Source organism: Cryptomeria japonica, chromosome 6 (genome assembly GCF_030272615.1).
Source record: "Cryptomeria japonica chromosome 6, Sugi_1.0, whole genome shotgun sequence".
Taxonomy (NCBI): domain Eukaryota; kingdom Viridiplantae; phylum Streptophyta; class Pinopsida; order Cupressales; family Cupressaceae; genus Cryptomeria; species Cryptomeria japonica.
The window spans coordinates 436,148,233-436,220,321 of record NC_081410.1 but is presented as its reverse complement, the minus strand read 5'-3'; positions in this window follow the sequence as shown (position 1 = coordinate 436,220,321).

Here is a 72,089-nt window from a genome sequence, read left to right as displayed (position 1 = left end):
TTCTGCTTGTTGCAAGAGGGTTTTTGGGGCTGTCACTATATCTTCTTATTTATCCTATTGAGTTGGGGAGATGGAGTGAAGAAGCCTTTCTACTGATGCTGCTACCCAAGCTACTGGTTGAGGCTACCGATCATTTCTTTCATGGGGGTCTTCATGGAAAGGTCCAAGTCTTCATTGTCCATGCTTACCCATCTATTTTGTGGGTTGAGGGAGCCTATCAAAACCCTCTTGGTTCTTTTTGAGTCCAGCTAGATCATGTTTTGTTTTTTTGTTTCAGGTTATGGGAGCCTTGAAAAACCAATTGTTAGATTTTGGGATCCTTGTAAAACCCATTGCCAGGCTGGATGCTAGTAGTTTGTTGGCATTATGTTGTCATTGATGTTAGCAAGTGATTAAATAGAGGTGACCAATTTGTGAGTAAGTATTTGATGAACAACCAGTATGAAGGAAGAAGTATAGTAGTAACTGGTATGAAGGATGGGTTGTGTAAAGAAAAAAATAAGGCATTACACCGATACATATGAGATAATGTTACTATTTACTAGGTTGTCATTAGTTTTATGTCCAAAGTCATCCTATATACTCTAGTTGGTTAATATTACCAAAATACTCACTCGGTAAGCACTAAAGTAGTCGGTTATAGAAGAAAGAAATCACAGAGTTTAGTATACACCGAGTTGTCTACCGAGTAACGCTCTATGTCTACTGAGCAACAAAGATGGTATACCAAGTTAATATGAACCAAGTGAAACGTGTTACCAGATTCATTGAACCTGGACACATATGTGGAAACGTGTTACAAGATCGAGGAACAAGGAACCATTATCACATAGGAAATTGCACCTTAAGATTTTGTATGATTTTGAGGACATCTATCCAATGAAATAATTTGTATGGTTATTCATTTGATGAATCATGTTTGTAAGATCGAAGCATGAATATATCACCATCATAAGAGATCTATTTATACAATATGAAATGAGGATAAAAAAGTATGAAGCAAGACATGTGTGATAGATAAGTTGAAAGGCAAAATCATGAGAAAGCACAATGTGTTGTGACTATTACGACTGACAGAGATATTCAAAGGTCACCGAGAAAGATTTCAAAGAACAGTTAAGGAACACAGTAAACAGAAGGGTTTACCGAGTTGATTTATCAATTAATAAGGTATGCTATGAGCAAGGTAATTTCATATTGAGCACATAGAATCTACTATAACATTTTAGATGTGAAGTTGCAGATATTTTGTAAAGATTTTGATTGTATAATTTTGAGTTGTAAGAGAAACCTTTAACAGGGTAAAAGACTCTAACAAAGTCTATAAATTATAAAGCCTTTAACTAGGTACAACATTTAGTATAAGTGTTGTAAAATCCTTTAGCAAGGTAGATCTAAAGGTCTTGATACTCCTAATAGGGTAAGCTATCAAAAATAGCTAAACATGTAGCTCTAACCGAGCAACCTTTATTATTGCAGTAGTGAAGTTGTGGGTGCCATCCCCACCGTAGTTTTTCTCTCTAACAAAGAGTTTTTGTGTAACCAAAATATATGTGTTATGGAGTGAAACATGTATGAATGTTATTTATATGTTTTAGCTTTATATTATGTTTCAGCAATATTCAATTTATGCTTAACAGTAAAGTTTCTGTTGAAAAAAAGTTTTGAAGTACTGATTCACCCCTCCCCTCTCAGTACATTAGCTTTCCATATTGGACCTAACAATTGGTATCAGAGCTTCAATCTTGGAAAAGGGTTTAACTGCCTAAAGAGAAAGATCTTATCAATGGAAGGCTACAAACAATCTCAGAGAATTGTGAATCTTCAAAATGAATTGGATCATGCTAATCAAGTGATTGCAGACATGTAGAAACAAATGCAAAGATCACTGAAAGTTAGAAGAAGATTGTTTGATGATTTGCAGGACTCACAAGAGCTGGTGGAACAAATTGAGACATCATCTGAGAATAGTTTATCTGAAGAGACCGAAGAAATGATTGGAGTATTGAAAGAAAATAACAAAGCACTGACTGATCAGCTAAAAGAAATGAAAAGAGAACATGAGCATTTCAACACACAGATGACTAAAAATCTTGATGCATTGAGGATAGCCGAGGATAACATAAGAGATACAGAAAGAGAAAAACAACAACTTGATGCATTAGTGTCTGAAAAAAATGATGAAATCACAAGGATGACTGGAATTCAACAAAATCTATTTGATCAATTTGGTTATGCACATCATGAAGCAAATTTGAAAGAAAATGAGAATCAAGTATTGAAACTTGAAATATCAAGATTGATCGATGAACTTGAAATAGAGAAGAAATCCAAAGAAACACTGAAGAAAAGTTATGAAGCATCAAAGATGTTGGATGAGCAACTGAATATAAAACAACCCAACAAAGTTGTAGGACTCGGTTACGAAGGAAAAGACTCTACCAAGAAAGGAATCTACATCACCGAGAGGAGAATCATCAAAACAAGATGGAAACAAGAAGAACATCAAAGGAAAGAAGCCTATTTGCAACTACTGTGGAAAACAAGGACATACTACCAACATGTGCCAAATCAGAAAAGGTAAGCAGTTGAATGTCACTAGGTCTAATGGTTATTGTTACAATTGCAATAAGTATGGTCACAATTGCACTAAGTTGGTTAACAATTATCAAAAGGCAAAATTCAAGGGGTTTTGCAAAAACTGCAATAGATATGGTCACAGTACTAAGAAGTGTTGGTTTAAGCAGAAAAACTATATGTGGTCTTCACACCGAGCAAATGCTAGAAGTTACCTAACTCACACAGATATCAACTGATAGTATACTACAATACCATGGGATTAAATTACAAGGATATGGTGTGAATTTTGTGGAAGATATGGACATATAAGTGCCAACTTCTTTATAAGGTTTGGAATGAACAACTGAAGATCATGGAGAAATCCTGGTATGGCATGTTTTCATTGTCACAAAGTTGGACACTTGACCAAAGATTGCAGAGATCAACCCAGAGGAGATACTGAGGAAATAAGAAGCAAATTACAGATGATTTGGAAAAAGAAGGAAAATGTGTCAACTAATGAAGAAAGCACCTTACGTACCGAGTTAGGTGATCTATTTCAAATTAATCGATAAAGGTTTGCAGGGACTGCATTCTCTCAAGGTTATATCTTAATAGTTCCTATTTTATCATGTACTTAATTGCAAAATCTCCATAGCTAAGATGCAATACCAAGTTTGAAATTTTATCTAGTCTTTTGGAGTACCAGAGAAGTCGGTAAATGTAGGAAGCCTGTCTAGTCGGTAATAGCAGAAAAGGAAGGCAATTGGTTTAGTGAAACCGAGTGCATTTAATGCTTTCTTACCTAATTGCACGGAGCCGGATAAGGTATAATGTGCACTTAAAGCCTTTTGCGCAGTCATTTTATACTTACCAAGTTTTCAGAAAGTAGAGCTAAGCAATTCAAAGGCGATCAAACTCCTCCTGAGCAATTTTCAAGGTATTTATTCATCAATCTCAACGCATTTTTAAAGCAAGTCAACCGATCATATTAGTTGAGAATACCTGCTTTATATTTACTAAGTGGAAAGCATTTGCTGATTAAGTTTCAAACCCTAAGCTTTTTTCTTTAGTAATTATCCAAATTTTGAAATGGCTCCAAAGATTCAGAAACCTATTGTTGTTGAAACCATTGAGAAGCCCTCATTGAAATATTCCTTACCTCCCAAAGTAGCATATGAACCCAATGATAAAACAACATTTTCTCTCATTCTGGATAGGGTTCTATCGGTTGAGGATGTCATATTCTACACTAAGTGTCATGTTGAGGAACTAGGTCATATTCTATCGGTTGAGGATATCATATTCTACACTAAGTGTCATGCTGAGGAACTAGGTCATATTGAGATCAAGGACACGTATGATGAATTATGCACCAATGGAAATATGGATAGAAAATATGAGCATATCAAAGTCAAGGGATTGACCAAAGCCCTATCCTACCCATGAGTCTTCAAACCCCAATGGGTTAAATTTGTTTTGAGTAGAGTTCATGATGAATTTATGTGGTTAGAGGAGCAACCATTCAAAATCACTAGGGAAATCATCCACTTAATCACCGGATAGCCTATATTCAACCATGCCCGAGCTCAAAAAATGATTTCACAAAAAGAATTGATCACTTTAACCGGAGTTGAATCTAATTGCAGAGGTCTGAAATTGAATAATGTTACAGATGCAGAGCTAAAGTTTGCAATTAGAGTCATAGGTTATTGTTTCTTTCACTCGGCAAGGGAAAACAGTGTACCATGTGCAGCTAGTGATTTAGCATACAAAATTGTGAAAAAGGGTATGAAGATTGACCTATACGAAGTGTTGTTGAAAAATCTTTTTGAAAATCTCAACACCATAAGGAAGCCAAAGAAGAACAACTCAGCAAACACACTAAAGTTTGGGTCACTCTTAGTATGTATGTTTTTCTATTTTCAAAAATTCTTTCCATCAGTCAATAATGTAGTTTGGGAACTACATCGACCAATCACCCATCAGATAAATGATTTTATCAAACAGCTAGGTGATAATTTCAATGATATAGTGGATGATTATTTTAGCAAATGTCAAGAAAAGATGCATAACAGGTATAGGATACCACCCCAGTTAGTGGAGAAATACAAGGATAATATATGTTTTGAAGTGGACACCGACTACTGTTATGTCAATGCAATAGAACCAAGAACTCAATCCTTGTCGCCTATGGGTTGAAATTGATTCTGACATTACACAACAATAGATAGATGCCTTTCTTGCACTTCCAAGGCATGCTACCGAGATCAGGTATGGTACCTATGAAGAGGTCAAAGAAAAAATTAAGATGAGCATTGTAGTTTCTAAGGCTACAAGGAAAGCAACCAAAATGATCATAGTATTAATAGAGAAATTTGGAGAAGGTTCTTCCTCCACTCCTGTCAAGAGCAATCAAGTCATCACTGACGAGGAATCTGAAGCCCAAGAAGCAGCAATTACATTGAGCACCAAGTTGCCAAAAGGCAAAATTTTGAAAAGGAAGAAACATGATACATCACAGGTATCACCTACTCCTCCAGTGAAGTGCCCCAATACTAGATCATCTGTAGTGTCATCAAGTAAGAAGCAGAAAAATGTTGCAATGCCTAAGGTAACAAAAACTTATAAGATGTCTACTCAGAGACTCATTTTGAATAAAGAGTCAAGTGACACCGAATCTAAAGACATAAGTAAATTTCAGATTGTTAAGAGCACAAAGAAAGATGTACATAGTGTTGATAATTTTTGTGCAAATCTGAAACAATATGGTGGATTTGGAGTGTTCAGATATGTAAAATATGAATCCAAAACTGAAGAAGAAAAGAGGCAAATTGAAGAAGCTGTAATTTGCACACTTCTTAAATTTTGATTAGTCCCATTGGAAGTAACTAATTCTCTTCCAAAAGCATTGTACTTACACATTGATAACAGGTGGAAATATGCTATGGACTCGAAAAAGTAGATGAGAGAAAGAAGTCAAGTAAATCTCTTTCCAGACATGTCGGTAGATGAGATAAGTGAACATCTGAAAAACTACCAGACAAACTTCCTAGTCAAGAAAAGAGCCTTGAGACTGATGAATGGCCTTTATCTTGAAGTAGAAAAAGAGACAAAAGAAAAATGGCAAGAAATTTTTCGAATCAAGAGTGCTGATGAGCAAGGTAAAGTTGTAATAGTTGATATCACCAAGCAAGATCCTACTGGTACTATACAACTTGATGAGGATATCATGGAGACCAAGGTACAGGAACAAGAGATGATAGAAGGGAATGCCTATGCCAAACTGGTATCAAGTGAATCAGTTTTGGAACAAGTCAAGTCCTATCCTCTGGTAACTCAGCATGTTTCAACTGAGACACCTCAGGACACTAAACAAGGCAAAGAGGGTCAACAGTCTACCAAAGGAAAAGCTACTTCTTAGACCACTGGGGAACCGACTTCTCAAGCCCCAACAAGCACTAAAATTGTTGCCACCGAGACCCCAAGCAAGGAATCACCGAAGGCTACATCTGAGGCTAAAGAAACCGACAAAAGTGTTGCCTCTATCGAGCAACCTATCAAGGGTGAAAAAGCCTCCCAAGCCATTGTATTGGTTCAACCGATGAAAGCCTCATCATCTAAAGAGAAGAAAATGAAGAAGCATAGTTTCAAGCTAGATCTATCAAAGTCGATTGTGTTGCCAAATGTAGACATTTCAAAACTGAAAGGGAAAGCACTCATTGAATTCGGGGAACTATGCAAAGCCAAAGCAGAACAAGAGAGACAAATGGCTATACAGAAGAAAAATAGAGTACTTCAAAAGGTTAAAGCATTATTAACAGAAATGCTACCTAAAGCTACCATGATAAAAGATGCAGCCATCCATATTCAACTGGATGAACTCCTCACTAAAATAGAAGCATCTGGAGTAGACGCATCAGAATACCTGAGCAAATTGAAGGACAAAGAGCTCACTGCCAAAATGATTGAAGAAGTACAAAAAGCCATTGCTATCAGTAAAGTTAAGCTAGCCGGACTCATTGCTGAGTTGTCCCCTCAACTCAAACATATTCTTTATTTATTTCAAAAGCTCTATACATTTTCTTTATTCATTAAAGATATCAAGAATAAAACTGAAGTTATTGAAAAAGAGATCACCGGTCTCTCAAATAAATTGACCATCGAGCCCAATTCTATTCAAAATTTCTATACCAAGTTACAATCTCTCATGGCTTAACAATTGAAACTTCAAAATGAAGAGCACAAAATAAGAATGGATGTCATGACTCTTCAAACCTTATTCATTCCACACTTGTCCTCCATCCAAGAGCAGATTAACCGAGCTACGTATTTATCCACTCAACAAGAGGGAAGCACTTTAGATGGTCTGATTTCACTATTAGCTGATATTATAGCTCAAAATTCCCTAATGGACAGTGTCAAGAGTGCCCTTACCAATGCTCTCACCAATGCTTGAACTAAGTACAAATCTATTTTTGATTAGTTGCCTCCACTGAATGGTAACTAGTTTTGATGTTTCTCAAAAAGGGGGAGTATAGTGTATACAAGAGGAAGTATGCCGAGCAGATCAGAGTATCCGGATGTACAGGTAATTTTGATAGGGGGAGCAATGAACACCGAGCAGTGAATACAGAATAGTAAAGCTGCATGCAAAATCAGAGTTATGTATAATATATTGATAAGGGGAGTATATCTGAGTATACTATTTATTGACAATTGTATATACTATCAGTTTAGTCAAATTTTGTAAGTATATAGACTTTTGAGTCATGACTTTGAAAAGAGTTTTGTCAAACATACCAAACTAATGTCAAAAGGGGAGATTGTTACTATTTACTAAGTTGTCATTAGTTTATGTCCAAATTCATCCTATATACTCTAGTCGGTTAATACTACCGAAATACTCAATCGGTAAGCACTAAAGTAGTCGGTTATTGAAGAAAGAAGTCATAGAGTTTAGTATACACCGATTTGTCTACCGTGTAATGCTCTATGTCTACTGAGCAGCAAAGATGGTATACCAAGTTAATATGAACCAAGTGAAACATGTTACTAGATTCATTGAACTTGGACACATATGTGGAAATGTGTTACAAGATCGAGGAACAGGGAACCGTTATCACATAGGAAATTACACCTTAAGATTTTGTATGATTTTGAGGACATCTATCCAATGAAATAATTTGTATGGTTATTCATTCGATGAATCATATTTGTAAGATCAAAGCATGAACAGATCATCGTCATAAGAGATCTATTTATACAACATGAAATGAGGATCAAAAAGTATGAAGCAAGACATGTGTGATAGATAAGCTGAAAGACAAAATCATGAGAAAGCACAATGTGTTGTTACTATTACGACTAACAGAGATATTTAGAGGTCACCGAGAAAGATTTCAAAGAACAATTAAGGATCAGAGTAAACAGAAGGGTTTACTAAGTTGATTTATCAATTACCAAGGTATGCTATGAGCAAGGTAATTTCATATTGAGCACACAAAATCTGCTATAACATTTCAAATGTGAAGTTGTAGATATTTGGTAAAGATTTTGATTGTATTATTTTGAGTTATAAGAGAAACCTTTAACAGGGTAAAAGACTCTAACAAAGTCTATAAATTGTAAAGCCTTTAACCAGGTACAACATTTAGTATAAGTGTTGTAAAATCCTTTAGCAAGGCAGATCTAAAGATCTTGATACTCGTAACAGGGTAAGCTATCAAAAATAGCTAAACATGTAGCTCTAACTGAGCAACCTTTATTATTGAAGTAGTGAAGTTGTGGGTGCCATCCCCACCACAGTTTTTGTCTAAAACAAAGATTTTCTGCATAACCAAAATATATGTGTTATGGAGTGAAATATGTATTAATGTTATTTATATGTTTTAGCTTTATATTATGTTTTAGCAATATTCAGTTTATGCTTAATAGTAAAGTTTCTATTGAAGAAAAGTTTTGAAGTACTGATTCACCCCTCTCCTCTCAGTACATTATCTTTCCATATTGGACCTAACAGATAATGTATCCATCGACAAGAAGGATCACCAGCAAGCAAAGAATAATAGTTGAAGTGTGGTCACCGTTATGCAGCCAATCGGTATGGAGGATGTTGTTTGTAATGAAGAGACATAATGTACAAGAATCACAACAACATCGAAGGTGAAGTATGTGCAGGCCACTGGTATGCTAGTGTGATGTTATCTAGTAGGACTTCCACTTGTAATGATGTTGTCCTTGGCTGAGGAAATGATTGTCTATGTGTGTGTGTACTGGTGAACAAAATAAATGGTATTGAGGTTCATCGGTAAAGTCATATTAAATAGGCAAAGTAGGATTGAACCAGTAGTGTGTCCCAATCTATGAATAATGCCAAACTGACATAGCGGTCTGAAGAGGTTGCAACACCAACTTAGCAGTCCAAGAAGAGGTGGATTTCAACAAGAATGATACATGGCAGACATATAGATGTTGGTGGAGTGCTCATCGACATGGTAGGTAATGAGTAGGTCGACATTAATGGAGAACCCACAAATTATTAATTGATGGCAGGATGTTGTGGCTCAAGGAAGACAGAGATGCAAGGTGATTAACTTGATTCTGTAGGATAATCAGGATCGTGTGCTCGTTGGTCGAAGGAAATAGTTAAAGCATTAATGGTGATGTTTAGAAAAAAGGCCAAAAAATCAAGTGTAGATGTCTAAAACTATAAAATGTGTATTGGATATGGTGGTGTTGATTGTTGTGATGCAAATTATCATTCCAAGAAATGCATATCCATGTAGATTGGATGCAGATTGAGTTGTTGGAAGAAAACCCTAACACGCCATTGTTTGAATGAGGTTTTTGGTGGGAACCTTCAAGTTTAAAATATGCAGACTGAAGACTAGATGTGTTGATGTTGGATGTGAATGTGAAGTGGAGTGAGCTTGAGAGATAAATCTATGAGAAAGACATTTTCATTGAGAATCAAAGCGTTGAAGAGTTTGTAGGGTATACCTGTAAAAGGTCTTCACTGGTAGAGACAGAGCAACTATTGAACTCAAGCATAGTTATTAGCTAAGTAAATTAGTACAGGGTATACCAGTAAAAAAGCATCAGGGAGTTTTTTATTGTATAAGGAGAGTTTCAGAGAAAGAGAAGAAAGGTAGAAGGAGATTGATGGGTGATCAGAGAAAGACATTGAATAACCGGTAGTGAAAGAAATGGTGTAGTAGAGAACATGTGTGCCAACAACAGAAGTTGATTAGGTGGTGCAAAATTCATTTGCAACAAGGTGCTCTCATAGTAATTGATTGTATTTCCTTGTATCACATCAAGTTGGTGCTCCTTGGGTTGGTGCCCTAAAACTTTGTAATCCTTTGTTTCACTGTGAGGCTGGATTGCAATAGTAGTCTCCCACAACATTACTCACCAAGGTTTTTCCCATCTTGGGTTTTCTTCGTATATCTGGTGTTGTGGATAGTCAATTTGTGTGTTTACCCTTTTTTTAATATCTTCTCTTACTTTACCGGTTTGATTTCATAGAGCTTAGGTTGTTAACTGGTTAACCGGTATTCAAGGCTTGGTTTAGAAGTAAAATATTTCTTAGGAACAATGGATTCACCCCCCTCTCAGTGGTACATTTTGTTCAACAATTGGTATTAGAGACTTAGGTTCCCAGTTGGTCAAAGCTTTCTTTAGCTTGGGTGGATTCTGGTCAAAGAACACAATGGCAAGAAATGAGTCTGCCTCCTCCAAAGCCCCTATGTTTGATGGAACTAACTTTTCCTTTTGGAGCAAAAGAATACAAACTTACCTCTCCTCTCTCAGTTTTGATGTATGGATGTCTGTCCAGAATGGATATATAGTTCCCAATACTCCTACTGATCCAGATGCCAAGAGAGAATATGAGAACAATGCAAAAGACAAGCATACCATTCTAAGTGGGTTGTCAGATAATGAGTTTGTTAAGGTAATACATTGTTCATTAGCCAAGGAGACTTGGGATAAATGGAAGAGATTGTTTGAAGGAGATGACAAAGTTAAGGAAGCTAAGTTGTAGGCTCTAAGAGGTTAGCTTGAAAGACTAAATATGAGAGAAGAAGAAAAGGTTGCAAATTACTTTCATAGGGTAGATGAAACTGTGAATGCCATCAGAGGATTTGGAGAAGATGTAGCAGATGAGGTTATTGTTAAGAAGGTTTCCAGATCTCTTACCTCCAAGTATGATAAAAAAAAATTATATTGAAGAAGCCAAGGATCCGAAGACATTTTTAATGGATGAACTATTTTGCTCCTTAACTACTTATGAAATGATAGGAGAGAAGTTGCATTCAAATCCATCAAGAAAGGCAAAGAAGATATTGCACATGGAAAATCAAGTCAAGATTCTAATGTTGAAGTGGCAAAATTTGTATGGAAGCTCAAAAGAGGATCTGATAAGTATAAAGGCAAACTACCTTTAAAGTGTTTCAATTGTGGTAAAATAGGACAATTTTTTGCAAAATGTCCCTATGGTGAGCTTGATGAAGAGCCAAAAAATACCGACAGGTCCATGGGAAGGAGCCAAGAAAAGAAAGTTTACGGGAAAGAAAGAAGAAGCTACTAGAGGAAAAAAAGCTTATACACCATTTGAGATGATGCCACAGATGAAGAGAGTGCATCAAAGGATGACTTCTATGTTGGCATTATGAGAACCGACATGAGCCTTATGTAAACTGGCATGAAGACATAATGATATTGTATGTTGTCATTGATGTCAATATGAGACATAGTGTGAACCGGCACATGAGATAAGAGAAGAAAGAGATACCAGCATATGTGTGAACCGGTATATGCCAAAGTGAAGTGGCACATTTGTTCAAAGTGAACTGGCATGCAATTATGGGAACCAGCACATGGAAGCACTATATGACTACCGGTTGGTAAGGTAGCTTCCACTTCGGGGTTTCGATTGGAGTATCTCAAGTCTGAGTGACTCAATCGGTGATCTTTGTGTGATGAGTTAGCAGTTTGATGGAGGACAAATCATGTTGCCACGTAAGCTCTGTGCACGTGAAGGATCTTGCATGAATAAGACTATTCCTATCTACCTCGGGAATGTGCAAAGTCTGTCAAACGGTGATAACGCGTGATGGGTTATCAGCCACCATGAAAATGGTGGATAATGGACGATGGAGAATGTCTTGAGATCAACTCAAGACTAGTGCATTTAATGTAGCATGATTCAACGGTCAGGATTGAACCATTTGAATTGCTCAACCTAACAGGTTTAGGGTTTAGGGTTTTTGCTACCGACCTGTATGTTCCCTATAAGGTTGATGTTAGTTTTTTGTCTGAGGTTGTTGGCAAAAGTTGTGAGTGTGTATCCAAGGGACGTGATACGTGATTATTGCCAAACCAAAGGAGAGAAGAGATATCTACAAAGTGAATGTGCAGAAGGTGAAGAGGAGCCTAAATAGATCTACATTAGCATTGAGTGTTGTCAACAGATCATTGTAATACCTATTTATCTCTAACCACTTCAACAGTTGTAAAATCCCCTAACAGGGCAGCCTTAACTGGCTTGATTCAAAATCCCTTAAATCAGGTGGTCTTAATTGGCTTGTTTCAAATCCCTTAACCAGGTAACTCAAAGCTAATGAGTTTTGAGAAGCTAGAGAAGCTTAGGAGATCCTTTCAGCTATTGAGTTAAAATCCTCTAACAAGGTGACCCTACCGGGTTTAACCCTTAACCGGGTATCCCTTAACCGGGTGATCCCTAACAGGATCGGTTCCTACTAGAACCTATTGTAATGTCCTTAACCAGACAAGGCTCCTAACAAAGTGAACTTCTAAAGAGTTCAAAAAGCAGCTTGTGGGTATTCATCCCCATCGTGGTTTTTCCCAGTTGGGTTTCCACGTGAAAAATATGTGTGTCATGTGTAATGCTTTTGTCTTATGATGCTTTGTTTTATCTTTTATGCACATGAAGGTTCTATGTTTTATGCCTGTCTATAAAAAATATTGAACTCCCTGTTGTGAAGATTTGATGGTTAAGTTTACTAGTTCATGCATGTGAATATTATGATAATGTGGTATTGAGCTAAGAGATAAGCTTATTGAGTGACCGATTCATGACTGAGTGAGCTATACTGGATGTTACCAGTTGCACTCTGTTTTACCAGTATCTTTGTTTATCAGTCATTCGGAGTGTTTGCTATCAAACTGGTTTTGGACTATATTTATGTTTGTACTGATTCACCCCCCCCCTCTTAGTACCGGTTTGGTACTAGTGGTTCATCATTGAGTTATCATTCTATGAGAGAGAAATAGTATTCAATCTTTTTATGGTAGTAGAAGAACCAGTTAATGAAGAAGAGGAAGATGAGGACAATGAAGGTGAGGTGGACCTAGAAGGAGAACTCATAAGTGCTCTAGAAGAACTAAGCAAAATAAGAAAATAACTCAAGAAAGTCAAACATGTTGTTGCAGAAGGACAAGATCTTTTGAAGCAATCCTTGGATAAGTCTAATAAAGTGATTGTTGATTTGAAACTCTAGTTGGAAGATGCTAAAAGGATATGTGAAGTCACATCTTGTGCCTTGTTAAGAATGGAAAAGGAGCATCAAGAACTAGAAGGAGAAATAGTTAAGCTTAGAAAGGAACTTGAGAAGAGCAAGGAGGAACTGAAAAATGAGAAGCAAATATGAGGGTAGCATAGAAGCCTTGGACAAGATGTTTGGTGCAGAGGCACCTAAGCACACAAGCATAGCAGGAGGTCAAAAGTCATAATATGAACAATTTATTGTATTTGAGTCATTCATAACATATTAAGGTTATTTGAGTCAATTGAATCATAATATGTAAGGATAAATGAGCCATTTTGTCCAAAGATATCATATTTGGTCCATATTGAAGTTTTAAAAGTGTCCATGTAAGAGTTAGAGTCATTTATGTCAAAAATTGTAAAAATTGCAAAGTTGCAATATTGCCAAAAGTGCAACAAAAGTGTAAAAATGAAATCCATTGGTTATGAGGTGGTTGGAGAAGTTAGAAAGGAGTTGGAAATGGTTTATAAAACCATGTTTGGTCAAAATCAAGGGGGGAGATCAGTTTGGAGGGGATTTGACAAAGATTATCCATAAAACCCTCAAACTGTCATGAGGTTTTAAGGAATCTATTGCTGTCATAGATCCATGGAGGATCACATTTGATGTAATTTTTATATGTATATGTTATTTAATGATATATTGATGAAATATCTTTCAGATGAATCCTTTCTTGTGCATTTTTGTGGAGTATTTGGCAAGATATGTTTGTTTTTTTAGTGATTGTCAAAACCCTAGCAAGGGTTACCCAGTTTTGGGAAAATGATCATATCTTTTTATTTAACCGTTGGATCTAGCTATAACATTGGGAAATGTTGTTTATCTGACCTATCTACAATCTGACTGAAGTGATTGGATTTATTTTCAATATGTAAAAAGTTATTAATGACTGTTCATCTGCATTTTATTGTGAAATCAGACTGGTAAAGGCAGGAGCAGTCCTGTTGCAACATTTGATATGGCCAAATTAAGAATAATGATGAAGAAAGGATATATGTGTTGGAAAGGTCTCTGAATCTTCTTTCCAGTTCTTTTGGTCTTACTTTATTTGGTTGAGAATTGAATATTTTGTGATCATTTTGGTGAAAACATTTGTTAAGGGATGAAACCCTAAACTAGGGTACTCCATGGGAATAAAGAATTTGTTGTCTCATGTTTTGGTGAATTTTATGATCTTAAATATTGAATTAAGGTCTGTAGGGATGGAATATAACCTTTTAAAGTGGTTTGGGGTTGATTGGTGGCATATGGTGGAAGTATTTGATAGACAACCTTGTGTAAAGATTATATTGTGATTGCATTGTAGAATGGATGAATACCATTTGCATTGCCACTTAATGATTGTAATGATGATTGGATCAGTAAGATCCTTGGTTGTGAGGGGGATTGTTGGTAGTGGGCCAGCATCCCTCGCAGGGATTTGCGACATGGTTTAATAGCCTCCTATGGATTCTATAAGTCTAGTGGTTGTATCAGACATTGACAGGTCGATCTTTTGGTGCAATGACAACCCTAGCTTGTAACATCAACAACATGAGAGGAAGACCACTAGTGAGACAAACATTTTACAGGGTCAAGGAAACCTAACCGATATGTTCCAAACTTTCATGGTTACTGTTATTGATGCAACAAGTTTGGACATAGGTTAGTTGACTGTAGATTGATCAATAAGCCCACTATAAGTTATGAAAGTAGAAAATATTTTTCTGCACTCCGGGAGATGAATGTCACCTATTATCAATGTAATGGTTTGGGTCAGAGGAGCTATGAGTGTAGGAGAAGTCAACTGGTTTCCTTCAATAAGTTTTTAAACTCATATTTTAATATGAATGTGAAGTGCTATAACTGTCATGAGTTTGGACATATTGCAAAGCATTGCAAAAATAGGAAAATCAAGCAGAGGAGGACAACTCCTGTTCAAAAAATAGAAGATGAACCAAAAAAGAAGGAAATTACAACTGAAAAGGAGAAGGAAACTCAACCGGTTTGGGTTGAGAAAGAAAAGATCAAAGAAGAACCAAGCCTGATTGTGTAGACTGCCCTACATATAGAAAGAATGAATCTATAGGTAGTAGATAGTGGTTGTTCCAATCACATGAATAGGGATAAGAAAAAGTTCATCAAGCTTGAATATTGGAATGGTGGTTCAGTGAGGTTTGGAGACAACTCCTCTATCAAGATAAAGGGAAAATATACTCTAAATATTGAAGACAAATTGAAAGCTCATGATGTATATTATGTAGAAGGCCTGAAGCACAATTTTCTAAGTGTGAGTCAGATGTGTGACAAAGGTTATAAATTCACTTTTGACTCTACCGATTGTCGGATAAGGAAGGAGAGTATTGGTCAAATTGTAGCAAAAGGTAAAAGGGCATATGGGAATGTATACAACTTGAAAGATTGTTTTGAATCCCAATGCATGTTGGGACAAGTGGATGAAAGTTGACTATGGCACAGAAGATTAGGCCACATAAATTTTGATAACCAAGTCAAGGTGAGAAAAAAGGGTTATGTAAGACATATACCTAAGATCATCAAACTAGTAAGAACATTTTGTGATGAATGTATTAAAGGAAAGAAAACTAGGGTATCCTTTTAGACTAAAGAACATAACACCTCAAGGCCCTTAGAATTGGTGCACATAGATCTATGTGGTCCAACTAAGACAAGAGCTCTTACCGGTGAGAGATACTTCATGATCTTTCTAGTTGATTACTCAAGAATGACATGGGTCACCTTCCTCCAAGATAAATCACAAGCATATGAGAGATTCAATATCTTCCAAAAGATGGTAGAGACAGAATGTGGTTACAATCTAAAATGCCTAAGATCAGACTGAGGTGGAGAATTTACATCTAATGAGTTTGAGGACTACTGTGAGAGACATGGAATCCGAAGGTAGTACTCGACAGCAAGGACACCACAGCAAAATGGAGTGGTAGAAAGGAAAAAAAGGACAATAAGGGAGATGGCCAGGACCATGTTAAATGAAGCTAACTTACTGGATATCTATTGGACGGAAGCAGTACACACTGTAGTGTACACTCTAAACCGAGTTCATTTGAGAACAAACAATGATATATGAAACCCTATGAGTTGTGGTATGACTGGAAACCATCAGTCAAACACTTCAAAGTGTTTGGTAGTAAATTCTTTATCAAGAGAGACATGGGTTGTTTAGGTAGTTTTGATTCCATAAGTGATGAAGGCATATTCGTAGGGTACTCAACCCACAGTAAGGCCTACAAATTCTACAATAAGAGACTAAGAAGGGTCATTGAAAGTGTGAATGTCAAAGTTGATGAAGATCTTCATAAGGGAAGACAACCTCAAGTGAACTGGTATGATGATACTGGTGATGAAGATATTGAAGTCTAGACTGATAATGAGCTAGAAGATGAAACTGGTAAGTCCCCCTAATTGTATGTGCATAAGAATCACCTGGAAGAGCAGATCATAGGAAATAAAAATGATGGTGTGCAAACAAGGAGATTATCCCAGAACAATGAGCAGGTAAACTTCTACCTCATGATAGAAATGGAACCCAAAACTTTCAATGAGGCCAACAAGGATGAGAAGTGGATGGCTGCCATGGAAGAAGAATTGCAACAAATTGGAAAGAACAAGACTTTGGAATTAGTCCCAAGAGTGGTAGACAAGAACATCATTGGCACCAGATGGGTTTACCGGAACAAGATGAATGAAGAAGGTAAGATTGTTAGGCATAAAATCTAGACTTGTGTGCAAGGGTTACTCTCAAGTGGAGGGCATTTATTTTGAAGAAAAATTTGCACTAGTAGCAAGACTAGAAGCAATTAGGATGTTTCTATCCTTTTCAGCTTACAAAGGATATAGTGTATCAGATGGATATAAAATATTATTTCCTAAATGGAAATTTAAATGAAGTATATATGGAGCAACCGGAAGGTTTCTTGTTACATGATGATGAAACCTTTGTATGTCAGTTGAAGAAGGGCATGTATGGCTTGAAGAAGGATTCTAGAGCTTGGTATTCTACGCTAGACAAGCACCTAAATGAATAGAGATTCAAAAAGGGGAGTGTTGGCAACAACCTATACATCAAAGTAGATGGAAACCACATGATCATTGTGGTTGTGTACGTAGATGACATCATTTTTGGAGGCAACAAGAACACTCTTTGCAATTATTTTGTTGATCAGATATAGTCAGAGTTTGAGATGTCACTACTTGGAGAGTTGACATACTCTCTTGGTTTGCAGATATCACAACTATATAAGGGAATCTTTATCTCACAAACCAAGTATGCAAAGGACATGCTAAAGAAGTTACAAATGGATGTCTGCAAACCGGTGAGTACCCCCATGGTGACCGGATACAAACTAAGAAAGAATGATGAATCATTGTTAGTGGTTGTTAGGATTCTCAAAGATACTGAGAGGGGGGTGAATCAGTATCTTATCAGTTAATAGATTTTCTTATCTTTTTAAACAACTTGCATTCCAAAATAGTGTATCGATAAACCAAAAATAATGTAGTAAATAAGATCAATAACCACAACATAGAAAGCACACCATAACACAATATTTTTAATGAGAAAACCCCATGTGGGAAAAGCCTCGATGGGATTTGTGACCCACAATATTCACTCACTGGCCAATAAATGAATATTACTTACAATAGGGGCCTACACATGCAGGAAGACCAACTACCTAAAGCTCACTACTTAATTACAAAAGGGAAGTCTCACTGACTTACAAAAATGGATTATGCAAATCCAATATCATGTACCGCTTTAGTTCAACGTCTGCTATGCCAAGTTTAGTACCGATTTAAGCTCATATAATAACCATAAACCTTACTCCAAAATCTGCCTTAGTATTCACATGTTCACATCTCCCTATTTCATTCCATACTTACACAAATGATCCTACAAGATCTCACACTTATATATGAGTCCTATTTACAATATGCCTTGTCGGATTACAAAATACAATTAAATACAAAATATAATAACCAAAATCTTATCGGCTAGGGTGTCGGTAATCATCTTGCTGCTGCCGCTGCCACTGCCTGCCGGTGCCATAGGATTGTAAGGTTTCCATCAATGAAAATACCTTCAATCACCTACAATTTCTCATTAGAGTGTGCATTTCCCAACAATCTCCCCCTTTGGCATTGATGACAACACTCATGAGAAAAAGTCAAAATTGTATCCAAAAATGTGTTGTCCAAAAAATCTTGCCAAAACTATGTGCTCAAAAATTGTGTGCTCCAAAATTGTGTGCTCCCCCTGAGCAGATGATGTCTCCTACTAATCATTTTTCTCATTCTACTACTCCCCCTTTGGCATCAATGACAAAGGTTGTCAATTAATTTCAAATGAGTGTAGTTCTTGTCAGGATCCCTATAACCGGTGGGTTACAATCTAATATAGATCCGCTAATGCAAAATTGAAGCTGTTAGTAAACCTCTCACTATCCTTCAATGTTGCTTCTGTCCTTTGGATGGTACTAGTGAGTATGTGCATTTTCTCTTCTGGTGTCTTAAGTCTAGGAAAAAGAGCCTCTGAAATCTCTTTTCTCAAGGAAATGAGGATGTCTAGTTTCAGACTTAGTCTACATTTGAGTTCCATAGCCTTGTATTTTATTCTTTCCTTCTCCTTCTCTAATTTCTCATGTTTCTCCTCAAATTCAGCTACCTCTTTTTCTATAAATAATATTGGTTCAGATGAACCAATGATATTGTCAGCTATATCATTTATTTCCTTTTGTACTTTGTTGATTTCCTTGTCAATATCCACTGTCACTAGATTAGTCTAGCAGGTGTCTCTGTACAGTTCCTTAAATTACATTATTGTCTTGCCTAGTGTTGGTAATATTGTGTCAATATATTCCTTACATTTGTTTATTGATTCTTCAAAGAATTTTTCTTTCTCTTTATTCATTTTCTCACTGAAGGTCTCCTTATTGATCTAATCAATCGCTAGTAGGTTGTCGGTTATGCACTTAGACAATGTGTCTAATTGGCTCAAAGAATATTTTCTTATGTTGACCTCTGGTAGGTCAGTTTGAGTCTACATTTCTACTAGAAAACGTTTGGATTTCTCAGTTGTTGTCGGTGGCACTGTCTCTTTTTGAACCTTTTTCTCTTCATGTTTCTCAGAATGTACCTCTGTCAGTTTCTGTGTGTTGTCCATTGTCAATTTCTTTGATTGTGTCTCAGTGTTAACTACTAGTTTCTCTATATGTACCTCTGAATTGTCTACTGCTGGTATCTCAACAGATTTATTAGTAGTCGGTTGCTCAGTAGGTTTTTTAGTGTGTACATCAGGTGTATCTGTCTTTCCAGTATTTGGGGGATCAATTGATTGTTTAGTATGTGTATCAATCCCAATCTCAATATTTTCAACTACATCCTCAACCTATGTCTCAACTGCAATGTTTTCTGTCAGTGGCTCAATTGCCACATCTCTCTTCTCAGTTGTTTCCTTATCAACCACAATTTTGACTTCTTTCATGTCAATATTCATGGTATACAACACCTCTAAATCAGGATTGGTGTCTTCATGTGTTGTCTCTATACTCTTAGAATTATCTGTTACCAGTGGTGTATCAATAGTTTGTGTCGGTGGAGTATCAGAAGGAGGTGGGGGGAAGTTATCTGTTACCTTTATGCTCAGAGGACCACCTACCTTGCCTTTACCTTTATCTTTTTCCTTTCGATAGACTTTGGAAGTCTTTGGTCGTTTAAGTTCTTCTTGCTTTTCCTTCTCTACAAAGAATATATCCCATTTGTTTGTTGTCTCTTCAGTGATCTCATTTACTCTGCTAGCCATTAATGCTACATGTCGGTCACAGGTGCAAAATACAGCCCTGTTTGCTTCACTTATCAGTTCATCAATTTCTTCTATTGATCTTACTGGGTGAACTGCAAGTAGTTTCTCTATCTTTATCTTCTTGTCTAGTTCAACAATTGCTAACCTTTTTGCATCTAACCTTTTGTACAAGTCACTAGGTAGATCATCTACAACTTCTATCAAAAATTTCTTATAAATATCTAAGTGTAGAATAACACTGTTTTCTATGCTTTCCTTTTCTTCATTAGTGGAAGTGTTATACAACTTGCTAACAATTTACAAGTTTCCATCTTCAGTTTTTTCATTCAAAAGGTTGTCTAAGAGAGGGACAACTTGTTTTTCCTTTTTCTTCCTTGAGGTCATTTTCTTTGTCGGAGGCCTTACTGCCTATTATTTCTATCTTGTTCTCTTGGGAGCAAGTGAGGGTACCAGTGAGGGTTTTCTTTTCCTTTCTACCCTTTTAAATTTAGTAGATATTTCACTTCCAGAGGAGGTACCAACCAGTGAAAGATGTGCTTTTGGTTGTAGTCCTTCCAATTCACTTTCCTTAATACCAATTTTATTCAATATATCTTCCTTGATTTCTTTTGCCTGGATAGTCGCCTTTCTAATTGTTAGTTCTATTTTCTTTATTCGTTTTTGTGATTGAACTTTTCTTTCAATGGTTTCTGCATTTCCAAAAACTTCTTCTGTTGGTTCTTTAGGGGCATCTAGAAGGGCTTTTGCATAAGTTTCTATTATATTTTCATTAACCTCATAACCCATCTTTGTAACCCAAACTATCCTCGGAACCACTGCCTCCATCCAAATTTCATCTTTCTTTATAAAAAAACATCTCTTTTTTATATTTGTCAACTATGGATTGAGATAATCTTTCCCTATTTTTCATTCTAGCCTTTAGTGCCTAAAAGTGTTCAATTATATTCTTCTCCCTATCATCTCCCATGTTATTAAGAATATCCAAAAGTTATTTTCCTAACAGTATGTCAAATCCAAGATCCTTTCTACCAATACCGAGAGCTTCCTTGGTGATATACAACAATAGACATACAAGTAGGTTACCAAATCTGAATGTTCCTTTCTTGTCACCCTTGATTTTCTTTAGATTGTTTAGCTCATCTTTTAACCACTCACAGATGTCAATCTTTGCATTACTATTTACGAAGTCATAAGCACTCTTGATACATAAACTAGAAACAAAGTTTAATTTGTTGGCATGTGTAGCTTTGTATCCAAGAATCATGCTAATGAATCTAACATTGATATCCTTTACATCATTGACTCTTAAGGATCTCTTGTCATAGGTTGCACCGGTTAGGGTCATTACAGTGTCGTTTGGAACCTTTTTAGTTTTTTCAAGCCTGCTACCAGTGGAAGGTAATCCTGTCACTGCCCTAACTGCTTCTTTTGTTATCTTATGAATGAAATCTAGCCAAAAGAACTCCCCATGAACTTTTCTCAATACAATCCTTATAACCTCCTTGGGAAAATCAGGAATGCTAAGTATCTCCACAAAACCTAGGGTTTCAATTATCTTGTGTTTCAATTTTACATTACCATTTTCATCACATATTACTATCCTATAAATGTTCATAATCTCATCAACTCCTATTTCTTCAATATGACAATGTATGTAAATTCTAGGATCCTCAACATAAGCAACTCTTTTGGGTATTTTAGAAAATTCTCCTAGGGCATCATCCTTCTTCACTACTTCGGGAATGATTTTAAATATGGGCCTAGGGCATTTAATCACTTCAATTACTATAGGGTTTGCAATGAATTCAGGTGTAGAGGATGAAGCCATTGTATAAATACCTTAATCTGCCTTTAGGTTTGAATGCTTGAATGATTTTCTTCACTTCTCCCTGTGGATGCCTTTGCTTGGTTTTTTCACGCTCTAAGGAAATTTGAATGCTCGGTGAATGAAAAAGAGTGAAAGCACTTCCTTTATAATGTCATTTCCTTCAACTACCATAATAAATGTCTGTTGGTTAAGTGAAACTTAACATATATGTCGGTAAAGAAGTAATTCAACTTCTCACCATCAACTGAGGGTAAACTAGCATGTTTTTCAATTTGTTGCCATACCCCCAAGGGATTTCTTTTTAGTTAGATGAAGAATCTCCTATCATTGGAGTGATACTATGTTTTACCGGTGAAGGAATAGCTTCATTAACATTCTGATCCGACTTTCTAATCCATTGTTTTGAAAATTCTTGCTTTACTTCTTCAACCTTCTCTTTACCTTTCAAACTGGGTCCTTTGTTATTTGTCAGTGATGCCTTACTTCTATAAAATTTTACAATATGTCCAATCTTGTTACAAGCATAACAAGTCACATTATTTTTCTGAATAGCTTTTCCATATCCTGTGTCAATATGTGTTCTGCATTGATTAGAGAAGTGTCCAAATCTTCCACAAACATAACATCTTACATTCATTCTGTAGTTTTCTGAATTATGACCAATTTTGTTGCATTTAGAACACTGACCGGTGGGTGCATTGGTTTTTTGATAGTTTCTAGATCTACACTGATTTTCTCAATGACCATACTTGTTACAGTTAAAGCATTTCCCATTAAATTTGTAGGCATTAGGCTATCTTACCGGTTTATTGTGATCATGATCATTTGCAATACCAGAGCTTTCACCAACTTCAAAGCCGAGCCATTAGTATCTCTATTAGGTTTCTAATTTTTTGGAATGTAATCAAGTTCTTCTGAGCTCTTATTGAATTTCTCCTTGTGTTGATTTGTAGTAGCCAACTCATTTTCTAAGAAATTTTTCTGTCTCATGAGTTCATTTTTATCATGCTCCAAGTGAATTAGATCTGTTTTCAACATATCATTTGCATGACTGAGTCTTAGATTTTCATTTCCAACATCATTGATTCTCCTAGCCAAGTCATATTCATTCTTCTTTCGGTTTTCAATGTCTTTACAAAACCTCATAGTCATATCTTGAATCTCATTCTTCAAGGTCATGTTTTCTTTCTTTATCTTGGTTACAAGATCATTAATAGTTTCTTTTTCATCATCATCGCTCTATATCTTCTCATGAAGTTCTCTTCTTTTGTTCCTAGAAATAGTGAGATTTTCTTGAAGTCTTTGAATGATTTCCTGTGCAGCCTTCAAATCATCTTCAAGTTTCATAATTTTCAACTTTTTTGTATCATAATCTGCAAGAGTTGTTTCCAATTGCTTTCTCAAGTTTTCCATCTGTACTAGTGTCAAAATATTCCTCAAGCTTTTAGACTTTTGAAAATAGAGGACCAAGCTCTGATACCAATTGTTAGGATTCCCAAAGATACTGAGAGGGGGGGTGAATTAGTATCTTGCTGGTTAACATATTTTCTTATCTTTTTAAACAAATTGCATTCCAAAACAGTGTACCAGTAAACTAGAAATAATGCAGTAAATAAGATCAATAACCACAACATAGAAAGCACACCATAACACAATATTTTTAATGAGGAAACCCGGTGTGGGAAAAAACTCAGTGGGATTTGTGACCCACAATATTCACTCTCTGGCGAATAAATGAATATTACTTACAATAGGGGCTTGCACATGCAGGAAGGCCAACTGCCTAAAGCTCACTACTTAATTACAAAAGGGAAGTCTCATTGACTTACAAAAATGGATTATGAAAATCCAATATCATGTATTACTTTGGTTCAACATCTTCTATGCCAGGTTCAGTACCGGTTTAAGCTCATATAATAACCATAAACCTTACTCCAAAATCTTCCTTAGTATTTGCATGTTCACATATGCCTATTTCATTCCATACTTACACAAATGATCCTACAAGATCTCATACTTATATATGAGTCCTATTTACAATATGCCTTGTCGGCTTACAACAGATTTTACAATTAAATACAAAATATAATAACCAAAATCCTGTCGGCTTGGGTGCTGGTAATCATCTTGCTGATGTCACTGCCTGTGCGGGTGTCTATTGCTACCATAGGATTTTAAGGTTGCCATCAATGACAATACCTTCAATCACCTACAATTTCTCATTGGAGTGTGCATTTTCCAACATGGATTAGACTCAGTATAGATCCATGATAGGCAGTTTGTTATACCTAACAACATCTAGACCTGATATAGTGCAGGTAGTCATGTGCATGGTGGCTAGGTTTCAAGCAGTGCCTAAGCAGTCACATATGAATGCAGATAGCATAATTTGTAGGTATTTGCAAGGGACACTCAATTATGAATAATGGTACCCAAAACAAGGGGCATTTACCTTGGAAGCATATACAGATGCAGATTGGCTAGGTTGCATTGATGACCAAAAAAACACAAGTGGTGGTGAATTCTTCCTAGGTGACTGATTGGTTTCATGACATATTAAGAAGAAGGATTTAGTCTCCCTATCAACTACTGAAGCAGAATACATTGGTGCTACCAAATGCTACTCTCAGGTGCTTTAGATGAAGAAGACCCTCAAAGATATATAGGTGGACATCTCCTATCCCATCCCCATCTAGTGTGATAACTCAAGTGCCTTCAACATCTCAATGAACTCAGTGATGCACTCAAGGACAAATCATATAGACATCAAGTATAATTTTCTCAAGGAGAAACTTGAAGGATGGGAGGTCATGATGGACTATGTCCCCACCAATGAACAAGTGGTAGGCATCTTCTCTAAGCCATTACCGGTAAGCACTTTTGAGTATTTGAGACATAAATTGGGAGTTGTGTCACTTGTCTCATGCACTTAAGGTTGTAAGGAGATATATGGTTTAGGGGGAGGTTCATAGAATTATTTATATCTGTTGAACCACTTGCTGACCATAAGGGGAGTTGGCAGCTTATATCAAAGGGGGAGAATAAACCGACTAGTGAAAAACCCTGACTGTTGCCATTGTTGTCAAAGGGGGAGAAATCTACCAGCACTGCAAGTGGGTTGACATCAATGCCAAAGGGGGAGATTGTTGGAATTATATTGTTATTGATGTTAGTAGGTGAGTAAATAGAGGTTATTGGTTTGTGTGAGTAAGTATTTGATGAACAATCGGTATGAAGGAAGAAGTAAAATATTAATCGGTATGAAGGATGGGTTGTGTAAGAAAACAAATAAGGTATTATACTGGTACATATGAGATAATGCATCCACCAGCAAACAAGATCACCAGCAAGCAAAGAATAATAGTTGAAGTGTGGTTACCTATATCTAGTCAACCGGTATGGAGGATGTTGTTTGTGATGAAGAGACAAAATGTTACAAGAATCACAACAACATCAAAGGTGAATTATGTGCAGGCCCCTGGTACGCTAGTATGATGTTATCTAGCAGGACTTCCACTAGGAATGATGATGTCCCTAGATAAGAAAATGAATGTTTGTGTGTGTGTAAATTGGTGAACAAAACAACTAGTATGGAGATTCACCAGTAAAGTTAGATTAAGCTGACAAAGTACGATTGAACTGGTAGTGTGTCTTGATCTGTGAATAATGCCAAATCTACATAGTGATCTAAAGAGGTTGCAAAACTGACTCAGCAGTCCAAGCAGAGGTGGATGTCAACAAGAATAACACATGGTAGGCATGTAGAGGTCAGTGGAGTGCTCATTGATGTGGTAGGTAATGAGTAGGTTGGAATTAATGGAGAACCCACAAATCATGAATTGATGGTAGGATGTTGAGGCTTGAGGAAGACAAAGAGGCAAGATGACTGACCTAATTCTACAAGACAATATGATCTTTGTGCTCACTGGTCAAAGGAAATAGCTGAAGCATTAATGGTGATGTTCAGAAAAAGGCAAAAAAATCAGTTGCAGATGTCTAAAAAATAGAAAACATGTATTGGATATGGTGGTGCTAATTGATGTCATGCAGATTATCATTCCAAGAAATGAAGATCTGATTAGATTGGATGCAGATTGAGTTGGTGGAAGAAAACCCTAACATGTCATCATTTGAATGAGGTTTTTGGTAAGAACCTTTAGATTTAAAATATGTAGATTGAAGACTAGATGCATTGATGTTGGATGTGAATATGAAGTGGAGTGAGCTTGAGAGAGAAATCTATTAGAAACACATTTTCATTAAGAATCAAAGTGTTGAAGAGTTTGCAAGGTATACTGGTAAAATGTCTTAACCAGCAGAGACAGAGCAACCGTTGAACTGAAGCAGAGTTATCGGCTAAGTAAATCAGCAGAGGGTGTACCAATAGAAAATCATCAGTGAGTGTGTTATTGTATAAGGATATTTTTAGAGAAAGAGAAGAAAGGAAGAAGGAGATCGGTGGATGATCTGAGAAAGACACTGAACAACTAGTAGTGAAAGAATCGGTGTAGCAAAGAATAGGTGTATCGATAGATAGAAGTTGATCAGGTGTTGCAAAATTCATTTGCAACAAGATTCTCTCATACTATTTGATTGTATTTCCTTGTATCACATCAAGTTGGTGCTTGGTTTAAGGGGTTGGTGCTCCTTGGGTTGGTGCCCTAAAACTTCGTAATCCTTTGTTTCACTATGAGGCTGGATTGGAGCAATAATATCCAGTAGCATTACTAACTAAAGTTTTTCCCATCTTGGGTTTTCCTCATATATATGGTGTTGTGGGTTGTGCATTTGTGTGTTTACCCTTTTTTTAATAGCTTCTTTAACTTTACTAGTTTTATTGCATAGAGCTTAGGTTGTTAACTAGTATTCAAGGCTTGGTTTAGAAGAAAAAGATTTCTTAGGAACCACTGATTCACCCCCCTCTTAGTGTACATTGTGTTCAAAATAGTTTTCAAGGGCCCAATTTGGCAAGTTATTGTTTTTGGTTAGGATTAGGTTTTGGTAAAAACCCTTTGTTGCTGGTTTTGGGAGATAGTTCAATGTTGGAAATATATCATTATGACAGACAATGAAAGATTATTGGCATTTCAATAAGGATATTGAGAAGGTTGTTGATGATTATGGATATAACTGATTAAGGATGCTTACTGTCTTGATATTATTATTTTGTCATTGATGTCAAGAAATTGATTTTCTAATTCAGTATGATGTTGCCATATCTTGAGAAGTACGATTTGAAGAATATAAAGATGTTGGTAAAAGACACATGAAAGATTATGATGAATAAGGGGATGAATAAGGTATTCAATGGGCAACTATTACCGAGTCAGACAGTGATGAGATCATGATGTTTAGATTGTTTTAACATCATACATATGTTGTAAATTGTAAAGGTTAATACTATACTATGTTATCAAGCAAAGATCCTAGTTAGTAAACCCTAAGGAACCTAGTCGGTAAACCCTAAGGTTATCGCTATCAGTTAATGAAGGTAGAATGTCTATCGAGTGAATTTTAGTATTCACCGAGTTATAACCAAGTTGTTACCGAGTTGTAACTGAGCTATAATAGAATGCATTAAATGTTTGCATGTGTTATTTAATGAAGGAAGCTGATGAGCTAGAATAGATTAAATGATTGGTGAGTCATGGATGAAGTTTGTTAATGAAATTAAGGCAAAGGAAAGTCAGCATGAAGATCTATAGCTCAGATTGAACCACAATACCCTGGCACAAGTTCCAAGGTAGGGTAAAATGTTTTTAGATTGAAAGATGCATTGAACCTAGACAAGATTGAAGATCTGATGGCTATGATTGATAATGGGAAATGTGATCAAGGAGATTAAGCGGTTACCTAATTGTTTATAAATAGGGAACTGTTGATAAACAATCTATGCGGGCAAGTGTATGCACAGGGATGCTACATAGTGATTACCAAGCATAGAAGCTTGAAGACCTGTTAGAATAACAGAGTATAGAAGCCTAGTAGATAGAAAAGATTAGTTCTTTGTCTAGATTGTATTGAACAAATAAGAATCTGCTTTAGCATTTTAGATGTGAAGTTGCAGATAGATTTTTATTACTGTTATTTTGTGAAAGTGATAGAAAATCTCTTAACCGAGTGGACTTAACAGTCTTATTTGTAAAACCCTCTAGCAAGGTGACATTATGATTGAGTGTTTGAAATCCTTTAACAAGGTCACTTTTAACAAGGTGAAGATCCTAACAGATCTGAGGGAAATCCCTTAACCGGGTCACATCTAGCAATGTATTTGTAATCTTTAACAGGATTTTCTTTTAACCGAGCATACTCTAGAAGAGTATATTTCTTAGTGGGTCCGAAATCCCACAGTGGTTTTTCCCTATTTGGGTTTCCACGTTAAATCTGGTGTTATGAGGTTTATGATGTTTATATGCTTTTGAGTTTGCATGTTTAACAGTTTTGGTTATATTACTGAAATATATGCTACCGAGGTTGAATCTGATGTTTTTATGGATGATTAAGTTTGTATGATTCACCCCCCCTCTCATCTTGTTGGCTATTGGATCTATACTTATATTAAGTATTAGAACTATCAATTCAAAACCCAATTTGAAGGTTAGGGGAGCGTTTAAAAACCCTTTGTGTCTAGATTGGGATTGTATGGTTTTATGTTGTAATTTGTTGTTTATGGAAATTATGGTATATGGTAAAGGTTAAGGGAGCCTTGCCAAAATCCTTGTGCATGAGATAGGTGTTATAATTTTGTGTCATGATTGTGGTTAGGGTTGCTGGTTTTCAAAGCTTATTCCTCCTGGCAGCGTTGTACTATGGGTTCCAAATCCTAGTAAAATTTGAGGGTTTTGGGTCCATTCAAAACATGTTTCAAGGGGTTTCAGGTTCCCTCAAAAACTATTTTTCCTTAATCAAAAACATTTTGTATTACAAAAATAATTTGCATAGCTTGCTAATTTAAATTTTAAGTTGCATCCATCCATATTCAAGTTTTTGCCACATTTAAAAATCAACTCAATTTTTTTTATATATTGAAGGAAGCTGAATAAAAAAAAAGTACATAAAAATAGCAGCCCATAAAAGGAGCTGGAAATAAGAATAAACAAGCAACTAATCTGAACAACAAGATCCACTGACATAGGTAGCTCAAAACATGGTTGATGGAGACTTACATAAACAGTGCCAAGACTAAAACATGAGGCCTTCACCTATTGAACTTGGGTTATAGCACGTGCGTTCATGAAATACTAAAGAATCCCCCTATTTTCAAAAAATATTACCCTAAACTCATTTTCTCTTATCCCCTCCCAATACACAACTCGAATTAAAAACTCCCCTATTTTTACCAAATATTGTATTTTTTCATAGCCAAAATTAAATACCCCCTATTTTCACCGATAGACAATATATTGCACCCTTATTTTTGGGATATTAAACCCATCAATATGAATGCAGATGATATAATATTGCCTAGTTAGTGAATCCCCCATGGACTAAAGAACTAAAACATATGACAAATCATTACATTCTAAACTCAAATAACATTTGAATTTATTTGCCATCCTGAGATATCTTTGTCATGTAACTATACAAACTGATACTTGATCACCTCCAATTGCCCCTGATACTTGTCATTATCTTTCAGTTAAGAACAAAGAGACACAAAGTGAAGAGAGATGTCAGAGTAAAACTTTAGCATTTCAATCTCCTAATGCAAAATATGACTATAAAACATAATAGAACATCTACTCTTCCAAATACAAAGCAAAATAGTGTCTCATAGAATCAACAATAAGACTATTAAACAATCCATGACCCAATAAAGCCATCTTCCAACCCAATCTATGACCAAATATAACAAGAAACTAAGAAAAATTTGTTGGCAAATGACACTCATTGGATTCATTTTGTTGTCATTAATGGCAGCAAGATTAGATGGAAGTCATATACCGGCAGACACCGGCTTTGGAGCATTTAGGGATATACCGACACCGACACTAGCATCAATACTTGAAGGAAGCTGACATCAAGGGAGATTTATTTAGTAAATCATTTTGTAATTATTGTTGAGGCCGACATTGAATAAACTTTTGTAATACATTGTAAGTCGACAAAAGGCATATTGTTTGTAATGGGTATATAGGTTAGTCTGCTTGGTCATTTTGAATATGAGACATAAATATGACATAGGATGTGACATAGGAGAATATAGAAGAACTGTATAATGTGAAGTATATGTATGTAGATCATTTGTATGCGAATGTTATATCATGCAATGATCTATAGATAGCTTGGAAAGCATTCTTAGAGGAGAAGAGATATCGGTATTAGTGTTTAGGGTTTATGAACCGGTACAAAGAAGAGCTAGAATCAAATCTCTATTTGGCATAGCAGATGCATTTCTTAGTTCAATTTTATTCTTTTAATTCAGCAGAAGCTTGTAGTTAGGGAGACTCTTTAGTGATGATCAATATGCTCTAGGTAGTGTGCCTTCTTGCATGTGCAGGCCCCCATTATATATAATATCCCTTCATATGGCCAGTGAACTGATATTGTGGGTCACAAATCCCACCATGTTTTTTCCTCTTTGAGGTTTTCCATGTATAAATTCTATGTGTTATGGTGTTCATTTATGTGGATGGTTTATTTGCTTCAAGTTATATGTTTATTTGTTTACCAGTTTATATGTGTATGGTTTGAAAGGATAAAATCTTGTGTTACTGGAAGAACACTGATTCACCCCCCCTCTTAGTGTTCTTGGATCCCAACAATTGGTATCAGAGCTTGGTACCTCAGAAGAAGTTTAACAGCTTGAGGAAGATCCTAAAACCGGAATCTTTGAAAATGGCTATGGAGAAGCAACTTGAGATGGCTCTTGAGGATTATGATGTTGAAAGGATGAACAACTTGAAATTGCAAGAAGAATTGAATTTTGCAAATGAGTTCATTCTTATCCTGCAAGAAAGGTTATCATCAGCTCAAGCCAAGAGAAAATAACTTTTGCAAAACCCGGATGGTGAGGAGAAGAATGCACTTAAGGAACAATGTCAGAAACTAAGTCAAGCAAACATGTTCATAAAGAATGAAATGCAAGATCTGACTATGAGGTTATCAAAAGATATTGAGGACAGAAAGAAGAAGGAAGATAATCTTGTTATATATCTGAAGAACAAATTTGATGAATGTCATAGATTGACTCATGAGAATAATCTATTGAGAACTGATTTGGCACACTCCCAAAACAATGAACAAGAACTTGAAAGACAAATAACTACTCTGAGAGATGATCTGACTACTGCAAGCGAGTATAAAGAAAAAATAAGGATTAGTGTTGCACAGTTGGATGACTTATTGAAAATACAAAGGCAGATTGATGATTCTAGAGGACTTGGATTTGTACAAGGTGAAAGCTTCGGTACTACAAATAAAGATCAGACAATCGGTATGCAGAACTCATCAGAATAGAGGAAACCGGTAAGGCAGTCTAATGATTATAAATTCAATGGTAGATATTTTGTTTGCAATAAATTTGGGCATATGGCTAAACAATGTAGAAATAAAGAAAATCTAAACTACAATTCTAGTCTAGGTCAATGCACAAATTGCAAGAAATATGGTCATAGATCAGAAGATTACAGAATGAATGTTAAATGTCATGCATGTGGAAAGTTTGGACATTTTTCTAATCATTGTAGGTCAACAAATGACACTAGATTTGTCAAAGCAATTCAGAAGAATAATGTTACATGTTATGCATGCAACAAAATAGGTTATATTGCTAAATACTACAAAAGCAAGACTCAACCGGTTAGCAACGATAAAGATAATGAGAAAGGAAAGCAGAAGGTAGATGAAATACAACAATATCACACCAAGAGATGGATTAGAAAATCTGAGGAACCAAGTGGAGATGGGTCTACACCGGTAACTCCACCAGTAGAACAGGGCATTCCTCCACCAGTAGGAAATTCCATTGCTAATTGAGGCATAAGCCTTAGGGGTTGGAAAATTCATTGCAAAATACTGCATATTACCCCAGAGGAGATCTAAGGAGATCTAGAGAGTTGTGTTCATAATTGATGAAGGTTCACTCGACACAAGTCTATGAAACTAATACCAGGTAGGGTTTTTTGTGAAGCATTTATTACAGACAAATATTAGGGTTTTATTCACTGATAAAAGGGGTAAGTGAATTCTTTTTTACTCACCGAGCATTGAAGCATTCAGAGTGAAGAAAAGGTAAATTAAGAGAAAGCAAAGGAATTCTAAAAGGATTTTGAGTAGAAACACTCAATCTTCCACCGACGATCACTTTCAGGTATTCTTTGAAAATGACATCTGGATCTTGAGCTCCTACTTCTATCGCAAATCCCACCATTGTCGAAGTCAAGAATAGGTTACAACTTGTATTCAAGGAGGTTCACAAAATTGCTAAGAAGGAAGACTCTACGACATCATTTTCTAGGGTTCCCGATGGTGTGATGTATGTTGAAGACGTAAGGGCATACATTCACTGCACCTTGGAGGATCTAGGCACAAAGGACATCAAAATCATGTATCATTCTATTATCATTGTTTTAAATATGTTGAAAATCTTGCCTTTTAGCTGTTGGAGTCTGTTAAAATTCAGAAATTTCACCTTTGTCTGCAAGTTTATGGTTCTAAGGGTTTAGGGTTTTTGGGCATTTCAAATCCATTTGAAATGAAACCTTTGTGTCAATTTTTCTCAAAAATATTCTATTTGTCCATTACCTTTTTCCACTTAAGTGGAAGGGTCATCGCATCATTGAAAGGGGTGCCACTTTATGTTTTAGGCTTAGGGAGGTTCCTTTAAATTTTGAAATATTTCCCATATTTAACTAAGTCCTAAGTCTTTCCTTATATCTATCGGGGTCCCTAAAGGTTGGATGAGTTCCTGTTGATCGAACGGTCATTCCTATACTACAATGCAAAGATGCTTGATAGTTAACCATCGTGACATGGTGACCAAGTGGTGGGACACATGAGAAGGGAGTAGTTTCCCGTTAGCCCAATGACCCGATGAGTAAGCATTGGGAGCGGTGTGCCTCGGAGTATTGTTATCGGGTATCAAGGGGAGTAGTTTTAAGCTACCTCGATGACCCAATGAGAAAGCATAGGCGTGCAACGGATGTATCAGTTATCAACAGGAAAGGTTCTCCCCTTCACCGACGCCCGACAGAAAGGTGGGTGGACTAGAGTAAGTCATTGACTATCAGAGGGAGCTATTTAATGTTACACCGATGACCTAATGATAGTCATCGACCATTGGAAGGAACACTTCAATGTTATCCCAATGACCCGATGACAAGACACAAGCAGAAGAGGTAGACATTGGTGACATTGCCCATCGAAAAAGCACAATGTAATGCTACCCGATGACCCGATGGAACATCATAAAATGGAGGAAGATGGCATCAACCATCGAGCTAACATATTTGGAGGGGTCCTGATGACCCGATCAGAAGTGCGGAGCGCAGAAAGTTGTCATCGGTCATCGAAAGTCAGGTTTTGAAGTCTTCCTGATGACCTGATGGAACCTTCCTCCTGTGATCAGTTAATAGGTGATCGAGTCTGGGATGATCAGATGATTGTCACTATACCGCTATGGAGAGATGCATGAAGTTTATTTCTCATGACTTGGCAACCATGGTGGGACCCAGCAACAAAGAAGAGCTTCATTCCAGGTGGTTAGTGAGGCCATGCTAAGGTGGCAGGATAGGGACACCGGAGCCAATCAGGGGATGCCATGTGGCAAAGCAGAAGGTATAAGACCAGGTCCGATGGTGGGTCCGACAATGATGAGATGGCAGAATAGGTGGCATGTCATCAAAATAAATGTCAAAGAAACCTTGGCCGTGATGGATCTCTAAATGGTTTCGCCAAAGGCATTGGTTCCATTGACATAAGGTACATTGAAGAAATTTGAATTGGTCCTGCTGATAAAAAAGGTTGTCGATGAAACTACAGGTTCAATGGGACATGTGAATGGCTCACCGAGGGAGGTTGTTTGGCCAAAATAATGATATCCAATAGAACCAAAGGTGACATGGTAGGTCCAAGTGGTGAGTAGGTGGACCCAAAGGCAATCCAGAGGTGACACATGGTAGGGGTTTGCAGATGAGTGAAATAGATAAGGGGCCCACTCTGAAGATTAGACTGGTTAATGACCAGACAAGTTCGATGCAGATTGACAATTGACGCTATACCGCAAGACAAAGGTACATGATGGTTATCCCTTGTGACATGGTGACAAACCACTAGCGGCGGCCAACTAGTGGTAGCGATTAAGTTTTCAATGGATCAGAGACCAAGTGTTCGGGCCTGTTTGGAGTGAGTTACTCAGGAAAGTTAAAAGGTGTGCTAGTTTTCCATGACCGGATGGCTATTGCTATACTGCAATGGAAATACGTCTGAACTTTAAATGTTGTGACATAGCGACTAAAGGAAAAGTGCTTAGAAGGAATGCCTTCCTAGTCCGTTGGCACCAAAATTTTAATTTTCAAAAGGACTAATGGCAGAACTGTGCGACTTCCCATCCGACATTGTTTTGAAGTTAATTTTTGCAGAGAAAATAGGTGCGGTTTTGTGATTTCTCTGGCAACAAGAATAGGAAATTGAGTATGTGATGAAAGGGACAGGGTGAAGGAAGAATCAATTGACGCTCCATTATGCAGTAACCCTCAGGCAACCAGAATCGGTTAGTTCTTGCAACAGCTTTTAGAAATCACAATTCTGAAGAATCAAAGGCACCTGGCACTTGATCTATGAATACTTAGTAGTCAGTTGGCCTTTCTCTGGTTAGTTAACTGATTTTGTTATGCTTTTGCTTCAATGGTAATAATGTAACTTTTGAGAAAATGACAGTTAGGGTAAGAATTTTTCTTCTAGGTAGTCTGAAGCTTGTTGCATCCTGATTTTCTATAAAAGGATACCAAGACTACTTAGAGAAGGGATGCAAAATTTTGTAGCTAAACTCTAGCAAAATTAATATAGGCCATTTTCTTAGCAATTTTTGAGTCAGATAGGATGTACTTGTAATCTTTTGACGGAGAAATAAAGTATACAGTCCAGGGAATCTTAAATTCAGACTTGTATTGTCTCCATGTCATTGTACTAGTATTCATTTCATTTAAGTAATCAAGGATTATTTATCTGAATGACTTGTAAGGCATTTAATGAAGTTGTTTTAAGTATTTTTATCAAGGAGGAAATATAAACATACTTTGAACAAAGTCATTGATATCAGTATTTTGGTGTGGATCTGATAATGAAGTTTGGTGCAGAATAGGACTCTGTATATGTCAAGCATATACATAGTTGATAGATCACTAATTTTTGAATTGTGTATGAGTTTCTCTTGTCAGGTTGCGGTCTGTTGTGGATGACTCTTTTGCCTGGATAAGGGACTGGTTTAGCTATTGGGATTTTGTTGCATTTTGTGGTCCTTTTCAAAAGGTCAAATCAACTTTCATTTATGTTTTGTTGTACTAGCCAGTAAGGAAAGTTTACAGGAATTTACATTGGTTTTCTATAAACCATTTACTATTTTTGTAAGAAAATAGTCATAAAAGGGTTCACCTGCCCAAGCTTTTATAAGCTTAAAGTGTAGGAGGTTTCCTAAATTAAAACCTCATCTTGTTGTTTTCATTTCAAAATTTTTGTTGTCCTCTTCCATTGCAGCACAGAGGCAGTAACATTCACTTTTAAAAGAGAGGGAACAGAGGTTTTCAAAATGGAGAACAACAAAAATGGTGAATTTGCTGGGGAACTAATCTAAAGAGCTCTGGTATAGATTGTTGAATCAGATTGTAAGAGAGTTTGCCCATTTGAGTCACCACAACAAAAATGGTGACTCTTCTAGGGAGAGTCAAATAAGATAAGTTTTATACTCCAGATCTATGTCTTTATTGCATAAACGTGATTCACTGTGTTAAAATATATTTTATTCCCAAGAGATTGGGTGGCGACTTTGAAGTAAGGGAGAAAACCAATGTTCTTTTAGAAAAAATCAGAGTCACTTCTAAAGGTTAGCAAGATGAATAAGGGAAGGAATACTAGATCTTATATGAAGAAAAACCCACAAGAGAAGCTACATGAAGGGTTACCTGAACTAGATAGGAATGGTTGGAAAGGAACTATTATTTCCTGATCAGTCAAATCAATTATGGAAATAGAAAAGTAATCAAATGGGTAAGTCTTCTGAGCGTCCCATATACGCAAGGTTCAATGCCTCTTCTCAGGACTCTGACCATGATATTATGGGTTTTCATGTTGGCTTGTTTGGTACTAATGATGATATCCAAACCTTTCACCAAAGAGTGTCTAATACCAGCGCTTCTGGGAGAGATAGGCATAGTACAAGTAATAGGGTCAGTTCCATTCCTAGAACTACAAAAGGAAATATCAGTCTGATTGATATGGACTAGCTAAATGTGTTAGATTTAGAAGAAACATTGCCAGACCAAGATGAATTATCCCAAGAGATTGAGGTTCTAAATAAGAGAGTACATCAATTGATTACAATGAGAAAAAAAAAGGAAAGCGAGAAGGAGAATGAAACCAAAGCCAACTTATTGAAAGAGAAAGGCTATTAAGACAGATTGCAGATCTTGAGTTGTTTGCTCAAGAAGAACCTAGGAGTGAAGAGCATGGTCCTATTATTAGAGAAATATTAGATCCTAAAATTGATTATGCACCTAAAGTTGCAACACAACCTATTAGGGAGGTTCATAGTGATCCCCAACGTAACAAACCCGTTATTGACAAAGGAAAGCATAAAGTAGTGGAAAATAGATCTATGGATTTACTGTCAGGAAGTGCGAAAGGACCCCTAAGAATGACTTTGCATGAGATTGAGGTAGAAAGGATAAGGAAAGAAAATGAAGACCTACAAAGGGAATTAGAGAAGGCTGAAATAGAAGCACTTAATGTTGAGTTCAAAAGAAAGATACATTTCTTAAAAGCTCCTCCTATAACTTTCTCACTTGTAGACCAGAGTAATCTTACATCTCAACATACTTCTACCTCTCTATTGAATACTCAACCAATGATGCAAACAAATGCTATCCCACTCTTTAACCAATTTGAAAATGCTACCCCAAATAATATTGTTGTTCCCTCAAGTACAATTCTAGCAAACCAAACCAGTCACGGACCATCTCATAATCGAAGTCATCAAACTCCTAGAGCTAGTGGTTCAGGCCCAAGTGTGAATGTTGGAAATAACTTTACTGGAAATCTGTTTGAAAGAAGACCGATAAATGTTGAGGGATAGACTCCAGAAGTTTGCAGGGAACAATGCTATTAGTGTTGAAGAGCATATGAAATATTTTGGTGACATGATCAATTATTATGAAATTGCACATGAGGATGTCATCATGAAGTTGTTTGTGCAATCTTTGATTGAGGATGCTAGAGATTGGTATAGAGGGTTACTAGTAGATATCATTAGTTCTTGGGAGGAATTCAAGAATTGTTTTAAAGAGAAATATGGAGATAAGACAAATGTGAGCTTCATGCTCAATGAATTTAACAATATTAGGAAGTCTGATAATGAGTTTGTTATAGATTTTAATACATGGTTTCAAAAGGCAATGCATAGGCTCCTTCAATGTATGAGGTTAGATGAGAATATATGTCTAACCACTTATTACAATGCATTTGATCCTAAGATGGCTTACATTCTCAAAGATAAGAACCAACATAGTTTAAGAGATGCTTTCAGAATTGCAATCAATGTAGAGAGTAATAGAAAATCACCAGGTAAAGTGAGAAGAAGGACTGATGGAAGATTGTGGCAAGAACAAAAACCACAACAAAATAAATCCTCTAAAGAAGAGGATAAAATAGAGAAATTAATGACTGTTGTTAAGGATCTTACTACTAAAGTAAGTAAACCTAAGAAGCCTCACTACAACTGACAAGACAGACCTGCTAGACTGCATGATATGCCATATAACACTTCATGGAAAGATCACAAGCCTGTGCAAGATAGATCAAAAGGCACACAAAATCAAGACACCCCTAATCCTTTAAAGGGAGGAAATGTACATAACATGGAAAATAACCCTTGGTGTATGGCATGTGATGGGCCACATTCCCCCTATCAGTGTGTTGTGGCTCAAGCTTTAAATGAATCCATGAGAAATGAGGGTGAACCTATAGTTAATATGTTTGAGTATATTCTGGACAGTGACTATGAGTCTTCAAAAGATGAAGCAAATGAATATGATGTACCGAGAAGCAATACAAATTTCCAAAGGCAATTAACAATTGACTAGCATCCCACTTTGAATGTAGTCACAATACAAGATCAAGAGATTCATCTCAGAAGGCCTAGTGAGGAGGAAGTCAAGAATCTCACTAAGACTGCAATAGCCAAAGCTAAGCATAACTATAATATGAGAAGCAGCAAAGATGATGAAGATCAAGGTAAGCTTGGTTCTATATTTTTTAAAGAAGTTTCTTTTAAGAGGACCATTGAAAACAAAGCTCCTGTCAAAGATAGTCAGGCTAAAAGTAATCGGTCAAGTAATTCAGGGAAACCTGATATTCTTGATACCACTAGTAATAAGGTAGAGACTACTGGTGACAAGAGAGCAAGTCACCAGAAGACAGAGAAGGTTAAAGCTTATGCTGAGTCTAATATTAATATTACTTTTGACATGACCCAAGCTTTAACACAAATGAAAGTTTCAATACCTTTGATAGAGCTGTTGAAAATGAAAGAACATAAAGAGGCTGTTTTTTCTTTGATTTCAAGTATATCAAATGTAGATACTTTTTCAAAAAGGGGAAATGCAAAAGATGAGAAGGATCAAGAACAAAAGGTCCCAGAAGTTTATGTGGGCACCACTATTAATCAAGAACCATCTCAAATTGATCCCTTTTATGTCACACTATTAGTAAATAACAGATTGATAAAAAATTGCATGATAGATTCTCGTGCAGCTGCTAATGTAATGCCTTACACGATTATGAGAGAACTAGGTTTGTCAATACACACTTCATATGGGAGGTGTTATGCTATGGATAATAGAGAAGTGCCTATTGTGGGTAATATGAAAGATGTAGAAGTAAAAATAGCAGCATTCCCTAAAGCTACTTATAGAATAGATGTAATAGTCATAGACACCAAGCCCCATTATGGCATGCTTCTATCTAGACAGTGGGTTGTTGTTGTTGGACATCTTCAGTTAGATTTATCATATGCAACTATCCTAGTGAATGGGAATTCAGTAAAATTGTATAGAGAACCATGTGCCCTAGTGGTTATTGAAAAAATAGACCCACACATGCTTAATTGCATGATAGATGTAGATATTGATAAGTTCAGGATTGAATCCATTCAGCCTCAGTTGAAGAATTCTGATCCTATTGTTGATGAGCTAAAATCCCAACAAGAAGGCCTGTGGCAGATGTATTTTGATGGAGCTTTCTCTAAAGAAGGGTTTGGAGCAAGAGTGCTCTTTATTTCCCCATCAGGTATTACCTTCAAATATATTTTTTTTGTTGGCATTCCAATGTACAAATAACACAGCTGAGTATGAAGCTTTGTTATTAGGCTTAGAAATTGATAAAAGACATGGGATCAAGTTGTTAAGGGTTAATGGAAACTCAGAACTTGTAGTGTCTCATATAAGGTCAAGGTATGCATCTAAAAATGAAAAGTTGAATAAATACAAGCATGTTGTTTGGGATGTCATTGAACACTATGATGCATTTTCTATTGATTGGATTGAAAGGTCTAAGAACATTGTGGAAAATTGTTTAGCTAATGTTGCATTAAAAAATGATGATGTAACATTGACTGGAGTTTCAATAATTGAGACAAAAGCTAGACCAGCCATCCCAGATAATGTGTACAATTGGCAAGTTTTTGAGTATGATAAAGACATCCATAGATTTGTACAAAGCATAGATGACTATGAGGGTCAAAAGGTTGATTGTAATGCATTGGTGGAATTAGTAGATGGATAGGAAAGAATTTTTGGAAGTGACATAGTGCAGTTAGAGACAAATGAAATACCTAGGGGACTAGTTGAACTAGAGGGTATGTTCAATTACAGTGATGGTCACTTACATCAAACATTATCTACAAAGTTGGAGGAGTTGGAAGAGGTAAACTTGGGGACTGAATCTTCCCCTAAGTTAGTATATATTGGGAAGAACCTACCTCCCCATATTAAGACCAACCTCCTTAATTTGCTAAGAAAGTACAAACATGTTTTTGCTTGGTCCTATGAGGACCTAAAGGCATATAGACAAGACTTATTTCAACATGAAATACCTCTGCATCCTAATGCTAAGCCTTTTAGACAAAAGAAAAGACCCATTAACTGCCTCCTAGAACCCAAGATGTAGCAAGAGTTTATTAAGCTGAGAGAAGGGGGTATTATAAAGCCTATAAGGCATTATTCATGGGTATCAAATTTAGTGCCTGTCAGAAAAAAGAATAGGGACATAAGGCTATGTGTGGATTTTAGGAACTTAAATCTTGCCTCCCTTAAAGACAATTATTCATCCCTGAATATGGAAGCTATGTTACAAAAGGTAACTTCTTGTGATTTACTGTCAATGATGGATCGATTCTCTGGTTATAATCAAGTATTAGTAAAAGAATTTGAGCAGTTCAAGACTGCTTTTACTACCCCTTGGGGAACCTATGTGTATGTAAGAATGCCATTTGGTTTGAAGAATGTTGGTGCCACTTTTCAGAGGGCTATAGATGTAGCTTTCATGGAATTTATTAATATCATAATGGTTGTTTACTAGGATGATCTAACATGTTTCTCAAAGAAGGTGAATGATCAGTGTGGCTATTTACAAAAAATATTTAGTAACACCTTAGAATTTGGTGTATCTTTAAATCCAAAAAAATGCCACTTTGTTGTAACCAAAGGAAAGTTACTAGGGCACATTGTATCTAAGGAAGGAGTCAGAATTGACCCTGAAGTAATTGAGGCTATCAACATGGTGCTTCAACCAAAAAATATTAAAGGAATTCAATCTTTTCTAGGTACAGTAAACTTTTTCAGGAGATTTGTTGCAAATTTTGCTGAAATTGTCAAGCCTATTGTGAAGCTTTTGAAGTAGGATGCCAAGTTTGTTTGGGATGATGAGGTAGCACTATCATTTGATAAAATTAAATAGGATATCCTTGAGGCCCCAGTGCTTAAGTCCCCTGACTCTAGTAAGCCTTCTCATTATTTTCTTTTTCTTCCTAGCATACAGTAGCAATAGTTCTGCTTCAAAAGGATGATCAAGGGTATGAACATCCAATTGCTTTCTACAGCAAATCATTGCAAGTTGCTGAACTGAAATATGAAATTATGGAAAAATAGGCACATGATTTAGTCAAGGTTGTTAAAGTATCTAGGCCTTATCTGGTAAATGCCCAAATTGTAGCTTATGTACCACATGTAGCTGTGAAAGATATCCTATCCTAGTCTGAAGTAACTGGAAAGAGATACAGATGGATAAGAAGAATACAGGAGTTTGATCTTGAGATCAAAATCACAAAGCTGGTGAGAGGTTTAGGCTTAGCCAAGTTAATGACTAAGACAAACTTTGAAGATATTGACATAAATAATGTTGAGCTTGAAGAGGTTATGGTTACTAGTATTGAGAGGCAACCATGGTATTCAGATATAGTATACTTCTTGAAGAGTGTCTCATGTCTAGAAGGTATGATACACAACCATAAGAGAACAAAAAAGTTAAAATCACATTAAATATGTTCTTATTTAGGGAGACCTCTGAATGAATTCCAAGCTGAGAAGGTTCTAAAAGAGATGCACAATGGGGTATGCGGAGGCCTCTATTTAGCTAAGACTATTGCTAGTAGGATAATCAGAGTAGGGTATTATTGGCCAACTTTGTTCAAGGATGCTCGTAAGTATGTTAAAAAATGTGATCCTTGTCAAAGGTTCTCTTCTAAACTAAAGTATGTTGGTGCTTTGCCTTTGAATTTTGTTACAGTTGAAGCCCCTTTTGAGAAAAATCAAGCAGGGTTCATAGATGGATCCTGGTGGCTATAGATTATTTCACCAAGTGGATTGAAGCCATACCTACCAAACATGCCACTAGTAAGGTGGTCATCAGTTTTTTGATGGATAATATAATAACAAGGTTTGGTGTGCTAGTTAAAATGGTCATGGACAATGCCATGTGCTTCAGGTCTAAGGAGTTTGTAGAGTTTTGTGCTAATTATGGGATTATTATGTCATACTCTTCAACATACCACCCACAAGGAAATGGTCGGGCCGAATCAAGTAATAAAAGTCTCCTCAATATTATCAAGAAGATCCTAGAGGAAAATAAAAGGTCCTGGGATCAAAAGCTCAAGTTAGCTTTATGGGCTGATAGGGTGACTGTAAAAAAGGCCATTGGTACATCACCTTTTGAGCTGGTTTATGGAGTGAAAGCCAGACTACCTATGAATAATTTGCTTCCAGTTTACAAATTTCTGCTGATTGAAGAATTAGAAATGTCCGAGCCCATGGAAGAAAGAATGATTCAATTAGTAGAGCTGGAAGAAATGAGGACTGTAGCCCATAAAAGGAATATGAAACTTCAATTATAGTCAAAGTACCTTTTTGATAAAAGGACTAGTATATGAAAATTCTAGATTGGTGATATGGTGTTGTAGTGGAATGCAAGAGGTCAAGACAAAGGCAAGCACAAGAAATTTGAATCATTGTGGATAGGCCCTCTAATCATTTTTTTATCTTAATGGAAAAGATTCCTATTTCCTCCAAAGATTGAATGGTGAGTTATAGGAATTGTCAGTGCATGGACAGTTTCTGAAACAATATTTCTCATGATTTTTCCATGCATAGTAGTTTAGGTTTGTTTTTGTTTTTTATGCTTTGTTTTAGTTTACTTTTGTTAGGGTTTTTGTCAGTCTATGTTCTAGAGTTTTGTGTAGATTCTTGTATTGGTCTTGCATCCAACCATCCCCAGTCAAAGCCACTGTTATCACTATTTTAAATATGTTGAAAATCTTGCCTTTTAGCTTTTGGAGTTTGTCAAAATTCAAAAATTTGACCTTTGTCTGCAAGTTTATGGTTCTAAGGGTTTAGGGTTTTGGGGCATTTCAAATCCATTTGAAATGAAACCTTTGTGTCACTTTTTCTCCAAATCTTCTATTTTCCCATTACCTTTTTCCACTTAAATGGAAGGGTCATCGCATCGTTGAAAGGGGGGCCACTTTATGTTTTAGGCTTAGGCGGGTTCCTTTAAATTTTAAAATATTTTGCATATTTTCCTAAGTCCTAAGTCTTTCCTTATATCTGTCGGGGTCCCTAAAGGCCAAATGAGTTCTTGTTGATCGAACGGTCATCGTTATACCGCAATGCGAAGATGCTCGACACTTAACCATCATGACATGGTGAATAAGTGGTGGGACCCATGAGAAGGGAGCAGTTTCCCGTTACCTCGATGACTTGATGAGTAAGCATTGGGAGTGAAGCACCTTGGAGTATTGTTATCGGGTACCAGGGGGAGTAGTTTTAAGCTACCCGATGACCCGATGAGAAAGCATAGGCATGTGGCAGTTGTATCGGGTATCAGTGGGCAAGGTTTGCCCCTACGTTGACACCTGACAAAAAAATGGATGGACCGGAGTAAGTCATCGGCTATCAGAGGGAGAAATTTAATATTACACCGATGACCCGATGATAGTCATCGACCATTGGAAGGAACGCTTCAGTGTTATCCTGACGACCCAATGACAAGGCACAAGCGGAGAAGGTAGACACTGGTGACATTGACCATCAAAAAAGTGCAATGTAATGCTACCCGATGACCCAATGGAACATCATAAAGTGGAGGAAAATGGCATCGACCATCAGGATAACATGTTTGGAGGGGTCCCAATGACCCGATGAGAAGTGTGGAGCGCAAAAAGTTATCGTCGGCCATTGGAAGTTAGGTTTTGAAGTCTTCCCAATGACCTGATGGAACCTTCTTCCTGTGATTGGTTAATAGGTGAGTGAGTCCATGATGATCAGATGATTGTCGCTATACTACTATGGCGAGATGCACAAAGATTATTCCCCGCGACTTGACGACCATGGTAGGACCCAGTAGAAAAGAAGAGCTTCATTCCAGGTGGTTAGTGAGGCCGGATAGGGACCCCAGAGCTAATCAGGGGATGCCACATGGCAGAGCAGAGGGTATAAGACCAAGTCCGGAGGTGGGTCCGACGGTGATGAGATGGCAGAATAGGTGGCATGTCATTAAAATGAATGTCTAACAAACCTTGGCCATGATGGATCTCTAAATGTATTCACCAAAGGCATCATTCCATCTACATAAGGTACATCAAAGAAAGCTGAATCGGTCCCACCAATAAAAAAAGGGTGTCAATCAAACTGCAGGTTCGATAGGACATGTGAACGGCTCACCAAGGGAGGTTGTTTTGCCAAAAGAATGATATCCAACAGAACCAAATGCGACGTGGTAGGTCCAAGTGGTGAGTAGGTAGACATAAAGGCAATCCAGAGGTGACACATGGTAGGGGTTTGCAAATGAGTGAAATAGATAAGGCACCCGCTTTGAAGATTAGACTGGTTAATGACTAGACAAGTCTGATGCAGATCGATGGTTGTCACTATATCGCAACATGAAGGTGCACGATGGTTATTCCTTATGACATGGCAACAAACCACTCACAATAGACAACAAGTGGTAGTGGTTAAGTTTTCAATGGATCAGAGACCAAGTGGTAGGGCCTATTTGGAGTGAGCTACTCAGGAAAGTTAAAGGGCGTTCTAGTTTTCCATGATCGGATGGTTGTCACTATACCGCAATGGAAATACGTCCAAACTTTAAATGTCGTGACATAGCGACTAAAGGAAAAGTTATCAGAAGGAATGCCTTCCTGGTCCGTTGGCACCAAAATTTTGATTTTCAAAAGGACTAATGCCAGAACTGTGCGACTTCCCGTCTGGCATTGTTTTGAAGTTAATTTTTACAAAGAGGTATTTAAGGGGATTTGTAGAGAAAATAGGTGCGGTTTTGTGATTTCTCCAGCAACAATAATGGGAAATTAGGTATGTGATGAAAGGTATAGGGTGAAGGAAGAATAAACTGATGCTCCATTATGTAGTAACCCTCGGGCAACCAGAAACAGTTAGTTCTTGCAATGGCTTTTGGAAATCACAATTTTGAAGAATCAAAGGCACCTGGCACTTGATCTATGAATACTGAGTAGTCAATTGGCCTTTCTCTGGCTAGTTAACTGATTTTTTTTATACTTCTTCTTCGATAGTAATAATGTAACTTTTGAGAAAATGATAGTTAGGGTAAGAATTTTTCATCCAGGTAGTCTGAAGCTTGTTGCATCCTGATTTTCTATAAAAAGATACCAAGACTACCTAGAGAAGGGACGCAAAAATTTGTAGCTTAACTCTAGCAAAATTAATACAGGCCATTTTCTTAGCAATTTTTGAGTCAGATATGATGTACTTGTAATCTTTTGATGGAGAAATAAAATATACAGTCTAGGGAAACTTAAATTCAGACTTGTATTGTCTCCATGTCATTGTACTGGTATTCATCTCATTTAAGTAATCAAGGATTGTTTATCTTAGTGACTTGTTAGGCATTTAATGAAGTTGTTTTAAGTCTTTTTCTCAAGGAGGAAATATAAATGTACTTTGAACCAAGTCATTGATATTAGTATTTTGGTGTAGATCTGATAATGAAGTTTGGTGCAGAATAGGACTCTGTATATGTCAGGCATATACAAAGTTGATATATTACTAATTTGTGACTTGTGTATGAGTTTCTCTTGTCAGGTTGCAGTATGTTGTGGATGACTCTATTGCTTGGATAAGGCACTGCTTTACCTATTGGTTTTTTGTTGCATTTTGTGGTCCTTTTCAAAAGGTCAAATCAACTCTCATTTATGTTTAGTTGTACCAGCCAGTAAGGAAAGTTTAGAGGAATTTACACTAGTTTTCTGTAAACCATTTACTATTTTTGTAAGAAAATAGTCATAAAAGGGTTCACCTACCCAAGCTTTAATAAGCTTAAAGTGTAGGAGGTTTCCTAAATTGAAACCTCATCTTGTTGTTTTCATTTCAAACTTTTTGTTGTCCTCTTCCATTGCTGCATAGAGGCAGTAACATTCACTTTTAAAAGAGAGGGAACATAGGTTTTCAAAATGGAGAACGACACATTCCATGATATTGGGAGACTTCATAACCATCAAACTAGAATACAAAGCAATCAAGGATTTAGGGATAACCAATATTTTGTACATAGCAGAATTCAAGGATGAAGTCATCAAATACGTTATGAGCAGGGTTCACAATAAGTTTATTTGGCTGGATAGGCCTTACATGATCAAGAAGGAGGCTATTCAAGTAGTTACGGGCTTACCCAAAGTCGGACAAGAACCTGACAAGAAAATTTCCAACACAAAGGTCGAGAAACTCATCGGTGCAACTCCTGATAACAGATCAATGAGGATCAACACAATCACCAACACTGACGTGAAATTTGTAAGCATGATAATAGGTTATAAGGTAACTCAATCCAACCGATTGAATTCTGTTGCTACTTCATGCATTCATACTGCATATCAGATGCTAAGGAATAATGCAAAATATGATTTATGTGAATGGATGAGGAGTGAATTGATGTTGAATGTTGGGAAGTTCAAGGGAGTTAAGAAAGGAACTTTCAGATATGGAAATTTGATTGTTTGTTTAGTGCTTTGCTTCCTAAATGACCAGTCCTGGTACCGACAGAGATGAGAAACTTTGGGGGTGTTTCAAAACATTCCAAGAAAACATGAGGTAGAGGGAGAGAATATCAAAGAAAATTGTGGAGAAGTACTCCACTGATATCTGTTTTATGGTCAAAACTAATGAAACCCTTATGGAGGCAGTTGAACCTAGGACAATTTGGATTACTGAGCTTGGATATGTGGTGGATGATAGAATTTTTGAACTCTATACAAAAATGCTGCTAGATGCACCATTGGATGACAAAAAAGGGCATTGTGGCACAACAAAAGAGAAGGCACTTGAAGTCAAAAATGATTTTAATAGGAAGAGAAGAGAGAAGAAAATAGAAAAGATGTTTGCATATGTACAAGATATAATTCATAAGATAAACACTCAACTGGGTTCTGGATCCAAACCGACAACAGGACCATAAGTGGCTAGTACTGCAAAGTGGAAGAAGCATGAAACTTACATTTCTACCATCACTTCTGATTTTGACCATGAGGACAATGAACCTCTAGCATTCAAAAGGGTACAAAGAAATAAAGTGGATCAACCATCGGTAGAGAAGAAGAAGGCAAAGCCTAGGAGGAGATTTGTTGGAAAGGAAACTAAACCTACTGCACCACCACCTCTAGTAAGGAATCCTATACAGAAGAGGAAACCAATCACATCTACACTGGCAACCACAAGCAAAAAGAAGAAGAGTGATGATACTGAAACCGGTAAGACTAAAAAGACTTGTGCTGAATTAATTGATGAAATTATAAAAGATGGAATTTTGAAAAATGTATCTATGTATTATGAATATTTAGAGGATGATGATAAAAATGAAATAAAAGAGGCTATTTTGTTACACATAGACATTTATAAGAAATCCTTAATAGAAATTTTGGAGACACCTCTATCTTTGTATAATAAACTTGATGCTAGAAGACTTGACATTGTCAAGAGGGATAGGGAGATAAAGGAAGTAGTGCTTTTGGAAATGTCTGGTTCTATAAAAATTGAGGAAATGAAAAGATGCATAGATGTTGCAAATAGGAAAGTTTTCAGTAATAATCCTCGACAGATAAGTCTTATGATGGGTAGAGTAAATAAGGTAATAAATGAGACCAGTAAGGGTTGAACCAAATTCTTCTAGAAGAATCCTGATTTTCTTACATCTCAAGAAGAATTTGTAAAAGCTACATCTTCCACCATTCCTGACAAATCAAAATGGAAAGGTATTTTGGGTAGTTCAACTCCAATTTTGACTACACTAGTAGTAACTATAGACATATAGACACAACCAGCAGTAAAGGAGAGTGTATAGTCCATACCGATTGAACTATTTTTGAGGAAGGAAATGTACAGGATACTGTAAATACTATGGATAATACTCCAGTGGCAATAATTGACACTGCACCAAGTGGCGAAGCCACTGGTGCAAAAGAGGTTGTAGAGGATAAGGTAAAGGAAACTGAATCTATATCGGCAGTTAAAACTAAGTCCTTGGAAAAGGTTTTGGCAATTGACACTTCTTAGGTTGAGAAGATATCTGTCACTAAGATGAGTCCAATTGAGTTGATGATGATGGCAACTCAGAAAATATTGAAGGAGGGTACTACAGACAAAGGAATAATTGATTGATCAGTTACAGTATTGCACAGATTGACACCTAATTGTAAGATTGAAGATGGAGAAAGCCCTTTCGAAAAGCTCAAGACTCTAACATAACGTATTTCTAACAATTTTCAATCTCTGAGGTAGATTGCAGATCATCAGGCTTTAGAAAGATTCACTATAGCTAAAAGATCAACCTTTGACCAAATCATAGAAACAAAGAAAAAGAAAATTGAGGCCAAACTCATTCTTATTGAGAATTGTCTGAAATAAGGTACAAATATCTACAAGGTCTGTTGTAACATAGGAATTATTATAGCTAATGTAGATAGCAGATTAAAGGAGTTACATGATAAGGTAGCTAGCATTGCAAACTCTTTTGATGGATTAACCGTACTAACCACATTTGTTGATGGACAAATTTTGTCCTTGGAAAACCAAATTTTTGCTTTTGAGGAGAGAGATAAAGGCATTAGGAGAGAAAGAAGGCTTAGAGGATTGGTGAGTCCTAGATTAAAATAATTGGGTTTTCATAAGAGAGAGTGTGTGGACATGATTGCTAAACCCACACCGACAGATGTCAAAGAGAAGTAAAAACTTGCCCACTTAGTAAGTGGACTAGCATCTATATCTAACACCTTCAAAACTGGCTTGGATACATATCTTTAGTTGTTGAATAAGGCTTACCCCGAAATTTTGAAGTTGGTCAAGCTCCAGTGACATTAACAGTATTCATTTATTTTTTTGTTCTGAATTCTTTCAATTTTTTCACTGGTCTTTAGCATTGATGCCAAAGGGGGAGTATGTATATATGTGAAAAATATCAAATAGGATCACATGGGAAGGATATCAAGATATCAAAAGGAGAGTATTGCTCACGGGGGGCATAATTCAGTTGAACCAACAAGGAATCCATTTTTCACATGGGTGTTGCCATCAATGCCAAAGGGGGAGATTGTTGGCAATTGAAACTCATCGGATTCATTTTGTTTTCATTGATGGCAACAAGATTAGATGGATGTCATATATTGGCATTAGGAGGCATATACCAGTAGACACCAACTTTGTAGCATTCAAGGCTACATCGACACTAGGATCAACATCGACATCAATACTTGAAGGAAGCCGACATCAAGGGAGATTTATTTAGTAAATGATTTTGTAATTATTGTCGAGGACAAAATTGAATAAACTTTTGTAATAGATTGTAAGATGACATAAGGCATATTGTTTGTAATAGGTATATAGGTTAGTCTTCTTGGTCATTTTCAATATGAAACCTAGATATGACATAGGATGAGACATAGGAGAATATAGAAGAATAGTATAATGCAAAGCATATGTATGTAGATCATTTGTATGTGCATGTTATATCATAGAATGGTCTGTAGATAGGTTGGAAATAATTCTTCAAGGAGAAGAGATACCGGTAGTAGTGTTTAGGGTTTATGAATTGGTATAGGGCAGAGCTAGAACGAGAACTCTATTTGGCATAGCAAATGCATTTTTGAGTTCAATTTTATTGTTTTAATTCAGCATAAGCTTCTAGTCAGTGAGACTCTTTAGTGATGAGCAATATACTCTAGGTAGTGTCCCTTCTTGCATGTTCAAGCCCCTATTATATGTAATATCCCTTCATATGGCCAGTGAACTGATATTGTGGGTCACAAATCCCACTGTGGTTTTTCCTCTTTGAGGTTTTCCACATATAAATTTTGTGTGTTATGGTGTTCATTTATGTGGATGGTTTATTTTCTTCAAGTTATATATTTATTTGTTTATCGGTTTATATGTCTATGGTATAAAAGGATAAAATCTTGTGTTACCAGCAGAACACTGATCCCCCCCCCCCCTCTCAGTGTTCTTGGATCCCAACACAATTAACTTCCACTTTTTCTTGGCCACATAATAGTCCAAAAAATCATGCCTCAGGCTTTCTGTGTGATGACAAAAAGGACATTTGGTAGGCATAATCCTTAATCATTTAGGTAGTGTCCTAAATTATACCCGATGCATTCATGACACTTATGCATGATGCCTAAGGCACTTATGATGACCCTATGATCAAAATTGTAACATTTTGTCATCATAGGACCTTCATGATGGACTTGTAAAGAACTGAGAGAGGGGGGGTGAATCAGTGACACCAAAAATAGTACTACTTTAAACACTGACAGATAGATAAACTTAACAAGTTTGTTAAACAATATGCATGCAATTTAAAAATGAAATAACATTGACAATAATTAAAATATCCACCATAACACAAGTGTTTATACGTGGAAAACCCAAATAGGTAGAAACAATGGTGAGATGGGACTCACAAGTTAACTATTTGCAGTAATAGATAACTGACCAGTTAGGGTCTACAAAATGCTCTGCTAAGAGCAAATCCTATTAAAGATCCCAAAGCTTAGTTAAAATCTATAACCTGGAAAAGGTAGTACCCTGTAAGGAGTAACCTCGTTGGAGGATTTTTAAATCCAAACTAATGGATCACTTGGTTAGAAGATTTAAACAATGAATCTTGTTAGAGCTTACCCAGTTAGGGGAATTGAGTATTGCAGTGATTAGAAAACAACAGGTGATGTGATCTAGTAATAGCAAAACTTGCTTGTATAGATCCTCTTTTGCACACTTAACACTTCTTTACCAGCATACTCTGTGACTTAACACTTTTGCCTTCACACATAACATATCACTTTCGCTCATACAAAATAATTCATTGTGATGTCAATATATAGACATTTAGATTTCATGTCAGCCTCTATAAATCATAACACAGTTACCTAGGTGCAGTGTATCTGGTCAAGTGATCATAACACATCACAAAAATACTGCCAAAACTTGTCGGTAAGGATAACTCATCACAACTTGTGATAACTCATCACACAATCAATGAATACCGGTTGGAAAAATCAATACCGATTGAAGTTAAACATATAAGCTATTATCCTTGATGCTCCTGTGATAATCTCTGCTGGATCTTCATGATGATGTCGAGTTATGCAGATCCATTGGTTGTCTCCATGCATATATATACTAGTTGTCACCAAGTACCGGTTAGATATAAACCTCTAGTATACCGGTTGTAGTATAAACAACTTTGAAGTTATACCGGTAGACAATATGAACATATGTGTGTATGTGTTTCATCAATGACAACACATATGTGTGTATGTGTTTCATCAATGACAACATATAATGAATTCATTACAATCATCATCAAGCCAACAATTTCCCCCTTTGGCATTGATGGCAACACTTAGAAAATTTTACAGTAATACCACTAAGTGTGCTTACAAAAAAAAATTTACACATATACACATACTCCCCCTTACTACATACATCATACAAAATTTAAAAAAACACACATACATATTTCTACTCCCCCTTTGACAACAATGCCAAATTGAAAAGTAATATATATATATATATATATATATAGAGAGAGAGAGAGAGAGAGAGAGAGAGAGAGAGAGAGAGAGAGAGAGAGAGAGAGAGAGAGAGAGAGAGAGAGAGAGAGAGAGAGAGAGAGAGAGAGAGAGAGATTGTACCAAAATGTTTGACATATACAAAAAGCTTGAAAAATTGAATCAAGATTCAGGAATACGCAAGTCTCATTAAAATAACATTAAAGTTCCTCCTCAACTAAGATATGGCATGTTTCCATGTTTTAGCACGTTCTCAAAGTACTCAAGTGTAGACATAATCTATGTATGGAATTTTTCTATGGAATCAAATGTACAGGTTTCTGGAGTAGCTAAAATAGCTTCTACATTTGCGTAGGCTTTTTGTAGTATGTCCACTTGGGATGTGAGTAGACTCTTTAATTCCTTCAGTGACCAGAGTCTTTTTTCTTTCTCAAGATTATATGTTGGATACCTATAATCTTGAGAAAGAATAACGGTTATATGTGCCTCGATCTTGTAACACGTTTTCATATGCATGTCCAGGTTCAATGTATCTAGTAACATGTTTCACTCGATGAATATCAACTCAGTGTGTCACCTTTGTTGCTCGGTAGTCTCAAAAAGATACTCGGTAGAGAGCTTGGTGTATACTGCGTTCTGTGACTGCTTTCTTCTGTAATTGACTAGACTGTGCATACCGACTTCTCTATGTGTACCGACTGCATGATTCGGTAGTGCTAACTGACTAGAATATATAGTATGACTTTGAATACAAAAACTAATGGCAATTTGATAAGTAGTAACAATCTCCCCTTTTGACATTAGTTGAGATGTTTGACAAAAACTACTTTCAAAGTCATAACAAAAATCTATATACTTTGCAAAATGACTATACTTGACAATATAGACAATAGTCAATGAAATAGCATATTCAAATATCCTCCCCTTATCATTATACTGTACATAACTTTGATTTTGTATGCTCGGTTCTATGCTTATTTACTGTCCTTGGATATTTTGCATACTCTGCTCGGTATACTCCCCCTGTATACAATACTCAAAACTATATTACCAAAACTGTATCACTCCCTAAATATAGTCTATTACTCCCCTTATTTAGTATTACTCACCATTTTTGGACAAACATCAAAAACTTAATTTCCATCTGGGGGTGGTAACTGATCAAAAATACATTTATACTTCTTCCGGGCATCAATGAGTGTGACTGAGAGTGCATCCTTTACACTTTCCAGTAAAGAATTTTGTGCTTGAATATCAACCAATAGTGATATTAAGCCATCAAGAGTGCTTCCCTCTTATGTAGTAGATAGGCGTGTAGCTCTGTTAATTTGTTCTTGTACTGATGAGAGATGAGGAAGGAATAATGTCTGGAGGGTCATTATATCCATCTTGATCTTATGTTCATCATTTCTGAGTTCTAACTGTTTAGCCATGAGCTGTTGAAGCTTGATATAAAAATTCTGAACTGAATTGGGCTCTGTGATCAACTTATTTGAGAGATCGGTGATCTCTTTCTCAATTGCATCAGTTTTATTCTTGATATCTTTAATGAATATGGAAAATGTATAAGGTTTCTGAAATAAATAAAGAATATGCTTGAGTTGAGGGGACAACTCAGCAATGAATTTAACAAGCTTGACTTTTCCAATAGCTAGAGCTTTTTGTACCTCTTCTATCATTTTTGCAGTAAGCTCTTTATCTTTTAGCTTGCTCAAGTATTCAGATGCATCAACTCCAGATGTTTCTATTTGATTAAGGAGTTCATCTAGTTGAATTTGGATGGCTGCATCGGTTGACACTGTTGTTGAAGGTAGCATATCTGTTAGCAGTGTCTTTACCTTCTAAAGTACTTTATTCTTCTTTTGAATGGCCATTTGTTTTTCTTGTTTGGCCTTTGCTTTGCATAGTTCACTGAAATCAATAAGAGCTTGCCCCTTTAATTTTGAGATATCCACATTGGGCAACACTATCATTTTAGTCAAATCAACTTTAAAACTATGCTTTTTCACCTTCTTCTCTTTACCTTTGGTTGGTTGGACCAAGACAATAGCTTGTGAGGCTTGCTGACCCTCGGTAGGTTGCTCTATAGATGCAACACTTAGGTCTATTCCTATAGCCATTGTGGTGTCCTTGGGTGTCTCGGTACTAGGGGTCTCAGCTGCAACATTTTCAGTGCTTGACAGTGTTAGAGAGGTCTTTTCTTGAGTTGTACCTTCTGCTACTTCAGACTTGTGACCTTTGGTGCCTTGTGTTGCATCCTTAGGTGCTTCGATAGAGATAGGTGGCTTGACTGATGGATAAGGCTAAACTTGTTCTAAGACAGATTCACTAGATACAAGTTTTGCATAGGTAGTGCCTTCTATCATTTCCTACTCCGATGCTTCTGCATCCATGACATCTTCGTCAATTTGAATAGTGTCAGCCGGGTCTTGCTTGGTAGCATCAGGACCTTGCTCAATGACATTAGGATCTTTCTCGGTGACATCAACAATTTCAACTTGAGATTGTTCACCGATATCCTTTATTTTGAAGATTTCCTGCCATTTTTCTTTTGTCTCATTTTCTACATCAATATATAGCCCATTCATCAATTTTAAGGCTCTTTGTTTGACAAGAAATTTAGAATTGTAGGTTGTCAAATGTTCTTTAATTTCTATGACAGACATATTAGGAAATAGATGGACTAGAATTCTTTCTCTGATTTGTTTCTTTGAGTCCATTGCATATTTCCACCTATTATCAATATGCAAATACAGTTCACTCAGAAGTGACTTTACTAGTTCTAATGGAGCTAGCGGAAAATTTAGAAGTGTACAAATGATAGCTTCTTCAATTTGTTGCTTCTCATCATTATTCCTAATCTCATACTTAACATATATAAAGGAACCAAATCCACCATATTCTTTAAGATTGGCACAAAAGTTTTCAACACTATGAATATTTACCTTTTTGCTCTTTACAATCTGGAATTTGTTGCCATCTTTCTAATTTTGTATCACTAGACTCTTTTGCCAAAATGAGTCTTCGAGTAGATTTCTTGTAGGTCTTGGTTACCTTGGGAATAGTAACACTCTTTTGTTTCTTACTTGGTGATGCAACTGATGCTCTTGTATTAGGTCTCTTTGTTGGAGGTGGTGTTGGTAGGGCCTTTGAAATGTCCATTTTCTTTCTTTTCAATACTTTACCCTTAGGCAGTTCGGTGCTCAATGTTATTGTTGCCTCTTGAGCTTCTAATTCCTCTTCGATAATGGCAAGAATACCTTTGACAGGTGTAGAGGAAGAATCTTCTCCAAATTTTTCAAATAATGCCTTAATCATCTTTGTAGCCTTTCTTGTAGCTTTAGGTACTACAATGCTCATTTTTACCTTTTCCTTAACTTCTTCATAAGTTCCATATCTCAGTTTGGTAGCATGCCTTGGTAATGAAAGATATGCATCAATTTGTTGTTGTGTGATATCATAGTCAATATCCTAACCCATTAGTGGCAAAGATTGAGTCCTTGGCTCTACAACATTCACATAATAGTAATCGGTGTCTACCTCAAAGCATATATCATCCTTATATTTCTCTACCAACTGTGGTGGAATCCGGTACCTGTTGTGCATCTTTTCTTGAAATTTGCTAAAGTAGTCATCCATGATATCATTGAAATTATCTCCCAATCTCTTGATAAAGTCATTAATTTAATGGGTGTGTTGTTCACCAAAAGTGATAACCCAAGAACACCTGCTAATCTTTCTATGAAATGGCCAATTTCAGTCTATGAAACACATCAGGGCTTGGACAACATAACATAGGACCCTAATTGATCCTCCTGCACTTCAGGTTTTGCTAGACCTAGGGGGGGACACCATTTCAATGCACTAAATACAACAATTACAGACACATAACTACATCGACACTAAGTAGATAGATCATTTCACAAACTCAACAAGTTAGGAAACATTATAGATTGGCTAGATCTGTACAAACAATAGGATGAAACAAAGCTTGGAAAGAATGGAACACACACCCCTAAAAATAAAGGGAAATAGGTTTATCTTTTTAAATGTATATCTGAAACCATCCCCAAACCTGCAAGACCACTGCCTTGTTCATTGGGCAACAGGGTCACACACAAAACTACAAATATGAATCATATATGCAAGTTTGTTTTCCTTAAACAAGATATTCATGCACCAATACCTTATATTAATGCACTATTTGATTCATTCACAAATTTATCAAATCTGGAAACATATTTCATCATTTATGACTGACTACAAAGTTTAAAACCTTCCTTGAAGGATACCCATAAACAATCACACAATTTCCTTGAAATTGACAAATCTTATCCTCCTTGAGGATTCAATTCATGATAATGAAATACATACCTAGAGACAATACTGTGAGGAATTTACTCATGCCTGACACAAGCAAGACCTGCAACTAAAATCACATTTACAACAATGCACTGCAATCCTCTGTACCCTGAAACAAACCAAAAGCATTTACAAATTTGGGTCATTACATTCAGAAAGTGGAAGCCATCAAATCTGGAGCATTTTCCAAATTTTTGGAACCTTTTCAACTGAGAAGAATTGGGAATAAGAAGGAGAGGGAATCAAATCAAATCTGCAACTGAATTGCCAAGTGTCTCCTCTCTAACTAAATTTCAATCTCGACCAAACTACTTCCAAAATATCTGATCTTTGCCAAAATTAACTTCATAATCAGATTCCTCATTCTGAGAGCTTTCTGAAAATATATAACACTTCATACTTTGGTAAAAAATTGAGCCCTGGGCGAATTAATTCCCCAATGTGCACCATCATTTAAGTTTTTGATTTATTCAATATAGTCAAAACTATATCATAAACTAATTTTAATTTTAATTTTTTTCTCTGAATGTGTTCTGACGCCTTGCCACGTGGTGGGACCTGATTGGTTGATGGGGTCCACTGGGTGCCACTTGGAATGACACCTCATCACTCCGTCACGTGTCCACTTGCTTGTCATCCACGTCATTACCAACTCTATGCCACATCATCGCCACCTCTTCGGGACCCGCCTACTGGACATCTGACTGTACCCGGCACCTGTGTACCACCTGGCTTTCGCAATTTCATAGCATTTATCCGACGTGCATCTTCCTTTCACGAAGTAGCGCGAGTCGTCGATCTCCATCTAACATGCACGATCTTTACCTTTTTTGCAACTTCGCAGGGTGTAACTCGCGTGCATCTTCGGCCTGTGAAATCACGCGCTTCATCGGATCCTCTGCATCCTGCTCACTGGTTAAGCCGACCTTTCTCTGCAAAATTTTGCCTCTCTACCATCACCTACTCCATTGCCTTGGGATCCATGCTCACATGTGGGACCACCTTGGGCGCCCATAGGCATCGTCTGTCAAAAGCCTTGATGGCTTAGACATATTACATTAGTTTGTTTTTGCTTATAAATACCAAAAAATTACCCTCCATAGTCAATGTGGGACAAAACGTTAAGCCTAGAACTTCACTTTGGAGCTTTGCCTGAGTGTTTTAATGGCCATTCATATTCTACAGGGAGGACATTGGTAGATGGCATGGAGTTTGGCACACACCTACCAAATGCATTCGCTGAAAAATGTTTTAATGCTCTCCAAACATCATACCACGCAAAGGGGAGATGCGGGTAAGTTTCTGAGATATTTTCATCATTCATATTAGCTGCTGCACTTTGCACTTTACAATATGTTGTAGCATGTAGGGGATAATATTACACATGCCCAAAAACTTTCTTGAAGACCTTGTCTTTTACCTACTGCATGGGAGAAGCTTTAGCTCCTGATTGCAATTTCTTAAAAGCTTCTTAAGCATCTTCAACATGTCACGTAGGGGATAATGCTGGGAAAGGTTGTAGAGTATGGGCCTTACACCAGCCAAAGGTATTTGCTAATCAACATTTCAAATTGTCTCCTTTAAACTCCTTCCACCATGTAGGACATTGGCTTGAGTTTTATTGCTGAACTTTTCCCTTTGTTTCCAACGCAGGGGAGGGAAGAATCATTATGCACAACAGGGAGGAAGACTTGATTTATTTGAAACTCATATATTGCCTCCATTCAATGCAGAGAGTACACTGGCAAAGTCACATGGAGTGTGGGATTTTACTGCTGTTTACATTTACATTTTGCATTTGCTGGAGACACAGATTTCAGCTGAAGTTTGGAGTATTTCATATACCACATGAGGGAGGGAAGACTGCAACTAATTAATTTGCATTCCCTTAGCTTTTTACTTTATGTGCTGGCATGTTACCACGTGATTTTCCAATAGCCTATGGCCACTCCCTCTTCACACAAAGGAATATATTTCTATTTAAAAAGCCACCACCAACAGAGAGATGGGGAGGATTTTGGCTGGGCCTTATGGCTGCCAATTCATTTGTTTTTAAAAAACATTGCTGAATCTTTTACATGCTTTCTATGCCACACTCCAGGATTTGGCTTGAGCCTACCAATCTTCATTTGCCTGGAGTTTTAAATTGCCTCTGAAAACAAATCAAAACATTTTTTCTTGCGATGAGTTTCTTTACCTTTTCAACAACTAATTCTAACTCATGGGAGGGAGATGCTGGCAAAAGTCGTGGAATTAGATTTATGCCTAGCAAAAATGCATTCTGCTAAAGTTTAAATGCCTTTTCAAAATACCACACCATATGAGGACACTGGACCTCAATTTCAAATCTTATTTCCCTCTTGGCTTTGGAAGATACATGCTTTTCTTTTTGACCATTTTGCCATAAAATTAATGCACAAGCATTTATCCAGGTCGGGCCCCAAAGTGGGTCCGACTAAAAAAAAATTCATTTTCATGCAATTGACCTCTGAAATATCTCACGGACATAAAACAAACCTCTGAAAATGATCGGCATCATTTTCAAATCATTAAACTGAGTTTCGCGACTTCCAAGCAATTACGCCACACTTTCGCAGTTAATCGCGAAGACGTAATTTTAAAACCTGTCAAAACACATTTCTGGATCTTGTTGTCTGACAGGCGTGTACTCTGATATACAAGCATGAAATCTACTGAATAGTTTCTCAAGATGAGTCCTGAGTGAAGAGATATTAATTTTCGAAAATGCCCAACTGGCTTTGTCGACACTGTGGACCTGATGAAGTCAATGTTCTGGCAACACATGATGCCTTTCTCAAAAATATCAAATGACCTCCGTAGGCATTCAAATTTGAAACATAGGTACCTTAAAGTACATATTAAAACTTAGAATTCTCAATTAGATCACTAGACTGACAGGATGCAAATGGTGTGTTCACAAAAATGGCTACATTAATTGACATAGCACTGAAAGTATGGATCACTGAAAACGATAGCTAAATGAACCCTTTTGAAAACCGATCAAACGGATTGACAGAGGCTTGAAATTTGAAACGTAGCTCATCATTTATACCAGTAATAACTCAGAGTAAACATTATGTCATAACACTTACTGAGGCAAATTTTACACTTGTGCGAAACAGGGCTCCGACTAGCTATCGAAACAGGGACTTGCCAAAACATAGAAACTGCAAACGGATTTGGCTTCAAAAACTGAGCAAATGGATTCGTCAAGACTTGAAATTTTGCAAACTAACTCACATTTATTCATAGAATTTAATCTATTTTGAATTTATCCATGATTATCAACAAGGAAAAAGATGTAATCGCTCAAAGTAGGCTACTAAATAAAATCTGCATTTGTGCCTAAAATGCACTTCCAGCTCACCCCTCAAACTGGGTACCTCATAAACTTATCCAAACTAAATTCTGAAATTTGGACATCACTGAATAGGCCAAATGAAAGGTGTGGTAGATGAATCCCAAGCCTTACCCCTTGAAGATCAACTGCCTTCATTTACCCCCTCTCTAACTAGGCCATTCAAACTGACTCATTTAGGTGCCTTTCTGACATGCAGAGCAAAATTTTTAAATGGGCCTCTAAACTTTGACTCAATTTTAATGAGTCGCAATAGTGGCTCTAACTGGGGATGGTTGACTGCAAGATCAACACAAGAATCCAGATATCTTTGGTTAAGAAGACCACCCAAAAATAGATCATTCTTCTCTTCTCATTTCAAAAATAGGGCTTCCTTATTCTACCAAATAGCGGGCCACTTTATTGAAAACCACACAACTGAAAGCAAAGCAACTGTACACTAGATACAAACATGCTCACAACTGATTATAACTGCTCCACTTACAAACATTTACCTCTGTCAAAAATGTGATTCTCATCTCTTGATACCATGATCCAAATAAAGGCACTTTTCAATAACAACTGAGCATAATTCTTATAATCAACCTCTTTTGTCTCATCATTGTAATAGCTAGTGTGCTTACCTCTTGTCTGATTCTGAACTTTGTCATCACACACTACTTCAACACAAGTAAAAACATGAGACAATTCACCATAGAGGCCTTCCCATAAGCTACAATACACTTCACTATCCCAATCAATTCTACCATTTGCAAAGACATCATCATACTGAACTTCAAAAATAAAACATTCATTTTTGACATTGTAATTCTCATCAGCACATGCCTTATTATCACTTAAATCAATAGAATGAGGGACACTACTAACCAATTGATGCAAACAAGGAACATGAATGTTACAATTCGGATGTGATACTTCACTATGCTGATCACACCTCATACTATCCTTTCTTATCAAACTGAAAACCTCCGCATTCTCAACATCCCATTCATGGAAAAGAATGCATACCTCTGGCTGAAGCAAATCCTTAGCTAACACTTTTTCTTCCAGGCTTACATCCACCTGAAACACTTTCATTTGTGGTTTTAAATGATCATCACATAACCCATGCCTCTTACCTTCATCATGAAATAATTTTTTACAACCCATGCTATTGTTGTTCAGAATTTCATCAGTATTATGGACTAGTTTACCATTTACAACATCGGGCTAATCAGTTATTTCTTCATACAGAGGGTTAGAAACAAAATGAAGAATCCCCTTATGAACATTATGACACTGAAGTGGCTGGTCTATATCTATATCAGCATTGAATAAAGCATTAGTAAAATTGCTAAAGACACCATCCATCCGATCATCATAATCATCTTCATCAGACAAAGAAGAAATTGAAACTTGGCTGGAACAATCCTCAGTATTCCATATTTCACATCCATAAGATTTCATCTTTTGACCATCATTCTGAAGATCAAGATAATCATACTTATCTTGCCACAATTGATCTTCTTCACCAATACAACACTCATCATCAGCCAAAGAATGAAAATGAACATCGCTGCCATTTACTTCATCAGATAAGTTTTCAGCATGTTCACTAAAAATTTTTGTCATAAAACCATCTGTTAGATCAGCATGTTCATCAAATGTACAAGCATTCAGTTCACAGTCCTTTTTTGAAGAATTCTCTTCACTATATTGCAGAAGGTCTTCATCAACAACTCAAAGGCTCTCCAATATCTGAACCTTCTTACCCACAACCTCAAGAGCTTTCTTAAGTTCTAAAATCTTTTGGACTTGCATTGCACTTTGCTGTTCCATGTGAGATTTCGTAAAGTTTTCTCCATCCATGTGTGCTACATCTTCATTGCAATCATGCATACCATCACAATTTTCTAAATTTACTTTGTGCATAACTTTCAAAATAGGAAGATTATCAACATGATTACAAGAAGTGAAATCTGAAAATAGATTTACTTCAGCCTCAACACAATTAAGATTATCAATCTCTAAGTGAGGATCAACTATTGTTTGCACTAAACAATTCTGATTTTCATCATATGGCACATTTTCACTTGCACAAATAGCAACACTTAGTAATCCCTCTGTATTTGGTATTTCAACATCAAATACATCAGCAGCATGTAAAGATTGATGGTCATCACCATCATTATTTTCATTAATATTATCCTGAAGAGATGCATGATTCACTTGGTAGTTAGCAGCCACATAATCAGCATAACCGGCATACAAATCAAATGGTACATATCCCTTGTATATATCTACCTCTGTATCAATATTTTCACAACACTTCCCACTGATCATTCCATCACTACTGCAAGAGACAACCGGCATTAACAACAAAGGTTCTTGACTCTCATTTAACTCTGAAACACATGCATCAACAAAACCATTTGAAACTACAGAGCTTGATGCACTTAGACATGGAATGATTTGCGGAGTCTCACATGGTATTTCACCATTTAAGGTGCTTTGACAAGAAACCACAACAAACACAAACCTCTTAGCTATCCCAAATTTCAAGTTATTTTCCATGTCCCTAGTTGTGTTAAAAGCTTCATGCAAAGTCTTAGGTTCTTTGTTTCTTAGTAAGAAACCCATGTTCTCATCAAATGCACTCATGTAAACATCCAGACATACTTTATCATCAAGTTTATACTTTCTGGAAATTTTGGACAAAGCTTGTGAAAATCTGATATTAAACATTGGTACCAATTCATCTTCCCTGATTTGTATATAAGTGAATTCCTTCAGCAAGTCGGAATCACTCACCTTTTCATCGAATTGATCCATGAAATCTGAAATCAATTCTTCCCATTAGGTAATAGAATTCACTGGCAAAAAAGAAAACCAATCTCTTGCATCTTCTTTCAATGACTGAACAAACAATTTCATGCATATATCTTCTTGGCCAATTTCAAACTCTCCTATCAAATCTAAAAGTCTTTTAACATGTTGATATGTTGATTCTGATTTCTTCCCATTGAATATGAGAAAATACTTTCTAATTTTTGTGGGTATGGGATTTGGGTAACCTGGAATATCTCTGAAATTTAGAGCAGCATAATGGTTGATGGCAAAACTTCTCCTATTATATGGTTGTGACACTTCACCAGGCATGGCTCTATGCAGATAAGATTGGGGCTGAAAAAATTCACTACACATTTCTTCCTTACTTCCACAAATGATTATACAATCTTGGACAAAAACTTCAAGCACATATCCTCCTATTGATCTATTCATAATATTGCTTGACACAAAGTTCTTCCACATTTGCATACTATGAAGGATAACATACACTGAATATTTTTAGTAGCATAGATATGCAAATCAATTTTGAGATTCTCTCTTTCCCTCTGGACTAGTGCTGTTCACTAAATGGGAAAACTACATTATACATTCAAACTTTCAGAAGAGATGTCTTGCATTTAAATCCTCTGAAAATACCTGGAGATTTGCAGCTGTAAAACTTGTAGATCGGAAGATTTACTTCACCTTTGGCATGGCCTTTTACATCAGAGTCGCCACCTCTTGCACAGAGGATATTTTGAACAACAGAACCATTCAATCACAAATTTAATTCTCTTTACTCCTTCGATCTCGCTGCAATAAACACTCTTCCAAGCTGTTTAACACTGGTATGAACCACAGAGTCACCACCCAATAAGGAATTGGGAAAAAATCACACATAGCTGCAAGAACTTCTTACAACTCTCAACAATATAAATTCACTATTACTCCTTTGTAATATATGACATGACATAACACATCATTCTATAGATCCAGAACAAGGAGCATTTTCTTCACCATGAAACCAATCTACACTTTGTGCATACACCATGTAAAGACTGGCTGGATATGAAATTGATAGGACTAGGAACACATTCAACCTCTAACCATATCAATCAAGCATTTATATCCATTTATTCCCTAGTAGAGTCGCCATTTTTGTTGTTCACCAAAAGTGATAACCCAAGAGCACCTACTAATCTTTCAATGAAATGGCCAATTTCAGTCTATGAAACACATTAGGGCTTGGACAACATAACATAGGACCCTAATTGATCAACTGCACTTCAGGTTCTGGTAGACCTAAGGGGGGACACCCTTTTGATGCACTAAATACAACAATTACAGACACATAACTGCATCAACACTAAGCAGATAGATCATTTCACAAGCTCAACAGGTTAGGAAACATTAAAGATTGGCTAGATCTGTACAAACAATAGGATGAAACAGAGCTTGGAAAGAATGGAACACACACCCCTAAACATAAAGGGAAATAGGTTTATCTTTTTAAATGTATATCTGAAACCATCCCCAAACCTGCAAGACCACTGCCTTGTTCATTGGGCAACAGGGTCACACACAAAACTACAAATATGAATCATATATGCAAGTTTGTTTTCCTTAAACAAGATATTCATGCACCAATACCTTATATTAATGCACTATTTGATTCATTCACAAATTTATCAGATCTGGAAACATATTTCATCATTTATGACTGACTACAAAGTTTAAAACCTTCCTTGAAGGATACCCATAAACAATCACACAATTTCCTTGAAATTGACAAATCTTATCCTCCTTGAGGATTCAATTCATGATAATGAAATACATACCTAGAGACAATACTGTGAGGAATTTACTCATGCCTGACACAAGCAAGACCTACAACTAAAATCACAGTTACAACAATGAACTGCAATCCTTTGTACCCTAAAACAAACCAAAAGCATTTACAAATTTGGGTCATGACATTCAGAAAGTGGAAGCCATCAAATCTGGAGCATTTTCCAAATTTATGGAACCTTTTCAACTGAGAAGAATTGGGAATAAGAAGGAGAGGGAACCAAATCAAATCTGCAACTGAATTGCCAAGTGTCTCCTCTCTAACTGAATTTCAATCTCAACCAAACTGCTTCCAAAATATCTGATCTTCACCAAAATTAACTTCATAATTAGATTCCTCATTTCGAGAGCTTTCCGAAAATATATAACACTTCATACTTTGGCCAAAAATTGAGCCCTGGGCAAATTAATTCCCCAATGTGCACCATCATTTAAATTTTTCATTTATTCAATATAGTCAGAACTATATCATAAACTAATTTTAATTTTAATTTTTTGCTTTGAATGTGTTATGATGCGTTTCCACGTGGTGGGATCTGATTGGTTGATGGGGTCGACTGGGTGCCACCTGGGATGACACCTCATCACTCCGCCACGTGTCCACTTGCTTGTCGTCCACGTCATCGCCACCTCTCCAGGACCTGCTTGCTGGACATCTAACTATACCTGGCACCCATGCACCACTTATCTTTCACAATTTCGCAGGGTTTATCCGACGTGCATCTTCCTTTCGCAAAGTAGCACGAGTCGTCGATCTCCATCTAACATGTACGATCGTTACCTTAATCGCAACTTCGCAGGGTGTAACTCGCGTGCATCTTCGGCCTGTGAAATCATGCGCTTCGTTAGATCCTCTGCAACCTGCTCATTGGTTAAGTCGACCTTTCTCTGCAAAATTCTACCAGTTTGCCTTGAGAAGCATGCCTACATGGGGTCCACCTGGTCGTTGCCCAGTCACCTCCTCCATCACCTCAAGATCTGTGCTCACGCGTGGGCCCACCTTGGGCACCCATAGGCACCATCTGTCAAAAGCCTTGATGGCTTAGACATATTACATTAGTTTGTTTTTGCTTATAAATACCAAAAAATTACCCTCCATAGTCAATGTGGGACAAAACGTTAAGCCTAGAACTTCACTTTGGAGCTTTGCCTGAGTGTTTTAATGGCCATTCATATTCTACAGAGAGGACATTGGTAGATGGCATGGAGTTTGGCACACACCTACCAAATGCATTCGCTGAAAAATGTTTTAATGCTCTCCAAACATCATACCACGCAAAGGGGAGATGCTGGTAAGTTTCTGAGATATTTTCATCATTCATATTACCTGCTGCACTTTGCACTTTACAATATGTTGTAGCATGTAGGGGATAATATTACACATGCCCAAAAACTTGCTTGAAGACCTTGTCTTTTACCTACTGTGTGGGAGAAGCTTTAGCTCCTGATTGCACTTTCTTAAAAGCTTCTTAAGCATCTTCAACATGTCACGTAGGGGATAATGCTGGGAAAGGTTGTAGAGTATGGGCCTTACACCAGCCAAAGGTATTTGCTAATCAACATTTCAAATTGTCTCCTTTAAACTCCTTCCACCATGCAGGACATTGGCTTGAGTTTTATTGCTGAACTTTTCCCTTTGTTTCCAACGCAAGGGAGGGAAGAATCATTATGCACAACAGGGAGGAAGACTTGATTTATTTGAAACTCATAAATTGCCTCAGTTCAACACAGAGAGTACACTGGCAAAGTCACATGGAGTGTGGGATTTTACTATTGTTTGCATCTACATTTTGCATTTGCTGGAGACACAGATTTCAGCTGAAGTTTGGAGTATTTCATATACCACATGAGGGAGGGAAGACTGCAACTAATTAATTTGCATTCCCTTAGCTTTTTACTTTATGTGTTGGTATGTTACCACATGATTTTCCAACAGCCTATGACCACTCCCTCTTCATACAAAGGAATATATTTTTGTTTAAAAAGCCACCACCAGCAAGGAGATGGGGAGGATTTTGGTTGGGCCTTATGGTTGCCAATACATTTGTTTTTAAAAAACATTGCTGAATCTTTTACATGCTTTCTATGCCACACTTCAGGATTTGGCTTGAGCTTGCCAATCTTCATTTTCCTGGAGTTTTAAATTGCTTCTAAAAACAAATCAATACATTTTTTCTTGCGATGAGTTTCTTTACCTTTTCAACAACTAATTCTAACTCATGGGAGGGAGATGCTGGCAAAAGTCGTGGAATTGGATTTATGCTTGGCAAAAATGCATTCTGCTAAAGTTTAAATGCCTTTTCAAACTACCACACCACAGGAGGACACTGTTCCTCAATGTCAAATCTTATTTCCCTCTTGGCTTTGGAAGATACATGCTTTTCTTTTTTACCATTTTGCCATAAAATTACTACACAGGCATTTATCCAAGTCGGGCCCCGAAGTGTGTCCGACTAAAAAAAATTTTGTTTTCATGCAACTGACCTCTAAAATATCTCATGGACATCAAAAACACCTCTCGAAATGATTGGCATCATTTTCGGATCATTAAACTGAGTTTCGCGACTTTCAGGCAATTACGCCACACTTTCGCATTTAATCGCGAAGTTGTAATTTTCAAACCTGTCAAAACACCTTTCTGGATCTCGCTGTCTGACAAGCATGTACTCTGATATACAAGCATGAAATATACCAAATGGTTTCTCAAGACAAGTCCCGAGTGAAGAGATATTAATTTTTGAAAATGCCCAACTGGCTTTGTCGACACTGCGGACTTGATGAAGTCAATGTTCTTGCAACACATGATGCCTTTCTCAAAAATATCAAACGACCTCCGTAGGCCCTCAAATTTGAAACATAGGTACCTTAAAGTACATATTAAAACTTAGAATTCTCAGTTCGATCACTAGACTGACAGGATGCAAATGGTGCGTTCACAAAAATGGCTACATTAACTGACATAGCACTGAAAGTATGGATCACTGAAAACAATATCCAAATGAACCATTTTAAAAACCATCAAATGGATTGATAGAGGCTTGAAATTTGAAACGTAGCTCATCATTTATACCAGTAATAACTCGGAGCAAACATTATGTCATAACACTTACTGAGGCAACTTTTACACTTGTACGAAACAAGGCTCCGACTAGCTATCGAAACAGGGACTTGCCAAAACATACAAACTGCAAATGGATTTGGCTTCAAAAACTGAGCAAATGGATTTGTCAAGACTTGAAATTTTGCAAACTGACTCACATTTATGCATAGAATTGAATCCACTTTGAATTTATCCATGACGATCAATAGGGCAAAAGATGTAATCACTCAAAGTAGGCTACTCAATAAAATCTGCATTTGTGCCTAAAATGTACTTCCAGCTCACCCCTCAAACTAGGTACCTCATAAACTTATCCAAACTAAATTATGAAAGTTGCACATCACTAAATAGGCCAAATGAAAGGTGTGGGACATGAATCGTGAGCCTTACCCCCTGAAGATCAATTGGCTTCATTTACCCACTGTTTAACTAGGCCATTCAAACTGACTCATTTAGGTGCCTTTCTGACATACAGAGCAAATTTTTTAAATGGGCGTCTAAAATTTGACTCTATTTTAATGAGTCCCAACAAGGTTATTGGTCAGTGTATTTTTCGAGTTGTTCTTCTTTGGCTTCCTTATTGTGTTCAGGTTCTCAAACAAGTTTTTCAATAACACTTCACCTAAATCAACTTTCATACTGTTTTTCCCTATTTTATAGGCTAAGTCAACTACTGCACAGGGTACACTATTTTCCCTTGCTGATTGGAAGAAACAGTAACCAATTACTCTAATTGCAAACTTAAGTTCTGCATCAGTGACATTTTTTAGTTTTAATCCTCGGTAATTGGATTCTACTCCAGTTAAACTGATTAACTCCTTCTGTGATATCATCTTCTGTGCTCGTGCATGATCATAGATAGGATACCCGGTGATCACATGAATGGTTTCCTTAGTGATTTTGAATGGTTTCTCCTCTAGCCACATAAAATCATCATGAACTCTGCTCAAAACAAACTTAACCCATTGGGGTTTGAACACATAGGGATAGGCTAGGGCTTCAGTTAATCCCTTGATTTTGATATGCTCATACTTGCTATCCATTTTGCCATCGGTACATAGCTCATCATATGTGTCACTTATCTCAACATGACCGAGTTCTTCAACACGACATTTGGTGAAGAATCTAACATCTTTGACTAACAAGACTCGATCCGAGATGAGTGAAAAGGTAGTTTTGTCATCCGGTTCAGATGTGACTTTAGCAGTCAAAGTGTATTTCAGTGAGGACTTCTCGACATTCTTGACAACTATGGGATCTTGGATCTTAGGTGCCATTTGTAAATTTCAGATAAAACTTAACAAATTATCCTTTGGGTTTGATGGTTTACAAACGGCAGACATTTCACACTCGGTAGATAATAGCAATTTGACAAGATTGGAAAAATAGCTTAACAGTGTGATGAGATTTGATGTAAATACCTTGGATTCACTTTGAATGAGGTTTGATCACCTTGATTTTCTCTGCTCTGCTCTCTTGAAAACTTGGTGAATGAAAATGACCGCGAAAATACCTTTAAGTACACAAAATACCTTATTGGGCTCCGTGCGGGTTAGGTCAAAACATTAAATGCACTCGGTTCACCTTTAACCGATTTACTCCTTTTTTTTTTTTTTTTAATCAGGTAACCGAATTTCCTTCATTTACCAACTTGACAGGCTTCCTGTATTCACCGACTTAATAGGTTTCCTGTAAAGTACATTTGATAGAATTTCAAACTTACTAATGCATCTTAACTATGCAGATTTTGGATTTAGTACATAATAGAATAGGAACTGTTATGATTTTAACCTTCAGAGAATGCAGTCCCTTCATACCTTTTCTAATTAATTTGGAATAGGTGCACCTAACTCGGTAGGTAAGGTGCTTTCTTCATTTGACATGATTTCCTTCTTTTTCCAAATCATCTTAAATTTTTCTTTTATCTCTTCAATGTCTCCTCTAGGTTGATCTCTACAATCTCCAGCCAAGTGTCCAACTTTGTGACAATGAAAACATGCCATACTAGGATTTCTCCATGATCTTCGGTTGTTCATTCCAAACTTTATAAAACAGTTGGCACTTATATGTCCATATCTTCCACAACATTCACACCATATCCTTGTATTGTAATCCCATGGTACTGTTGCATATTGTCGGTAAGGATTTGTGTGAGTTTGATAACCTCTAGTGTTTGCTCGGTGTGCAGACCACATGTAGTTCTTTTGCTTAAGTCAACACTTCTCAGTACTATGTCCATATCTATTGCGGTTTTTACAAAACCCTTTGAATTTTTCCTTCAGATAGTTGTTAATAGACTTTGTCCTACATTGATTAGATGTGTGACCATATTTATTGCAATTGTAACAATAATCATTGGACTTAGTGATATTCGGTTGCTTACCTTTTCTGATCCAGCATATGTTGGTAGTATGACCTTGATTTCCACAGTAGTAGCAAGTAGGCTTCTTTCTTTTGATGTTATTCCTGTTTCCAGCTTGCTTTGATGATTCTCCTCTCTCGGTAGTATGAATTCCTTTCTCAGTAGATTCTTTTCTTTTGTAACCGAGTCCTGCATCTTTGTTGGGTCTTCTTGTATTCAGTTGCTCATCCAACATCTTTGATGCTTCATAACTCTTCTTCAATGTTTCTTTGGATTTCTTCTTTGTTTCAAGTTCATTGATCAATCTTTGATACTTCAAGTCTCAATGCTTGATTTTCATCATTCTTTAGAATTGCTTCATGATGTGCATAACCTAGTTGATCTATCATATTTTGTTGAATCCCAGCTAACCTCATGATTTCATCATTCTTATCAGATAGTAAGACTTCGAGTTGTTGTTTCTCTCTTTGTAGATCTCTTGCTTTATGTTGTCCTTAATACATCTAGATTTTCAGTCATCTGTGTACTGAAATGTTCATGTTCTCTTTTCATTGCTTTTAGTTGGTCAGCCAATGCTTTGTTCTTTTCTTTCAATAATCCAATCATTTCTTCAGTTTCTTCAGATATATTGTTCTCAGATGATGTCTCAATTTGTTCCACTAACTCTTGAGAATTCTACAAGTCATTAGATAATCTTCTTCTTACTTTCAGAGACTTTTGTATTTGCCTTTGCATGTCTGCAATTACTTGATTAGCATGATCCAGCTCTTCTTGCAGATATACAATCCTCCGAGATTGTTTATAGCCTTCCATTGATAAGATCTTTCTCTTTAGGTAGTTAAACACTTTTCCAAGATTCAAGCTCTGATACCAATTGTTAGGCCCAATATGGAAATCTAATGTACTAAGAGGGGAGGGGTGAATCAGTACTCCAATACTTTTCTTGAATAATAACTTTACTATTATGCATAAACAGAATAGTGCAGTAACATAAAATAAAGTTAAAACAAATAGATAACAATCATACATGATTCACTCCATAACACATATATTTTGGTTACGCAGAAACTCTTGGTTAGAGAGAAAAACTACGGTGGGGATGGCACCCACAACTTCACTTCTGCAATAATAAAGAATCCTCGGTTAGAGCTACATTTAGCTATTTTTGATAGCATACCCTATTAGGAGTAACAAGATCTATTAGATCTACCTTGCTAAAGGATTTTACAACATTTATTCTGAATTTTGCACCTGGTTAGAGGCTTTACAATTTATAGACTTGATTAGAGTCTTTTACCCTGTTAAAGGTTTCTCTTTCAACTTCACAATATTACAATAAAATCATTACAAATATCTGCAACTTTACATCTAAAATGTTATAGCAAATTCTATGTGCTCAGAATAGATTACCTTGCTTATAGCATACCTCGGTAACCCATATAGTAACTCGGTAAACCTTTCTGTTTACTCTGTTCTTTGACTGTTCTCTGAAAACCTTCTTGGTGACCTCTGTGTCTCTGTAACAGTCTTCCTTCATGCATACATACACTTCACTAATGTTGTATTAATAGATCTCTTAAAACGGTGATCCAATTCATTGCTTCGATCTTACAAACAAGGTTCCTCGAATGAATAACTAAACAAAATATTTCATTGGTTAGATTGTCCTTGTAATCATACACAATCTTCTGGTATAATTTCCAATGTAATAATGGTTAGATGTACCTCGATCTTGTAACACGTTTTCATTTGCATGTCTAGGTTTAATGTATCTGGTAACATGTTTCACTCAGTGAATATCAACTCGATGTGTCACCTTTGTTTCTCGGTAGTCTCAAAAAGATACTCGGTAGACAGCTCGGTGTATACTGCGTTGTGTGATTGCTTTCTTCTGTAACCGACTAGACTGTGCATATCGACTTCTCTATGTGTACCGACTGCATGATTCGGTAGTGCTAACCAACTAGAATATATAGTATGACTTTGAATACAAAAACTAATGGCAATTTGATAAGTAGTAACATTAACAATTGCTTTCTCTTGTCCTTTCTCTATTTCCTGTTCAGAAATTTGTGTGTCAATATTTTCATTAGATTCCTTCTGAATATTCTATGAAAGCGGTGGGGATTGGGGTTTCTCAGGTTGTTCTTTTGCTGGTGGAATATCCACTCCTAGTTAAGTTGTCAATTTCTCAACTAAAGTAACCTATAAGTCAGTGATCTCATGTGGCTGCATATCTGGTACAATGATCTCATGTGGCTTGTAAGTTGAGATATCAAAAGGCACAGTTGTCTTTGGCACTTCCTTCACTGGTTTAGCTACTCTACCAGTTGCTTTCATCTTTTTGGTTCTTCCTTAGTGTTAGTACCTTTAGATTCTTCTCAGAGAATTAGTTTCCAGCCTCTTTTTTTTTATGCACTCTCCTTCTTTGTATAGACTTTAGGTTTCGGTTCCTTTTTGGTTTGGACACTTCGTGTCACTCTTGTATTTTTCATCATCAGAGGTGCTTGCTCAACCTTCTTTTTCTTACCTTTACAACTTATGGTGGGAACAATACTGGTTCCACCTTGTGCAGTCTGAACTTCAACAATATCCAATTTTGCCTTCTTTTTATCCTTTGGAGAGGCTAACAGGTTATTAGCATAACTAATCAGTAAG